Source organism: Euprymna scolopes, chromosome 17 (genome assembly GCF_053919585.1).
Source record: "Euprymna scolopes isolate OS-2025 chromosome 17, ASM5391958v1, whole genome shotgun sequence".
In the NCBI taxonomy this organism is placed as follows: Eukaryota; Metazoa; Mollusca; class Cephalopoda; order Sepiida; family Sepiolidae; genus Euprymna; species Euprymna scolopes.
In genome coordinates, this window is record NC_136498.1 from 45,870,373 (window position 1) to 45,942,461 (window position 72,089).

The 72,089-nt window shown below is 29.1% G+C and overlaps 1 pseudogene; it reads left to right on the forward strand.

Moving 5' to 3' along the window:
* Nucleotides 1-28,782: 28,782 nt before the first annotated feature.
* On the forward strand, nt 28,783-28,922 carry LOC145297211 (U2 spliceosomal RNA; annotated as a pseudogene).
* Nucleotides 28,923-72,089: the final 43,167 nt, after the last annotated feature.

The window sequence follows — 72,089 nt, forward strand, 5'->3', positions numbered from 1 at the left end:
GTAGTCCAAATGCTTTCTTGGTGTTGACAAAGTGTATCCGATATTGGGTAGATATAACATTCCATTGTAATTATCCCCCTGACCTGAGCAATAGAATTTGAGCATTGAAATATGCATGCGATGGACCTCGAAATCAATGATATTTTGGCTAGGATCACCTTGAAAGTATTACTTCAAGTAATATCTCTCAGGATTTTTCATCTGAATTCTATCAGTGTCTTATCTCGCTTATATATATATATATATATATATATATATATATATATATATATATATATATATATATATATATGTAAATATGTATATATATATATATGTATATATATATATATATATATATATATATATATATATATATATATATATATATATATATATATTTAGTAGCAGGGGAGGCGTCGGCGGGATTTGACCGATCGTAAAATACGCATAAATCTAATGTTTTCATTTGGTCCAGACTTCATATATATTATTATATAGTCGTGATTTCTAAAGTAAAAAAAAATATTTGAGTGCAGTCAGGTAAAATCGAAATCGAAGCTGTAGCATTAAAAGCTGGTGATGTTACCACTGTAAGAACATGACTCGCATATAAACTGATTCAAAATAAACTACGACAGCTGTACAAAATGTATAACGACTTATTGTAATTTGTCCCCTTTTTGACAGTCCATGAAAAATGCAATCATTCGAGGAGATTGGCACGATTCTGCGACTTTTAGTTTCGGGATAGATAGAAGTTGAAAATATGGTGATAGACATATAGCCGTTTATATATATATATATATATATATATATATATATATATATATATATATATATATATATGTCTGGGTGTGTGTGTGTGCGTGTTCGTATGTATGTGAGTGTGGGTATAAAATATTGATATAAGAAACATTAATCATTAATTTTAAATGTGCCTAATATAAGTTAGAGCTTTATAAATGTGCATTTTATAATTATCGTAAACAGACTCAATAGCATTAATGTAATTACCTTTCAGTGCTGATTGTAGCTGATCAGGGCTGAAATTGCAATTACATTAATTTTTCAAATATTGCCAGAATCAGATATGTCGTAGAGCCAAATTTTACAATTAGTGGCAGCAGCTATCGGGGTCATTACTAACTTTAAATAACAAATTGTAGAAGACTATCAACACCGGGAACTTTATTTCCTAGTTTAGACAGATGTATTACAATCCTCGCCCAATTACCATCCTGATATATTACACATTGAAACATTATAACTATTAATAATGTGTGCGGAAATGCATACACACAAACAACAGAGTGAACGCACAAATGAAAGCTGCAAACGTAGGCAGGATTATATATTTTTCAACATAGAATGAGTAACCACACGCTGACAACCACAATTATCTATGTATTAATAGGATAGCGTGTCTGTTATTTTCTGTGTAACGCTTATTTTCTCGTCGTTTAATTTTTATGTAATTCCATTTCTTGTAATAAATAATAAACCAAAGAATTCCTCATAAGGCTCAGTTTCGATTATAGCTGATGGCACTTAAGTTATCTACTTTTTTATGAATAATTTTACCAATAATTCCTCCTAAGTTTGGGCTTCGGTTACAATTATTGCTACTAGGACTCGAATAGTCTTTATTAAAAAGAAATTATTTAAAGTTCATCATAAGTCTTGGTTTCGGTTTCGATTGTAGTCGATGGCAACTTAGTAATTCATTTTTTTGTTCAAGATTACTTCACAAGTATTGGATTCGGTTTCGATTAGAGCTGAAGGAAATAAATTATATATATATATATATATATATATATATATATATATATTTATATATATATACATATAAAACAACTATATTTATATATACATATAAGTATATATATATACATATATATACATATATATATATATATACATATATATAAAGTGGAGACTAGGTTTCGATCCAAGCTGATGGACACAAGTCATATAAATATATTTTCATAATATTTAAAATTGATTGCACGTAAAATCTATATTTATACATAGGAAATCTGCAAGAATTAAAATATATTTAAGCGTATTTTAATACCTGGATACGCGGGGTTTCCCTGCTCGCTTGGATAAATACTGTTGCAGATTTAACAAAATAGCTTCAATGATATCAGAGTGTCTCCAATTACGCTGAATATTTACAGAATGCCAACATTAAAATATTTTATATGAATTAGTCCCCTGTGGAATACCCAAAGGTCCTGCTAATAAACCACTATCAAAGTTTCGAGATATATATATATATATATATATATATATATATATATATATAATTATTCGCAAGTATAACACTTAAAAAAATAAAGTAATTACTATGAAATATAATAACATCAAAATATATAACATGGCACCAAATAACACTTTCATGCACAACTACGTAGCTTGTAGGATTATTCCGACACAGATGTAAACATTATATGCATTATGATATTTACAAATATATACAATTTACAACAATATATATATATATATATATATATTATATTATATACATATATGCATATATATATATATGTGTGTGTGTGTGTGTATATATAAGGCATTTATTATTAAAATTGCAACCTTAAAATCAGAGGCATTGTATTGGGCAAAGGATTTTATAAATTTATTCTCTCTTTTTCTTGTTTATCATATACATTTTGTGCGATAATTATGTATGCTGAAAGGACCTCCAGCGTATTTAAAGGAAAACTAAGTTCCAAGAACACAAGGAAGTTTTTCAATAACATTAATACACTGATTCTTTAAACATTCCGACAAAGCTATATATATATATATATATATATATATATATATATATATATATATATAAAAGTATATATATATGAATATATATATAAATATATATATATAAAGAAAGAGATACATAATGAAGATGTGTATATATATATAAACGCACATATATGATTATATATATATATATACTTCATTTACTCACATAAAATTAATATACGACAATATAAATTTATGCGTAAACTTAAAGTATTTACTTCAAAAGTGCTCAATACGTAGGTAGAACTAGTTAGTAAGTTATAAGATATATATGGCGATAAAGCTACACTGAATATTCCGCGTTTGTCGACAGACAACCACAAAATCCCCGCATAAGCTTGAAGAGTCCTTGAGTGGATGAAACGCGGAATATTCAGTGTAGCTTTTTTTTACATGAGGGTCACCACCTATAAAGACCCGGAGGCCACTCAGGGATTAGAGTTATTGCGTGTACAGTAATCAGTGAGATAATATTCTAGTAATCATTAGTATTGGAGATTTGATAGAGTGTCTTACTTAAGGGGGCAGTTTGTCAAGAAGTCGTTTATGTTGGATTTGAAGACATCCATGTTGTAGTCAAATGTGAAACAGGCAAACGGAAGAGAGTTCCACAGCCGTGCACTTCTGAGAAAGAAGCTCTGCTCATGGAATCTACGTTTTGATTAAGGCACAGATAACGAGTGGGGAAAATTATTGACAGTAGTTTCAGCCAGACGGGTGTTTCTCGTGAAAGATTGGCTAGGGGGGCAGAGATTGGAGCTCAGACGAGAACTTGCCATGGAAATAACGATGAAACAAAGACAGGCTCGCAACGTCTCTTCTGTGGGAGAGAGGCTGCAGGGAAGAGAAAAGGTCATCCCCCGCTAAACCACGAAGTCTATTTTGTACATTGCCAAGGCAGGATACACACGCATATATATATATATATGTATATGTATATATATATATATGCGTGTATGTGTGCTTTCGTATCATAACGTAAATTACTCGTAAAACACAGTCCCCTAAAAATTTATGTTTTTAAATATTTTTAATTCGTTTGTTAATTTGTATGCTTTATGATTTTTCTTTTCTTTATTTATATTTATTTTTAAAACCATTTTATTTTTATTCACAAAGGAAATCCACATTTATTATTTACTAGTAGTTCAGGGCGGCTTTGCTCACTAACTATCTATTGTTCATAACTTTATGTGCATCGCATAATATGTATATATAAATTTATTCGATTGTCAAATTTTTAGAATAATTATAAAAACGTGAGCCATAGCGGAAATTCAATCGACAAAAATAAGATGGAAAACGGGGCGAGGAAAAGGAAAAAAAATTGGGGAAGTTACATGTAACAAATGTACAATTTAGTAAAATAAATAAGTCGATTAAAAACAAGATCGTTAAAATACACCCGAAGCGCTTTTCGTTCAGACTATCTTTTCAAGAGTATAAGTCTGAAAATTATTTTTTTTTTTTTAGAATTTTTTGTAGTAGAATGGAGTAAGAGCGGAGAGGAGTTAAAAAAAAAACTGTGACTACCCAAATAATTCTAATTGAAGCCGGAGGTTTCTCTGCTTTCACAAAGTAGGGGGCTTGGAAATGATGGCTAGTGCTTCGAGGACAGATAGGTGGAACTTTGTTTTGTACCGAGGACGTATATATTCGTGTTTGTTGTCGCATTGTTTGAGCGCGAAATTCAATTATTCAATTATTGTAAAGTCACACATTTAAAAACAAATTAAATTAAAACATGAAAATTTAAAAACCTAAAAATGGTGTGAAATATTTTTTTTTTTTGTATTTACTTTTATTTGGTTTCCGAATTTTCGCCAATTACCTGGCTTTATCAAGGAGATGTCAGTCCGATAGAGTTTTAGAAGAAGAAAAAAAAACTCTATCGGATTGACATAGCCAGATTATTGGCGAAAACGTAGAATTTTTTATAACACAAAAAAAGTTTTTTAAAAAAGTGGCTCTATCATTTCACAAAATTTTCCGTTTTTCAAATTTTCTTGTTTAAATTCAGTAAAAAATGTTTTCTAAAAAAAATGTGTGAATTTACATTGACATATATATATATAGGTGTATATATATATATATATATATATATATGTGTGTGTGTGTGTGTGTATGTATATATATATACATACATATACACAAAGGGAGATGAAACGATATATAATTTGTGTATAATATTTAAGTATAGTATGTGTATACTAGCAGAAATAACTTTCGTTGGCTGATTTATGAAAGTATAAACATATATATATATATATATATATATATATATATATAATATTCCTTAATTGGAATTCATTTTTTGAGATGAGCATTATATATTAATTTTTATTTTTATTTCGGACAATTAGTCTCATCTTTATTAGTTGTTTTTGGATATTTTTATTGGTTCACAACGTTTCGGCCAACTTCCTCTGGCCTTCCTCAGGTGGTAACCGCAACGGATAGGAACTTCGAATCTCCTGACTGCATTCTCAGCCATCACTGCCATCCGTAGTTGTTGTCGTCTCACCACATTTTGACCAATTAACCTCTGGCAAGCTTTGGGTGGGATCGAAACCGCTATCTTCAGACAATGTGGTGAGACGACAACAACTACGGATGGCAGTGATGGCTGAGAATGCAGTTAGGAGATTCGAAGTTCCTATCCGTCGCGGTTACCACCTGAGGAAGGCCAGAGGAAGTTGGCCGAAACGTTGTGAACCAATAAAAATATCCAAAAACAGCAACTAATAAAGATGAGACTAATAGTCCGAAATAAAAATAAAAATTAAAGGATAAACATTTATGAAAAAAGGGTATGTGTAAAGAGATAGCTGTAAACTTTGTATCAAAACCTAAGCAACCCCTTCAAATTAATGTGAGAGATAAGTAGTAGAGATTTTTATTTGCACAAATGTATACACACTAATTATAAATGACCCCAAAGTGCGCCAACCCAGTTAATGTAAGTCAGCGATGTATCCCGTAAACACATCTCCCTTTCTAATGGCAAGTTTGGTAGTTCTATATGAAACAGTGTGAGAAATATTGGGTTCCCATATATAAGTCACACCCCTTGGCCTCCCACTTCTCTTTTTAGGGTGAACGGTGTAACCCATCGAAACCTCCCATTTCCGTGGCGGTTAATACTGTCATACTTGTGACTTTACGATCAGGGAGCTCATCAGAGATGCCCATGGCAAAATATTTACTCTTCCAGCGAAACAGTGTGCAAATGAGACCACTGAATGTTTCAAAACTGCTATTGAAGCACATGTTCCCGCACGGAAATTCTATAGCAAACCCCACTCCCCCCAATGGTTTACTTCTGCTTGTGCAGCTGCCATTTGTCAAAGGCAGCATGCGTTCCGCAGATTCAACCGACATAAATCCAGCTCAAATAAACAGAAGTTTATAGAAGCTAGAAATAATTGTAAGAGAGTGATAGACACAGCTAAGACAGATTACTCTGAAACCACCAGAAAACGCATCGAAGCACAGAAATTAGGAAGACGGGATTTTTGGAAAATCTACAACAGCGTAGTAAATAATGGACAGTCAACTATTCTCCCACTATCAAACGATCATGAGGTTGCTTGCACGGCAACTGACAAGGCTAATCTGCTTGCCAGTCGGTTTGCCTCAAACTCCACACCGAACTCGGTACACCACTCACTCCTTGATTTTCCTCTGCGAACAGACGCCTCACTAGACGATTTGAAAATCACCCCTTCTTAGGTACATGCTATTATAAAAAAATCTAGACACCTCAAAAGCATGTGGACCAGATCTCATCCCGGCTGTGCTATTAAAAAAATGCTCTGCCGAGGTTGCTCCAGTTCTGTCCAAACTTTACAATAAATGCCTTAACGAATCTTGTTTTCCCGACTGCTGGAAAACCGCCTCTGTGGTACCAGTCTTCAAGAATTCTGGTGAAAGAACTGGCCCACTAAATTATCGCCCCATTAGCCTCCTCCCGCTTTTCGCCAAAATATTTGAGTCCTTAGTTAATCAAGCCTTAGTCCAGCACCTAACAGCTGCTAAACTCCTGACTGACAAACAATATGGATCCAGGCAAGCCCGTTCAACAGCAGATATCTTAACTGTAGTTTCTGAACGTATATACCGTTCATTGGATAAAATAGGGGAGGGTAGAGCGGTGGCCCTCGATATATCTAAGGCTTTCGACAGGGTATGGCACGATGGTCTTCTAAGGAAAATTAGATCATATGGAATCACTCGAAGAATTCATAATGTAATTAAATCCTTCTAAAGTAATAGAAAAATCAAAGTTGTCCTCGACGGTCGTATATCCAAACAATACGACATAAATGCGGAGTACCTCAGGGTTCTATCCTTGGACCTCTATTATTCCTGATATTCATAAACGACCTCCCTGATAAAATTGTTTCGGAGATGGGTATATTTGCCGATGACACCACTCTCTATAACAGATATGAGGGGAAAACAAATGAACACATATCCAAGGAAATGGCAGAAATGCTAGAGAATGACGTCCAATCCGTAGTGGAATGGGGACAAAAATGGTTGGTCACATTAAATGCTGCTAAGACTAAGCTTGTTTCCTTCAATAACTACAAGAAACCTTCTCTGCAACTAATAGCATTGGCCAAGAACACATTACCTGAAACTTCTTCTTTTAAACTCCTCGGCCTAACGTTTACAGGGAATATGAACTGGAATATATACATTGAGAGCATTGCCAAGGCTGCTGCAAGGAAGGTTGGCTCCATCTACCGTGCTAGAAAACTACTTACGCCTGACAGTATCCTATACCTCTATAAGGCAACCATTCGCCCATGTATGGAGTACTGTTGCCACATCTGGGCTCGTGCATCTGCTTCTTGTCTCTCGCTCCTGGACAGGGTTCAAAAGAGAGTCGCCAACCTGATAGGTCCTGAACTGTCATCTAGGCTTCAGCCTCTGTCCCATCGACGAGATGTTGCATCCCTCTGCCTGTTCTACAAATACTTCAATGGTGAATGCTCTGACGAACTGCAAACACTTGTACCTCCCCGACGTACCTACCCCCGACAAACCCGACAAGCTACTAAGTCTCATCCCTTTACAGTAGAGATCCCTAGGTGCAAGAAAGCCTTTTACTCCAATAGTTTCTTCCCCAGAACTGCGGGTCTTTGGAACTCCCTTCCAGGATTCTGCTTTCCCAACTGCAATGATATGCAGAAGTTCAAGTGTAATGTTAACAAACATCTTTCTACTCATCTCCCTTCATAATGACCCCGCTAATTAAGTCCCTGATAGTAGCCCCCTGCTTCAAAGTGGCACTGTGCCTTGTTTGGGGTGAAAATTGAATAATATATATATATATATATATATATATATATATATATATATATATATATATATATATGGATTAATTTGTGAATTTTTTTTTTGGCTATTTCTGTACTAAAAAGCATACGCATTTCATTTTCGAAGGAACGACTCCGACTAAAATGATTGTTTTTAAAGTAAATACTGAAAATCGATAATAATATTTCATTTAATTATGTAGATAGATGTAATATTATATGTAGGTGTGTGCGTAAAAGTATATAGATATAATTTACGTATATATGCATATATACAGATATATGTATGAAATTGAATACGTTCATGATAAACTAATATAGATATGATAGGTTCGCGTGTCTTATTTAAAAACAACTGACAAATATATCATGATGTGCGTGCCGAATATTCTATAGTTCATTAAATAACTTTCAGTATGTGTTTACCATATCAAATCCATTTTTCTAAATTACAATATTCATGAATTTTATAAAGGTCCTATTTCTGATGAACTTGCATACGGAGAACAAAAGATAAGCATTTAATTTCGTTGTCTTTATCACGTGTGTGTCAGCCGGGAGACTCAGTTGGAAAAACAAAATATGTTTTTAAATATACGCGACAGTTGTATACGATTTCGTTTGAATCTATTTTATTTTAATGTTTGATAATTTCTACTTATATTATAAAATCTTATCATATGTGTATTTATATACTAAGATGAAAAGATGTATTTTTGATTTCTAGTTCTCATCTGAAGTTGAAAACATAAGAATGAAACGGCCTATATTTTTTAATGTGCTACTATAGAATATATATAAATCATTCATTTTAATACTTTCTTTTGTCTCTCGCCATATTTTGTTAAAATATTTGCTTCAAAATACATCCCCTCATCCTATTCAAACATTGAATACATTATCGAGATCTGTTCGCACAGAAATATGTTTAGCATATATCACCTCTATCAACACAATAGCATGACATAAACTCATGATTAATCATAAGTTTGTCTTAAATATTTATTATCGTTTCTTATTAGAAATATGGTTTGTTTTCGTGGACATCTGTTTAAGATTATCATCTGCCAGCTTTTAGACTAGTTACTATAACAACGCTTGTGATACTACTCTGCAAACCTATCTAACCCAGGTTTATTTAGAATAAATGTATTTATCATACCTTGCAAAATTACTGTACGTTGTATGGCGAAATGATTTCTGGAGTAAGAAATATTCACTGTCAATGTTGCTTAAGCTATGAAACGAAGAAAGGCAAATAATTAAGAATGAGTAAAATTTCGAAATAAAATGTATGATATTTTGAGGCGAGGGATTATATCATACAGGCTATCCCGGATTAATACTGTATTAAGCATATAACTCGACATAGTGATGTTTAGTCCAAGGCATCTAACAGTATTCGTTTATTCGGAACGACAGTGTAAGGTGTCCGCATCAATTTTTACAATATAAAAGAAAGGGATATTTTTTGAATGATTTTATTTATGCCAAAAATTTCGTACAAAGTATTGGTATTGCGAACCTAGTAAACTGTTAGCATTAAAATATTTGTGGAATATCGCAACGGTTGGTGAGAAATTGTAACGTACGCATTTTAATGGCCCGTTGTGAGAAACGACTTCACTGCATCAAGCATATTAATTAAGAAATTATGCTATTTTTACTTGTTAACGTATTTTGGTTTTGACAACGTTTCTTTTAGACTTTAATTAAAATGGTAATACTGATACATCTCTTAAACAAGGCTGAATACTCTATTATTAGGTATGTTCCGGAAATTTTTGTAAGAAAATAAACAACTTGAAGTGGTTCGTAAATTAGAAGAGTGTAAAAGCAGACGATACTATTACAATTTTTTTTTTTTTAATGAAAAGAAACAAACAATTCCTGGAAAATTGTTTTTAGTAGTCTTGTACTGGAAAAAAACGAAACTGTTTCTATTATTCTTATTTATTCTTTACTAAGCAAATATGGCAGAATTGTGGATAATCAGAAAATTACAATTAATTTATTGATTGTAGACTATTATCCTCATCTTCCGTATGTGGTTTTCCACGACGCTTCGGCCAACTATTCCTCTGTCCTTCGTCAAATGGAAACCGCGAGGGGATAGGAACTGAATCTCCTTACTGCATTCTTAGCAATTACTGCCATCCATAGTTGTTGTCTTCTCACCAAGTTTTTGGCCAAGTAAACATCTGGCCGGCTTTGGGTAGGATTGAAACCGCTATCTTCAGACAATTCTCACCTTGAATCGTAGAGATTAAACGTCTCTATCGACTGCACCACAGGCCACATGGTGAGACGACAACACCTATGGATGGCAGTAATTACTGAGAATGCAGTTAGGATATTCGGAGTTCCTATCCCGTCGCGCTTACAACCTAACGAAGCCAGGGAATTAATTGGTCTAAACGTCGTGAAACAGCATCTAAGAAAGATGAGAATAACAGTCTGCAGAAAATAAATTGATAAATAATACCCATCTCAATAATGAATTCAAATTTAAAAATACATACAAAAAACTACATTTTAAAATAAATAACATTGAAAACATCACGTGGCATTTTCTTAGAAATTATAATTATTCATTTTTATCACAATTAATACTGAAATGTTATGTCGTGCCTTCTGTATATAACTGCTATAAATGTTTGTCCGTGTACATCGGGTTCTAACGTAGGAAGTGATTCAACTCTTGCATGTTAAGGCAGAACCGCCAACAGCTAGCACGCTTTTAAAGCAAGGAAGCAAATGGCATATGTCGAGCGTCACTTGTCTCAACTGTTTCGAGCAAAGCATACGTTTGCACCACCCTCATGAAAAAATGTCAAGAAAACGGGTTTTTTTATTGTCAATTATATCTAGTCAAATTGATGCCGATAACGGAAAGGGCAGTGTAGAAGATACTGTTTTTATCGAGCAGGACACGAGCTATCAGAATATTGTTCTCGAACAGTTGAGAAGATCTGCATCCATTACTGGTGTTGTTTGCTTTCCTGCACACTGAACAAGTCTTACCCCAGACGGGCCAATATGCATGGCTAGGAAGCCGGATAAATATAGCATGGACAATAATAATTACACACTTTACAGGTTGGTGATTTGAGTTTTCGAGAATTGTTACGGCGATGGCTGGATACTGGTCTAACAGTACAAATATCAGATGACTAGCTGAGCTGAGACTAATCTCTGAGCATTGCTTCAAAGACCTCTGAGTGTTTGACAACATCTTCGATGGCTGCTAACTGACTAGACTTAAAGAAAATATCTTTGAAGAGTTGCATTGTTGATTCCACATATTAACTGGCTCTTGATGTTGATCGTAGAAATTTCAAAATGGCAACTAGGACAAGCGAATTCGCAATCAACCGCAAGTGATCGCATACGAAGTAAAAAGTCGTTCAAAGGTTCATTTTCAGCTTGAATGACGTTGCCGAAACAGATGCGATGGACAGCAAGGTTAATGTGTACGTAACCAAGGATTAAATTGCCTGAAGGATTTCATCTGGCATGCTGAAAAATGCCGGATACGAACTAATGGCACTGTTCTGTACAGAATCCTGACAACAACATTTTACAATGTTCTAACCATGTGTTGGGGGTATGTTGGTAACGTTCTTGTACACTCCACATCAATGACGAACTTTCGGAACCGAGGATGGATCGTGTTCACCACGAAAGTAGGGAGTTTGATTGAGTCAGCCAAAGGTTTGAAATCTGTGGAGTTGGCACCTATGGACGGCTCTATCTTCGGAGAATATGTTTAGTCGGGAGCAAGGATAGCAAGTCTGTCGCCAAGATCATGATATCGAGACTGTTAAAATGGGAATCAGTTTGTGTTTGAACGGTTTTCTCAGTGATACGGGTGTTTACGAATGCTTGATCGTATTGGGTACAGTCAATGCCCGTGATATCAGCCTCATTAAAAAAAAACCCTCACCCAACATCCTTCCTGCACCGTAGCACCGTATCAAATGCAGGAACACAGGTTCGACCAAAGGTACTTAGATGGTTAAAACCCATGCAGCTGCTGAAATGAAAGAAACACTCATTAGCAACAATGAAGGAACTGAGGAGTATATACTCTATATCCAATCACACCTGCCTAACTAGCAAGCGTCCTCCAAACGGGAATGTTTACTCTCAAAATATCTTATGTGAGTTTTTATTTATATAAAGGTGTATGTTTGTAGGGTGTAACCCCTATACACCGACCTGCACCCAAAACGCAACCTTCTAGCACCATAAGCAACAGTAGTGCACACTTTTCAATGAAAATAACTTTTATATGTGCCATCGGCAAACCTTAACCTATCTGCACTTACTTGACGCAATTGAGATCAAATCAGTCCCGCGTAAACCGCGTTATTGACACACAACAATGCGACGGTCTGTTATCATTTATTTACTTGTTTTCAGAACAACAGCACCTTTTCTTGAAGAATGGCATGCCATTTGAAATATTGAACTATAAAAATATATTTATAACAATACACAGACTCACCTCCATTATGAAAATATAACTCAGGAAACTTATGTTGAATAACAAATTTGTAAGTGAAATAATTACTATTATTTAAACACCGAAAACAATATTGTCTGATTATTAATAATGTTAACTTATTGTTATTTCTTAAAAGTAGATAATTGGAAATAAGAAGATTAGTAAATAAATCTGGTGAGTACACAGAGTTTAAATCTCATAGCTATAGCCGTCGGGTATCGTTGAGTTCTCTCCCCTGTACGACATGAAACTTAAATCGGAGACAGACCTGGATAGATCTAGAGGTATCGAGTGGTTTATACGTACTTTCAATCACCAGACTTATATTTAACGTTGCAGTCTCGGATCGATGGCATCGTGCATTCTATACACCATCACCCGCTTCTATCCCCGCTCAGTGTTGTCTGTAAGCAGCGAAAAAGTGTGTGGGGGTTTGAAGAGAAAGAGAGAGAGAGAGAGAGAGAGAGAGAGAGAGGGGTTCGGTGAAGGTAATTTTCCAAGAGATGAGCGGACGCAGATGTTTGAAAAAAGGAAACATCTTATGTATGTGTTTTGCGTTGTATTTTTTCCTTGTTACTATTCTTTTTTACAATTTCCATTCAATAATGTTAATCTCGTTTAAAATAGGTTAAATTATTTCTTGGTAAATCTAGAGTTTAATGATCAGAAGCCAAGGTTGTTGTAAACTGATAGTTTTTTTCTAGTGAATTCTCAACAAAAGTATATGTGCTGCATTAAGCAATATGCATATATATATATATATATATATATATATATATATATATATTATATATAGAGAGAGAAAGCGAAAGGAAAGAGAGAAGGAGAGAAACATGTGAGCATCTATACATACATCACACGTTATAAATATCCATAGATCTATACCCTAGACTTGTATAAATATATGGAAAAATAAAAATAAGGAATGCCTGACAATAAATAAAAACATAACTAGTTTTGGATTTACCGTTTCTTTCAATATAGATGTACGTCTTCCTAGAATCACAGTACCCTTTTATATTTACATCTACTATAATAAATTCGTCTTCCCTTTTGTTTGCTTGTTCATCATTTGAGTAATATTAAGACAAGTTACACTTTCTCACAAATTAATGTATATATATATATATATATATATATATATATATATATATATATATATATATATATATATATATAATTTAAGTCAGCCAATGAATTTAAAAATTTATGATGTGAAATGTTTGAGTTTCGGATACAAGATTTTTTTTATTATTCTATGTAAGACAAAGATTATATTAGAAATATTTTTACTCCTTATCCTATAATATTTCGATGTCTACTATCTCTTCAGAGGATAAATCGCAGGTTTCCATATCAGCTGATTGTTTGATAATTTTATTCTGAAAAAGTATATATATATATATATATATATGTATATATATATATATATATATATATATATATATATATATATATATAGTTAGTTAGTTGTGAAAATATATATGCCAATTAAACTATTCCGAATATTCCGTGTGTTATTCTCGCGGAATATTCTGATAGCTTAATTGACATATATATTTTCACAACTTAATACGTAACGCTACATATGTATTGCGACCTGTCGAAGTAAATACTGAAAATCCACGCATAAAATCATATCTTCGTGTATTAATTTTTGGAATTAAATGAAGTTATCATATAAATATATATATATATATATATATATATATATATATATATATATATATAATGGAGGGGGTTGTAAAGAGATAGGTTTTTATACTAAAAATTTTACCATAAGCAAAAGATGATGAAAGTAAAGATACTTTTCGCGAAAATATATTTTTTTATATCAACTTCTTTTTTCCATTCGAAAAGAGAAAATGTTATATATATAATAATATAAATATACAAGAAATAAATGTTACTTTTATGGTAGAAAACTCATTGGTTTTTATATTTATGTAGCATGTAAAAAAAAAAACAATAATCCACGAACAGGTTTTAAAAAAAAATCAAAATGGCAGCGATTTTCAAATGGAGAGCCCCGTTGTCAATTTGAAGGAGACGAACCTTAGCATTCTGTGTTTACAATTTCAGAGAGTTCCGTCATCGTAAGGCATATTTATAGACATATTTTTATGTTTTCCGTTATTTTGTGCTTGAGGAATATCCGAGTATGGCATGTGTAGTTTATATAAAAATTAATTTATGTAGTTATCGTCTCAAATTTCGTTATAATTTCGGTTCGCTGAAATTATTTCAAGTAAAGAGCATTAAAAACTATTTCAAAACAAGCAAAAAACATGAACTGAACTTTTATTGACTATGGGAACATTTATTTCTTGTATATTTATTTTTTCGGGTAGTCGTTTGTTGGCTTTTTCTACTAAACACTCTTATTAAATAATATCGACGAAATATCGAAAAACAAAGAAACAAAAACAGTTTTAAAAAATAATGAAGGTTTACTTATTTTAGTAAAATAATCTGAAACAGCAAAATGGGATATTAAAAAAGTAAACCCGTAATTACTATAGTTTTTTTAAGCAAAGTATCGATATAAATATCAATAAGAAGAGAATGGCGCCTTTTTAAAGCAGAACAGCTTCGTTTCAGTTTTACAGTATTTAACGGTGTAGTATTGCGCCAGACTTATGCAAAATTTGTGTCGAGAATTGTCTAAGGTTCCGACTTTTTTTTTGGGGGGGGCTTTCACTTTAATAAGAGCGTGAATTTATGAGGTGAATTTATTCGACACGATATGATTCAACTAAAAAAAAAGAATCCAACGTGAATTAAGATTAAAGTTAAGGTGTTATTGTGGACCTTCTCCCCTTTACAAAAAAAACCTTGGTGAACTTTGAGACATATTTCCATTCTATGGAGGGCAGGCGCGTACGAACACCCAATACTTTTATTATACCATATTTCTTCAAACTGAAACATAATTATTAAAGTATACTTACGCAAATAGATATAAAATGTCTTTGTTAAAGTTTGATCCATATTTCCATGGAGTACAGGCGCGAACGCAGACCCCATAATTTTATTATTCCATCTCTATTTAAGTTGAAACATACTTAACAAAGTATTCTGATGTACGTCTATATAAAAAACCCTTGCAAACGTTTTTTTTTATTTTTTATTTTTTTTATTTCCATACTTTGAGGGCCAGGTACGAACGCAGACCCCACAATTTTAATAAACTACCGTTCTGCCAGATCAAACATACCCATTCCTGATCCTCGATACATCTATCATTATATTATATGTAATCAGTTTTTTAAAATAGTCAACCACATAGAAGCCTATTCGTGACCACACACACACACACACACACACACACACACACGTTCAGCTTTATATGATAGATATATATATATAATATTTATGGGGCGATTCGAATTTTTTTTTTTTTTTTGATTCTGCGAGAATTACGGAAACTGCTTTAAAATCCAGATGCCTATTCAAGTACTGATATCTATTCTATTAAAATGTCTTATCTTTCGGTGTAATATCTGCATATATTTTTTGCACTAGGGAGGAGGCGTAAAATGTAGATTTTGGAAATAATTTACTCTAATTTTTCAACAAAGACAAGATTTATTAGTCTTTTAGAAGAAATCGCTTTTGCATTTGGTGGTTCATTCATACTATTTGCAATTTCCATGAAAGTTTTAATAGAATCAAGGATTTGTATAAAAAATAAATAAACCGTTTAAGCACACAATTGCTAACAACCCCCCACGTGTCAAGAATGGGTTTCTACATTATACTGATACTATTGAGAAATCTTTCCCAACATTGTAATGGTTCTGTGTATACTATTATCTATATCCCATCTCAATAAATGTTTGTTTGTTTTTTCTCGCAATTATGCAGTAGTCTCTGGTGGGGCCTCTCAATGCCATACTAGTGGGTAACTGTTACGGCTTTACCTTATCATGTGCTACAAAAAAAATCCTGTCTTTCCTCTCTTACTTTCCCTCTCTGTTCTGCTTTAACCAAGTATGCTGACCTCTTCCACAAACCCCAAAATCATCAACATGAAATATCTCAAAAAAGAAAACACGAATAAACCTAGAACCCCATACTCCTACGCAGACCCCTACTGCCATATCTCCTTCTCCAACCTCAGGAGTCTACGTTCTAACCTGCCAGAGGTTGAAACCCAATTACAGGAGACGAAACCTGACATATTCTTTCTAAGCGAAACTGGAATAGGGCCGACCACCTCCCTAGATGAGTTCATAATTAAAGGATACTCTAACTTAACATCTAAATCTGACCCCCAAGATCTCCCACAGGCATGGAATATGTGCCTACATCAAAGATGACTTCCCATGTGGCAGGGATATCTCCAGAGAAGACCCTAATCTTCCTTGTATGTGCTTCCAGGTTGCACCACCGCATTTATATTTGCCCTCTATCGCCCCCACAACAGCGGAGTTACTGTCTTTAAGAGTATATCAGAAAAGATTAACCACATCCTGTCTGCTCATCCCTCGGCTAACATTCACATTTGCAGTGACTTCAATGTCTATAATGTGGAATGGCTGACCCACTCAAATAAGACTGATAATGAGGGGAGGTTCTGTCATGATTTTGCCATTGCTTATGACCTCACTTAGATTGCCTGCGATCCCACCCGTATGCCCGCTAGTACCGGTCAGTTCGCAAGCCTCCCAGACCTTTTTTCTATCCACTTCCCCTGAGCTATGCTCATGTTCCGTTCTATCTCCTCTGGGATCCTCCGACCACTGCGTCGTTTCAGATAAGATAAAAATGAAATATAATAAATCTACAGACGTACCTCCCCACCGTACTGTATATCGATACTCTATAGCGGACTGGGATACTTCCGTACATTCATATCTGATCTCCCTCTCCATTCCATGTTTAAAAAGGATGTGCCCTCTATAGTATCAGACCTAACCGAATGGTTACTCATAGGCATAGACCAATTCATACCATCAAAAAAATTCCAACAAAAACCTAACAGCCAGACATGGTTCTCCCCCGAATGTGCTGCTGCCATCGCACACAGAAATCACTTTTTCCATAGCGGCCAACGTAATAGATGCACTGAAACTAAAGCAACCACTGTAAAAGAGTAATAAAAAATGCAAGAGGGCTATATGCGCAATCCGTTAAGCCCAAAGTAGCTGAGGAGAGGCTTGGTTCCCACCAGTTCTGGCAAATAGCAAATAGGATCCTGAACAGAAACGTGCGTTCTATCCCAACCATTATCAATGGACCAGAGGTCATCTCGACAGCATCAGACAAGGCCAAACTTATTGCCAAAAACTTTGCGGCAAATTCTACCCTGTGTGACGAAGGCCATCAACTCCCCATATTCCCTCCTATAACAGACAACACGCAAGGCAACATACAAATATCTGTGCGTGAGGTCGTCAAGCTAATCAAGAACCAGTAAAGTAACTGGTCCCGACAGTATTCCAATTATAGTGTTAAAAGAATTACAACCAGAACTTGCCCCCATACTTTCCAAACTGTTTAAGCGTTGCCTTAAGGAGAAGTGCTTCCCAACACCCTGCAAAACCTCATCAGTATGCCGTGTTTAAGAATTCAGGTGATAAGTCATCCCCCTCTCAGTGCAGACCAATAAGTCTCCTGTGAATCCACAATAAACAGAGAAGTGGTCAACCACCTCAGCAGAAATAACCTTCTTAGCGACACGCAATATGGTTTCCGCTCTGCTAGGTCTACAACATATGTGCTAACGGTTATATCTCATAGGATTAGCGAATCTCTCGACAAATGCTTCATTTCTAGGGCAATTGCTCTCGACATATCAAAGGCCTTCGATAAGGTTTGGCATGAAGGCCTACTACACAAGATTTCCAGCTACGGTATAACTGGAAATGTTTTCTATATCATTAAGACATTTCTCTCGGATAGGCTCATAAGAGTAGTTGTTTATGGGCAGAAATCAGAGGCCCACAGTATTAATGCTGGAGTCCCTCAGGGGTCCATACTGGGCCCAACTCTCTTCCTGATCTACATCAATGATCTCCCAAAACACATACTAAAATCTTTCGTTGTCATCTATGCTGATGACACGACCATCTATTGCAACACATCAAAGGGCGTAAATGATGATATTCTCTCTGATTCTCTCTCCTCTGATCTTAAGTGCTTGGTACAGCGGGGGAAGAGGTGTCTGGTTACCTTTAATGCATCTAAAACCAAGCTCCTATCTCTACATCATAAATGCTCTGATCCCCATCTGGCATCAATTGAAATGGATGGCTCTCGTCTAAGGGAGGGCACAGGCTTTGATAAGCTCCTGGGTGTGACCTTTACACCTGATCTGAAATGGAACACATACATCAAGTCTGTGGCCAAGGTCGCTGTGAAAATGGTGGGATCCTTCTACCGCCACAGAAGATATCTCACTAATGATGCAATTCTCTATCTATATAAGAGCCAAGTACGTCCAAAGATGGAGTACTGCTGCCACATCTGGGCGGGGGCTGCTAAAAACAGCCTATACTGCCTTGACAGAGTACAAAATAGACTCCGTGGCTTGGTGGGGGATGCCCTTTTTTCTACCCTGCAACCTCTTTCCCACAGAAGAGACGTAGCGAGCCTGTCATTGTTCTATCGTTATTTCCATGGCAGGTGTTCGTCTGAGCTCCATTCTCTGGTCCCCTTTCGCCAATCTTTCTCAAAAAACACCCGGCTAGCTGAAACCACCGTCAATAATTTTCCCCACTCCCTATCTGTGCCTAAATCAAAATGTAGATACCATGAACAAAGCTTCTTTCTTAGAACAGCACGCCTATGGAACTCTGTTCCGCTTGCCTGTTTCCCTCCCGACTTCAACCTGGATGCCTTCAAGTCTAACACAAACAAATTCCTGATGAACCACCCTCCCTAAGTAATGAAACCTTACCAATTCTCCAATACTATTGCTACACTATCTCGTTTGATTACTGTAAATGCAATAACTCTTATCCCTGAGTGGCCATTGGGCCTTGATAAGTGGTGAACTCCATGTAAATATATATATATATATATATATATATATATATATATATATATATATATATATATTTGGCAGTTATTATATTGATGTGTGTTACTGAAAAATAAAACCGAAATAATGATGGTGATAATAATAATAATAATAATAATAATAATAATAATAATAATAATAATTTAGCAAGAAAGAAAAACCGTGTCAAATTGTAGACTTTGCTGCTACAGCTGACCAAAGGGTGAATATCAAAGAAAAAGAGAAATGGAACAAATACATATAGATAACCAGAGAGCTGAAAGGGATATGGAAGATGAAGAAAATCAAATAATACTTATAACAGTAGGAGCACTAGGAACCTCCCGAAAAACTTTGAAAAAAGAATGGGAGAAATTGGAATCAAAGGAATGACTGGAAAAATACAACGAACAACAGCAACATGAAAACAGCTGAAATATTAAGAGAACCCCTTGAATGTGGAAACTAACACACAGGAGCAACACGTGCGGTCCAGACAAACTGCTGCAAGGGAAAAAAATGAAACACTACATGGAACCAAGAACACTGAAACCGCATATCTATAAGTTCTCTAACTCAATCTTACCCCCATTGCCACATCACTACCCCCACCAAAAAATAATGAGACCAAACGGTTTTAGCTATATATAGATAATATTATAAGAAAGTTTTCGTAGGTTTATATTACTGTGATTTTTGAAATTTATCTCACAGATGTAGTATATATGTAGAATAGCACGCCAGTATGCTGAAATTACATATTTTATTGTTTAATTTAGTTAAACACATAGTACAGGAAATATTAAGATACTTATGTACAAATGATTTTCAGCATACCGTACGGCTCTATACTTTAACAAATTTATATGCATGATCGCTGATTGTTGTGTATATGAATTTAACGTTAAAATTTTTTGCTTTATTCTTTTTCTTGGGAATGGTAAATAAGGACTTTCCGTTTCCATAAACCGTATGCATCTACTCTCTTTTCAATGCCGTTTAGTCAAAATTACGAATTTTTCAGTTATTGATTTGTTTTTTCTGTCAGGGATTAATATCCATTCGGCACTTTCCCCGATTGAATTGCTCCCGTTCCTTATCTCTCGCTTCAACAGACATTGTTTTGTAAGAAGTGCGCGTGTTTTGCAATTGTATTAGTTTTACATATAAGAAGAGTTGAATATCTGATCAGTTCATTACTCGACCAGTTTGCACTCTCGAGGCTATATTTTTTTAAAAATGTTCTCTACTGCGCGAGAATAACTTAGCTACTGTTGTTATATCAAGGTAGGCGGTATGGCTGTACCTATGGCCGTGAGATGCGAATCAAAGCTAACCAGCCAATTACTTGTTTTGTGATCTTGGTTTAATCCCCAATTACAACAGGCAACGATGACATTATGATCACCGTAGATTAATCAGATACCTAACATGATGGGGTTTTGTCAAAATTACAATTTTAAACTGACAACCGTCTTTCTGACATTCCCGGTAGCTTGACCGAAGACAATGTGTGGGTATATATATATATATATATATATATATATATATATATATATATATATATATATATATATATATATATATATATATATATATATATATTACAATACTAATTTTTTATACCTACAGACACAAGTGTTTCATCCTTCAGTGCAGGGTGACACGATTACTACCGGTCGGTAGATTTGAACCCGACCATGAAGCCAACTGTGACTCCATTAGCAAGCAACGTACCTCACGTGCAATCTAAACCGCGAGAAATATGCGTTTAAATTTTAGCATTTAATTTTTAAATGTCGTAATATCCAGCCATAGTGATCTAATGGTTATAGCACAATGATCTGCCGACGACTATATGTTTAAACATTTAAAATCTCAACAGTTAGAAACTGATTTTCTTAAAAGGGCTGACATAATTATTACAATAATACTTTTAATACCTACGGACACTAGTTTCATTTCAGGGCTCATCTATCTATCTATCTATCTATCTATCTATATATATATATATATATATATATATATATATATATATATATATATGTATCTATATAATAGATTCTATGAAATAAACAATCGACAATAATATATTTAACTATAAAATATGAAAGTGTGGGAAAAATTGCCCACTTTTTTAGTTGTTTTCTGTCAGTTCATAGATCCAAAGGGCGATAATTTTACTTTACCTGCTAAGTTGTACGTCTGTCATGCTTTACTTGGTCGACAAAGTCACAATAAATATGTATCAGTTATTAAACAGCAAACATAGGCAACAGTACTAAGTAAGATTAGTTTTATAAAACATAACTGGTAGACAGTCTATTATTATAGTGGACTGATATATATAGCAAATATATGGAAACTGCCATGAATAATTTTATTTAGAAGTCGACGATATAATTAAATTGAAAAGTGTGGTCATACCTTCATATTCATATTAAATATGCATAAAATAATTTTTAGTAATAACATATAAATATAGTAATCAAAATATTATTTATTTAATGAAAACCATTGTTGAAATCGTTTGTTTATAAATACATAGCCGGGTCCTAAGGCAGAACCAAACTCTAAAGACTTAATGGGAAATTTAATGACTTTTATTAATTGAGTGTCTCAACGCTGTATTTCAATCTTGTTGATGCTAAAAGCAAGATATCACTAAGCCGGTTTTTAGTCAATTTTTTTCCACAGTGTTCCTGCTATAAGAATTTTTTACAAGGCTAGATACCAAGTGTATATATGTAAGGTCTACATATTGACTCCCTTATTTTTTAACGTGTCGTTTATTTAATGTATGACGTATTCCAATATGTTATCCTCTGGCGGATAAATGTTTATCTTGTTTATATGTGTGTATAATTGGTATTTGTGTGTCGACATACTAAAAAGTTTATAGGCAGAAGGATGGATCAGCATCTTTTTACATCTGTGTTATAGACTGTTCAACGTTGGTTGGTTGGTTGCTTTTGTTTTACGGCATATCAACCCTTTTCGGGTTATTTAATGCCGAATCCAGTTATTTTGAAGAACATTTTTTTAACAGAATATATTTTTTTCAAGTCGGTTTCTATTTAATCCATAGTCGGGACCCTAACAGGTATTACCACTCTGGGTCAGAGTGGGCCTTGGAGCAATGACAATTAAAGGGTGGCTCCACACTCCCCAAAGACTCCTGGCTGGGGCCTCACCATCGCATATAATTTAATATCATATCCAGGACACTCAACCTTTGGTACCATAAAGCAATATATATATATATATATATATATATATATATATATATATATATATATATATATATATATATATATACGACCAAACAGTTCATAAAACATGTTAAAACCCGTTGAAACGAGTTAAAAACATATTTAATCTGAAAAGGAAACACTAGATAATTGGATAGTCCTTAATCCGCGGAATTTCGAAGAAATACTTTCCTTCTCATCAGAGGGTAGGAATTAGAAAAATGTGGGATCGGATTTTGCATGCAAAAGTATTTGATGAAACAACAAGTAAGTCAAAGATCTTACTTGATAACAAAAAAGTGAAGCAGAGGGAATATAGGTAAGAAAAAGGTGATTACACGTTAATGGATAGTCTGGTGGAAGATAATATTGAATATTTTATTTTTTATATATATATGTATGTATGTATATATATATATATATATGTGTCTATATGTATGTATGTATGTAGGTATATATATATGTCTATATGTATGTATATATATATATATATATATATATATATATATATATATATATATATATATAGAGAGAGAGAGAGAGAGAGAGAGAGAGGGGGGAGAGAGAGAATGGCAAATAAAAAATTAAAAATAGAAGAGACAGAAGGAGAGCTAAAAATATAAAGAGCATATAATTTATTTATTTATACACCCCCGTATATATGCATGCGTGTGATGTGCGTACATGACATATTAAGATGAAATTATTTACAATTATTCAAACAAAAGAAAAGTATCGTTATATATTTTTTTTAAATCGGCGTCGAATTGATATCGGAATAAGTTTTTTAGGAAATCTATAGAATATATTGGATTCTAGCAAAAAAAAAATAAAAAAATTGGCAAAAATATTTTTAGTTCACCCTGAGGATTTGACGAATCTGATGCTTTTGGTGCCTGCGAAGGAAAAGTTCTAATTTCATATGAATGGAAAAACTCATGAAATCCGAGTGGATATAAAAGGGTACAGTTAAATCGTTTAATTCGCTCAATACGTTTTCCTCCTTTAAAATAAAGGCGACTAGATTCTTGCGTCTTCTATATAGATAGGTGTATAAAAGGTTATGGCAGAAAATCAGTCTCGATAACTAAATGTAACCAGTATATTTTTATGTGAAAGAGGCTGGTAAGTTATATGCATATGAAAGCAAACAAAATAATCGTTTCCATCAAGCTTTGAATCACGTGCATACTCCGGAGGTCTTAGCCACATGCTTAAGAATAATATTCCAACACGTTATCGCGGTGTTTAGTTATTACTTGAGTTGCCAGATCTATTTTTCTGATCAATAACATTCTACAGAAACTCGTAGCCTAACACGTTGTAGCAAACTACCTCGCAAAGGAGACTAAGACAAAGATTAACTCGACTCACTTTTTCACGTTGTAACAATGACATTTATTTTAGTGTACAACCGTGATCTTTCTCTCTAACCTCTGTTCACTTTTCGAACACCATCGTCGGTCTGCGCACACGTTCTTTTTATAGTTCTTTTTTTCCCTTGCTATGACGTCACTTAGCACACAGCTCGGCATTTGCATACAGCCGTCATCCGCTCTGTGTTACAAATGTATTTAGAACGAGCTCGGTAAAAGTTAGGTTATTAAAGAAGATGGCTCGACAGACATTGTTAAACATGTGAGTATAAAACATGCAGTAAGTGTCGATGGCGAAGGAGCTCCGCGGTATTGCGTTAAACACATAAGTAGTTGGCTAAAATTCCATGCTCATAGAAGTTCCGTTTAATTATAAACAGAGAAATAGAAGAAAAATAATGGCAGAGATTTTAGGAAAACTGGCTTAAGCTGTTAGTACTTTTCAGAGGGCAAATATAGATTAGAACTCACCCGAGACTCTTGTATTAAACTTACTGTATGCAAATATACTTTATGAAAGGAAAGAATAGATGCGCTTATATGTGAGAAAAGAGAAAGGATATTGTAAGTGAATGACCTCTCTATGTTTCGCAGTCTTTATTGTACTTTAAAGACAAGAAAATGGGCTCTAATCGCCATTACTTTAAACGCCGTTTTAATAATTGTTCGGCTATATCTGGTGGTAGTTCTATGTCTTTCCTTTATATAATCTTCCATACATAAGATTTTAATCTAATATTATCATAACTTATTTTCGTTTTTTTTTCTTTTTCAATAAATACTTGAAAAAATATGGAGTCTAAAAAAATTATGCGCTAAAATGTAGTTACCTTAGTTAAACATTATACTGCGGGACAACGGTAAACATTTTTACATTGATACTAATAATAGAAATATAGATATTCGACATGCAAGTGTTTTTAATGTGTTTAGTAAATTTTCTAGTATGTTCGTTTTCGTATATAGACATGAAAAAAATAAATGAAAGTAAGCATTTAAATCACGTTTTAGAAAAAAGAATTGTTGTTCACAGGGAATAGTTCTAAGCAACTAATATAGTGAATTCTGTTTAAACACTTAATTCTTATATATGTTCATAGTTATTCGTAAATGGAAAGCAAAAATTAAAAAAAAAGATGAAGCGCTAAGAACCAATGTATTTTATGTTTCAAAAAAAAAAAAATTCTTTGCAAGCGTCAAAAATCTACTTAAAATATGTACAGCTGTGCAGTGTAAGCCGGATATGAGAGACTTCTTCTCCTGTTCCTACAACTCTCTTATCTACGGGTTACACTTATATCAGAGGTTCTCATACCCGGTTTACATTATATCAGGGTTTTTTTTATATCCAGGATACACTGCACATAAACACAGGCTCAAATTTGGGACCAAAGACGGGCTCTCTTATATTTGTTTAACTTATATTCGAATCTCTTATATCCGGGTAAGACTATTTCTTCATTGCAACGCAACACAGTTACAGAACGCATACGCAGCAGAGATTTCGAATGGCAGAATAACATTTCGTTAATCAACGAAAAGATTGGATCGTTGTTTAAATTTATAATCTATTGGATTTCTTATAAGAAGGACAAAATTAAATAATTTAATTTATTCAACAATTTTTTTCTTCTATTTAATAATGACTGTCTTTCTTGTATCTGTAAATTTTTATTAATTGTAGAGTGTTCAAATTTTATTAAGGTCACACGGTTTTAATATGATGAATATATGCAGAAGGCGAAACGAATTTTAAACTCAGTAAGGGATTATCCTACTTACATTAAGGGGCAGTATAGCATAGACTATTTTGATTCTCTTATTTCTAAATTCAGACGGAGAAAATCTATTCCAGTTTATTATATAGATATTTAAGTATTATAAATCTCCGAAGTCAATTAAATTTTCATTGTAATTTTTGTATAATCTCAACAAAATAAACAATCCTGGGGGAATAAATAGTTAGGAAAATCTCATAGGAACATATTGCTAAGACTTCAAAAAAACGTCCTCCCCCCTTTTATACCTAAAATCACACAGAACTTTCCTGACAAAAGTTTTTGTTCTGAGAATGTCATACTTGTGTACGCATTTTATATACATGATAAAATTTTCATCAAATCGTGTTATACGAATTGTTTTAGAAATGGCCAATTAATATCAATCAATTATATATATTTGGTAGCAATTAAAAAATCCGAACGAGTTGCATTGTCCCTCCCCATAAAAATATCATACCTAGTATTTAAATTGTATTAAAATACTAGCACGGGTGTCCGGCGTTTCCCAGATGTTTGGAGGTGTGTGTTGAGCAAAAAAAAAATATGTGGTAGTAGGAAGACAGGCTCGAACCTGTACCGTGAGGGAGGAAGACACGGGAAAAAAACATGTCGTCTTTGCTGTTACGACCATCGTCAAACTGCAAGTGTCGTTTTACATTACGGCTAGACAATCGAAAAAAGAGGATGACCTTCGAAAATATCGGCGAAAAAAAAGCCACCCCTTCCTGTACCAAAAGTCCCCAGTTCAGAGTGAAGACATTAATGGTTTTAGCCAATTCTTCGGTATTTATCGTCTGAAGGATCGAGCTTAAAAACGATACTAATTTTGTGAAAATCCGTTGCCTCTATCGAAAGTTTTAGGCTGACATGCAAACATACATACATATATACATTTACATATTGGTACCTCAAATTTTCGACCCAAGCTGATTACAAAGCTCGCCCAGTCTTTGAATACACTTTATGTAAAATTTCAAATGCTTAGACTAGAAATTATCTGAGTAATTTGGTAGATACCGTGGAGGTCAATTTTTATTTTAAATTAACCCCTATTATGACCTTTTAAAGATTTATTGTTTTGGTTTCAAATCAAGTTATTAAGTAAAATGCATGTCCTAGGAACCTATATCAAAAATATCAAGTGTTTAGACCCAAAAATGGCGGAGGAGCTTGATAGAGTTTTCAAAGGTCAACTCCGTAACACTTTTATGATTAGCCTTTTTGGTTTAGATGAAAGGTGTGTTGTTAATAGATGCTGCTCTTAGCTTTTGAATCTTTTCTTGGCTTTTTTGGCAAAGATTTACTTTTTTAAATGTTTTAATTTTATATTGGAATTTTTTTTAATTGTAAGTTTTTCTTTAAACAAAATAAATTAAATATGAATATCAAAGTGTAGTATCTGTTCCGGCAGATACTGCAAGCAAAGACCTTATGTGGGGGCGACACCACAGATAAGACCTTGGTCAATGTAGGGGCAACTCTTCATACCAATTGTCACTATCCAGCTCCCCTACTCCCCGGGGAGCTGGTCCCCATTTCCCCTTCACTCCTCACTTTAAAAATCGGCCTTGAGCCTAATTTGCTCAGTGGGGGAGCAAAGGAATACGCTATTCTTTGCTTATTGGCCAAGATCAAAGTGTTGTATCTGCTCCGGCAGATACTGGAAGAAAAGACAATGTGTGGGGCAACCCCAAATATCATACCTTGATCAATGTAGGGGCAAGCCTTCATACCAATTGTAACTATCCAGCTCCCATTTCCCACCCGACGGGAGCTGGTCTCCTTTTCTCTCTCCACTCTCTCACATTACAAAACTGCCTTGTGCCTTATTTGCTCAGCGGGGAAGCAAATAAATACATACTCAAAGCAAAGACCATATGTGGGGGAAACCTCACATATAAGACCTTGGTCAATGTACGGGCAACCCTTCATACCAATTGTCACTAGCAACCTCCCTTACTCCCCGCGGAGCTGGCCCCCATTTCCCCTTCATTCCTCACATTAAAAATCGGCCTTGTGCATAATTTGCTCGGTGGGGGAGCAAATAAATACCAAACACATATAAGACCTTGGTCGATGTAGGGGCATCCTTCACCTAATTGTCACTATCCAGCTCGCCTACTCCAACCCCACATATAAGAGCTTGGACAATGTAAGGGCAACCTTCCATACAAATTGCCACTATCGAGCTCCCCTACTCTCAGGGAAGTTGGTCGCCATTTCCCATTCACTCCTCACATTAAAAATCGGCCTTGTGTCTGATTTGCTCGGTGGGGGAGCAAATAAATACTATTTTCTTGCCATTTTGGCCAAGATCAAAGTGTATTATCTGTTCCGGCAGATACTGCAAGTAACGACTATATATGGGGGAAACCACACATTTAAGACCTTGGTCAATTAAGGGCCAACCCTTGATAGCAATTATCACTATCCAGCGCTCCCCTACTCCCTTGGGAGTTGGTCCCCATTTCCCCTTCACTCCTCACGTTAAAAATCGGCCTTGTGGTTTATTTTGTCGGAGAGCAAATAAATATCATTTTCTTTGCTTTTTGGCTAAGATTAAAGTGTAGTATCTGTTCCGGCAGATACTGCAAGCAAAGACCATATGTTGAGACAACCCCATACAAATTTTCACTATCCAAGTCCCCTACCCCCCAGGGAGTTGGTCTCCATTTCCCTTACACTCCTCTTATTTAAAATCGGCCTTGTGCCTAATTTGCTCCGCGGTGGGCAAATAAATACTCATTTCTTGGCCTTTTTGGCTAAGATCAAAGGGTAGTATCTGTTCTTACAACATGGTTTACTTATTGTGATATAAATTGGGTGATCACTTTTGTGTATTAATTTAATAGAAAAATGATCACCCACTTTAAAACCAGTCAGTCTCAAAGCTATTCATGTCAGTATTCAGATCATTCAAGTTGTATTTGAAGGATTCCAGTTATTTTTAAGCATTCAAATCATTCTTAAGTTCATTCAATTAATCTTTACGGTCATTTAAGTCATTCTAAGTCAGTTACTTTTTATTATTTAAGTTATTTCAGCTAATTTTTCGGTCATATTAGTTTATCTTTAAGAATTTCATATCAATCCTACATTCACTTATTCATTCATTACACGAGATCACGGGACTAATGGCTATCGGCCTTGTTCTATCTGCACGGAATTATTTTTTCAAGCATAACACGTATTGAGATTACCAAATTATTTTATTTAGTGTATAGTCTGTTTAAACAAACAAAGTAGGGACACATAACTCCTAAAAGTTTCTTTTTTAAGTCGATGTCGGAATAACAATTCCACATAAATTAAATTAAATATGTTATCAATATTATTATTGTTCAAATATTTATTAAATCACAATTTTACATTGAACACTTAAAACAATTTTCTCGCAAGGACAATTAACTAAGATACAGCTACTTAATAAAATCAATTTTTCTGAATGTAATATGAAAATGAGATGGTCCCTTCATTGTATAGTTTGCAAGAATAATATTATATATAGACATAAATGAAAGATTAAAGTAAGGCAACTTTTGTATATATCAATCAAATTGTGAACAAACAAAAAACACACAGGAATACTAATTTATATATATTTGACCAAATATGTAACAATGATTTAAAAAGTTAAAAATAAATTACTCGTGCGCTACGAACGAAAACCGAAAAAGAAAACGTTTAGTTTACGATTTAATTTTTCTCTTTGACGTTAATGCCTGAGTTATAAATACATATTTGCTGCAAGGCTAAAAATTACAACATTATCCAATAGTTATTACGCTACGCAAACATAGTGGTAATGCCGTCGTTCGATTTTCACCTAACAAATTATTTTCTTTTAAATTTTCACACTTGTGCACTGATTATCCTCGGCAAAAATACATGTATAAAATTTCGCATGAATTCCAAATTCAATATATTAGGTTGCATGCGTATATACCAAACAGTTACAGAGGGGTTGAGTAGGCGAAATTTTTTGAAAAAATATATTTACGCATACATGAATATATATATATATATATATATATATATATATATATATATATATATATATATATATATATAAAGATATTTATGTTTACTATAAACTTTTTACGCAAATATTACGCAATTATGAATCATGTAGAATATTTGCAATCATATAATTACACGAAAGAGTTAACTAAAGATGATGATCTCATAGAAAAACAGAAAATTTCATAGAATATTATTTAAAATGAACGTTTAAAATAATATGCATATTAGCTAGATAGTTTTGCAGATGAATGCAATTCCACAACCCATATATAACAACATTGTATTCTCTGTTTTAATAAATATAAAAAGGGGTTTAATATATATATATATATATATATATATATATATATATATATATATATATATATATATATATATAAGTCTGTTTGAAGGCCCGTCAATGCAGAAATGATTCACTCGATGGGAATAAATAAATAATAATAAACTATTTAAAAAGTTCAATGATTTTTAATTAGTATTTATTTACTTTGAATGTAGATGGTATACTCCCTTAAATATTTCTGGGGTATCCCCATTTGCAAAATTTTCTTTTTTGTGGTATTTCATTTGATTAAAATCGTCCGTAAAATTTTTGGGGTTACAAACGCATATTTAATGTTTCCAAATATTACGTTAATGTATGAAGCAATTCTGTTATACTGTTATACTGTCCAAGGAAGAGAATAAATTTATTTGTTTCTGGATGTATAAGGAAACTGTTTGATATCTCTGCTCTATTGTTAATTTCTGGTTGAAATATTTCTATCAGAAACTATTCCTTTATTTTAAGTTTTCTTTGGTCTCTCTCTCAAAGGCGAGGAATATAGTAGACAAAGGTAACAGGCAAGAAATATAGTAGACAAAGTTAAAAGATGAGAAATATAGTAGACAAAGTTAAAAGATGAGAAATATAGTAGGCAAAGTTAAAAGATGAGAAATATAGTAGACAAAGTTAAAAGATGAGAAATATAGTAGACAAAGTTAAAAGATGAGAAATATAGTAGACAAAGTTAAAAGATAGGAAATATAGTAGGCAAAGTTAAAAGATGAGAAATATAGAAGACAAAGTTAAAAGATGAGAAATATAGTAGACAAAGTTAAAAGAGGAGAAATATAGTAGACAAAGTTAAAAGATGAGAAATATAGTAGACAAAGTTAAAAGATGAGAAATATAGTAGGCAAAGTTAAAAGATGAGAAATATAGTAGACAAAGTTAAAAGATGAGAAATATAGTAGACAAAGTTAAAAGATGAGAAATATAGTAGACAAAGTTAAAAGATGAGAAATATAGTAGACAAAGTTAAAAGATGAGAAATATAGTAGGCAAAGTTAAAAGATGAGAAATATAGAAGACAAAGTTAAAAGATGAGAAATATAGTAGACAAAGTTAAAAGATGAGAAATATAGTAGACAAAGTTAAAAGATGAGAAAAATAGAAGACAAAGTTAAAAGATGAGAAATATAGTAGGCAAAGTTAAATGATGAGAAATATAGTAGGCAAAGTAAAAAGGCAAGAAATATAGTAGACAAAAATAAAAGGCAAGAAATATAGTAGACAAAAATAAAAGGCAAGAAATATAGTGGCCAAATGTAACAGGCAAGAAATATAGTAGACAAAATTAAAAGATGAGAAATATAGTAGACAAAGTTAAAAGATGAGAAATATAGTAGACAAAGTTAAAAGATGAGAAATATAGAAGACAAAGTTAAAAGATGAGAAATATAGTAGGCAAAGTTAAAAGATGAGAAATATAGTAGACAAAGTTAAAAGATGAGAAATATAGTAGACAAAGTTAAAAGATGAGAAATATAGTAGGCAAAGTTAAAAGATGAGAAATATAGTAGACAAAGTTAAAAGATGAGAAATATAGTAGACAAAGTTAAAAGATGAGAAATATAGAAGACAAAGTTAAAAGATGAGAAATATAGTAGACAAAGTTAAAAGATGAGAAATATAGAAGACAAAGTTAAAAGATGAGAAATATAGTAGACAAAGTTAAAAGATGAGAAATATAGTAGGCAAAGTTAAATGATGAGAAATATAGTAGACAAAGTTAAAAGATGAGAAATATAGTAGGCAAAGTAAAAAGGCAAGAAATATAGTAGACAAAAATAAAAGGCAAGACATATAGTAGACAAAAATAAAAGGCAAGAAATATAGTAGACAAAGGTAACAGGCAAGAAATATAGTAGACAAAGTTAAAAGATGAGAAATATAGTAGACAAAGTTAAAAGATGAGAAATATAGTAGACAAAGTTAAAAGATGAGAAATATAGTAGGCAAAGTTAAAAGATGAGAAATATAGTAGACAAAGTTAAAAGATGAGAAATATAGTAGACAAAGTTAAAAGATGAGAAATATAGTAGACAAAGTTAAAAGATGAGAAATATAGTAGACAAAGTTAAAAGATGAGAAATATAGAAGACAAAGTTAAAAGATGAGAAATATAGTAGGCAAAGTTAAAAGATGAAAAATATAGTAGACAAAGTTAAAAGATGAGAAATATAGTAGACAAAGTTAAAAGATGAGAAATATAGTAGGCAAAGTTAAAAGATGAGAAATATAGTAGACAAAGTTAAAAGATGAGAAATATAGTAGGCAAAGTTAAAAGATGAGAAATATGGAAGACAAAGTTAAAAGATGAGAAATATAGTAGACAAAGTTAAAAGATGAGAAATATAGAAGACAAAGTTAAAAGATGAGAAATATAGTAGACAAAGTTAAAAGATGAGAAATATAGTAGACAAAGTTAAAAGATGAGAAATATAGTAGACAAAGTTAAAAGATGAGAAATATAGTAGGCAAAGTTAAAAGATGAGAAATATAGTAGACAAAGTTAAAAGATGAGAAATATAGTAGACAAAGTTAAAAGATGAGAAATATAGAAGACAAAGTTAAAAGATGAGAAATATAGTAGACAAAGTTAAAAGATGAGAAATATAGTAGACAAAGTTAAAAGATGAGAAATATAGTAGACAAAGTTAAAAGATGAGAAATATAGAAGACAAAGTTAAAAGATGAGAAATATAGTAGACAAAGTTAAAAGATGAGAAATATAGTAGTCAAAGTTAAAAGATGAGAAATATAGTAGGCAAAGTTAAATGATGAGAAATATAGTAGACAAAGTTAAAAGATGAGAAATATAGTAGGCAAAGTAAAAAGGCAAGAAATATAGTAGACAAAAATAAAAGGCAAGAAATATAGTAGACAAAAATAAAAGGCAAGAAATATAGTAGACAAAGGTAACAGGCAAGAAATATAGTAGACAAAGTTAAAAGATGAGAAATATAGTAGACAAAGTTAAAAGATGAGAAATATAGTAGACAAAGTTAAAAGATGAGAAATATAGAAGACAAAGTTAAAAGATGAGAAATATAGTAGGCAAAGTTAAAAGATGAGAAATATAGTAGACAAAGTTAAAAGATGAGAAATATAGAAGACAAAGTTAAAAGATGAGAAATATAGAAGACAAAGTTAAAAGATGAGAAATATAGTAGACAAAGTTAAAAGATGAGAAATATAGAAGACAAAGTTAAAAGATGAGAAATATAGTAGACAAAGTTAAAAGATGAGAAATATAGAAGACAAAGTTAAAAGATGAGAAATATAGTAGACAAAGTTAAAAGATGAGAAATATAGAAGAAAAATTAAAAGATCAGAAATATAGTAGACAAAGGTAAAAGATGAGAAATATAGTAGACAAAGTTAAAAGATGAGAAATATAGAAGACAAAGTTAAAAGATGAGAAATATAGAAGACAAAGTTAAAAAATGAGAAATATAGTAGGCAAAGTTAAATGATGAGAAATATAGTAGGCAAAGTAAAAAGGCAAGAAATATAGTAGACAAAAATAAAAGGCAAGAAATATAGTAGACAAAAATAAAAGGCAAGAAATATAGTAGACAAAGGTAACAGGCAGGAAATATAGTAGACAAAGTTAAAAGATGAGAAATATAGTAGACAAAGTTAAAAGATGAGAAATATAGTAGACAAAGTTAAAAGATGAGAAATATAGAAGACAAAGTTAAAAGATGAGAAATATAGTAGGCAAAGTTAAAAGATGAGAAATATAGTAGACAAAGTTAAAAGATGAGAAATATAGTAGACAAAGTTAAAAGATGAGAAATATAGTAGACAAAGTTAAAAGATGAGAAATATAGTAGACAAAGTTAAAAGATGAGAAATATAGTAGGCAAAGTTAAAAGATGAGAAATATAGTAGACAAAGTTAAAAGATGAGAAATATAGTAGGCAAAGTTAAAAGATGAGAAATATAGTAGACAAAGTTAAAAGATGAGAAATATAGTAGACAAAGTTAAAAGATGAGAAATATAGAAGACAAAGTTAAAAGATGAGAAATATAGTAGACAAAGTTAAAAGATGAGAAATATAGTAGACAAAGTTAAAAGATGAGAAATATAGTAGACAAAGTTAAAAGATGAGAAATATAGTAGGCAAAGTTAAAAGATGAGAAATATAGTAGACAAAGTTAAAAGATGAGAAATATAGTAGACAAAGTTAAAAGATGAGAAATATAGAAGACAAAGTTAAAAGATGAGAAATATAGTAGACAAAGTTAAAAGATGAGAAATATAGTAGACAAAGTTAAAAGATGAGAAATATAGTAGACAAAGTTAAAAGATGAGAAATATAGAAGACAAAGTTAAAAGATGAGAAATATAGTAGACAAAGTTAAAAGATGAGAAATATAGTAGTCAAAGTTAAAAGATGAGAAATATAGTAGGCAAAGTTAAATGATGAGAAATATAGTAGACAAAGTTAAAAGATGAGAAATATAGTAGGCAAAGTAAAAAGGCAAGAAATATAGTAGACAAAAATAAAAGGCAAGAAATATAGTAGACAAAAATAAAAGGCAAGAAATATAGTAGACAAAGGTAACAGGCAAGAAATATAGTAGACAAAGTTAAAAGATGAGAAATATAGTAGACAAAGTTAAAAGATGAGAAATATAGTAGACAAAGTTAAAAGATGAGAAATATAGAAGACAAAGTTAAAAGATGAGAAATATAGTAGGCAAAGTTAAAAGATGAGAAATATAGTAGACAAAGTTAAAAGATGAGAAATATAGAAGACAAAGTTAAAAGATGAGAAATATAGAAGACAAAGTTAAAAGATGAGAAATATAGTAGACAAAGTTAAAAGATGAGAAATATAGAAGACAAAGTTAAAAGATGAGAAATATAGTAGACAAAGTTAAAAGATGAGAAATATAGAAGACAAAGTTAAAAGATGAGAAATATAGTAGACAAAGTTAAAAGATGAGAAATATAGAAGAAAAATTAAAAGATCAGAAATATAGTAGACAAAGGTAAAAGATGAGAAATATAGTAGACAAAGTTAAAAGATGAGAAATATAGAAGACAAAGTTAAAAGATGAGAAATATAGAAGACAAAGTTAAAAAATGAGAAATATAGTAGGCAAAGTTAAATGATGAGAAATATAGTAGGCAAAGTAAAAAGGCAAGAAATATAGTAGACAAAAATAAAAGGCAAGAAATATAGTAGACAAAAATAAAAGGCAAGAAATATAGTAGACAAAGGTAACAGGCAGGAAATATAGTAGACAAAGTTAAAAGATGAGAAATATAGTAGACAAAGTTAAAAGATGAGAAATATAGTAGACAAAGTTAAAAGATGAGAAATATAGAAGACAAAGTTAAAAGATGAGAAATATAGTAGGCAAAGTTAAAAGATGAGAAATATAGTAGACAAAGTTAAAAGATGAGAAATATAGTAGACAAAGTTAAAAGATGAGAAATATAGTAGACAAAGTTAAAAGATGAGAAATATAGTAGACAAAGTTAAAAGATGAGAAATATAGTAGGCAAAGTTAAAAGATGAGAAATATAGTAGACAAAGTTAAAAGATGAGAAATATAGTAGGCAAAGTTAAAAGATGAGAAATATAGTAGACAAAGTTAAAAGATGAGAAATATAGTAGACAAAGTTAAAAGATGAGAAATATAGAAGACAAAGTTAAAAGATGAGAAATATAGTAGACAAAGTTAAAAGATGAGAAATATAGTAGACAAAGTTAAAAGATGAGAAATATAGTAGACAAAGTAAAAAGATGAGAAATATAGAAGACAAAGTTAAAAGATGAGAAATATAGTAGGCAAAGTTAAATGATGAGAAATATAGTAGGCAAAGTTAAAAGATGAGAAAAATAGTAGACAAAAATAAAAGGCAAGAAATATAGTAGACAAAAATAAAAGGCAAGAAATATAGTAGACAAAGGTAACAGGCAAGAAATATAGTAGACCAAGTTAAAAGATGAAAAATATAGTAGACAAAGTTAAAAGATGAGAAATATAGTAGACAAAGTTAAAAGATGAGAAATATAGTAGGCAAAGTTAAAAGATGAGAAATATAGCAGACAAAGTTAAAAGATGAGAAATATAGTAGACAAAGTTAAAAGATGAGAAATATAGAAGACAAAGTTAAAAGATGAGAAATATAGTAGACAAAGTTAAAAGATGAGAAATATAGAAGACAAAATTAAAAGATGAGAAATATAGTAGACAATGGTAAAAGATGAGAATTATAGTAGACAAAGTTAAAAGATGAGAAATATAGAAGACAAAGTTAAAAGATGAGAAATATAGAAGACAAAGTAAAAAGATGAGAAATATAGTAGGCAAAGTTAAATGATGAGAAATATAGTAGGCAAAGTAAAAAGGCAAGAAATATAGTAGACAAAAATAAAAGGCAAGAAATATAGTAGACAAAAATAAAAGGCAAGAAATATAGTAGACAAAAATAAAAGGCAAGAAATATAGTAGACAAAGGTAACAGGCAAGAAATATAGTAGGCAAAGTTAAAAGATGAGAAATATAGTAGACAAAGTTAAAAGATGAGAAATATAGTAGACAAAGTTAAAAGATGAGAAATATAGTAGACAAAGTTAAAAGATGAGAAATATAGTAGGCAAAGTTAAAAGATGAGAAATATAGTAGACAAAGTTAAAAGATGAGAAATATAGTAGACAATGTTAAAAGATGAGAAATATAGAAGACAAAGTTAAAAGATGAGAAATATAGTAGACAAAGTTAAAAGATGAGAAATATAGAAGACAAAGTTAAAAGATGAGAAATATAGTAGACAAAGTTAAAAGATGAGAAATATTGTAGGCAAAGTTAAATGATGAGAAATATAGTAGACAAAGTTAAAAGATGAGAAATATAGTAGGCAAAGTAAAAAGGCAAGAAATATAGTAGACAAAAATAAAAGGCAAGACATATAGTAGACAAAAATAAAAGGCAAGAAATATAGTAGACAAAGGTAACAGGCCAGAAATATAGTAGACAAAGTTAAAAGATGAGAAATATAGTAGACAAAGTTAAAAGATGAGAAATATAGTAGACAAAGTTAAAAGATGAGAAATATAGTAGGCAAAGTTAAAAGATGAGAAATATAGTAGACAAAGTTAAAAGATGAGAAATATAGTAGACAAAGTTAAAAGATGAGAAATATAGACGACAAAGTTAAAAGATGAGAAATATAGTAGACAAAGTTAAAAGATGAGAAATATAGAAGACAAAGTTAAAAGATGAGAAATATAGAAGACAAAGTTAAAAGATGAGAAATATAGTAGACAAAGTTAAAAGTTGAGAAATATAGAAGACAAAGTTAAAAGATGAGAAATATAGTAGGCAAAGTTAAAAGATGACAAATATAGTAGACAAAGTTAAAAGATGAGAAATATAGAAGACAAAGTTAAAAGATGAGAATATAGTAGGCAAAGTTAAAAGATGAGAAATATAGTAGACAAAGTTAAAAGATGAGAAATATAGTAGGCAAAGTTAAAAGATGAGAAATATAGAAGACAAAGTTAAAAGATGAGAAATATAGTAGACAAAGTTAAAAGATGAGAAATATAGAAGACAAAGTTAAAAGATGAGAAATATAGTAGACAAAGTTAAAAGATGAGAAATATAGTAGACAAAGTTAAAAGATGAGAAATATAGTAGACAAAGTTAAAAGATGAGAAATATAGTAGGCAAAGTTAAAAGATGAGAAATATAGTAGACAAAGTTAAAAGATGAGAAATATAGTAGACAAAGTTAAAAGATGAGAAATATAGTAGACAAAGTAAAAAGATGAGAAATATAGTAGACAAAGTTAAAAGATGATAAATATAGAAGACAAAGTTAAAAGATGAGAAATATAGTAGACAAAGTTAAAAGATGAGAAATATAGTAGTCAAAGTTAAAAGATGAGAAATATAGTAGGCAAAGTTAAATGATGAGAAATATAGTAGACAATGTTAAAAGATGAGAAATATAGTAGGCAAAGTAAAAAGGCAAGAAATATAGTAGACAAAAATAAAAGGCAAGAAATATAGTAGACAAAAATAAAAGGCAAGAAATATAGTAGACAAAGGAAACAGGCAAGAAATATAGTAGACAAAGTTAAAAGATGAGAAATATAGTAGACAAAGTTAAAAGATGAGAAATATAGTAGACAAAGTTAAAAGATGAGAAATATAGAAGACAAAGTTAAAAGATGAGAAATATAGTAGGCAAAGTTAAAAGATGAGAAATATAGTAGACAAAGTTAAAAGATGAGAAATATAGAAGACACAGTTAAAAGATGAGAAATATAGAAGACAAAGTTAAAAGATGAGAAATATAGTAGCCAAAGTTAAAAGATGAGAAATATAGAAGACAAAGTTAAAAGATGAGAAATATAGTAGACAAAGTTAAAAGATGAGAAATATAGAAGACAAAGTTAAAAGATGAGAAATATAGTAGACAAAGTAAAAAGATGAGAAATATAGAAGACAAAATTAAAAGATGAGAAATATAGTAGACAAAGTTAAAAGATGAGAAATATAGTAGACAAAGTTAAAAGATGAGAAATATAGAAGACAAAGTTAAAAGATGAGAAATATAGAAGTCAAAGTAAAAAGATGAGAAATATAGTAGGCAAAGTTAAATGATGAGAAATATAGTAGGCAAAGTAAAAAGGCAAGAAATATAGTAGACAAAAATAAAAGGCAAGAAATATAGTAGACAAAAATAAAAGGCAAGAAATATAGTAGACAAAGGTAACAGGCAAGAAATATAGTAGACAAAGTTAAAAGATGAGAAATATAGTAGACAAAGTATAAAGATGAGAAATATAGTAGACAAAGTTAAAAGATGAGAAATATAGAAGACAAAGTCAAAAGATGAGAAATATAGTAGGCAAAGTTAAAAGATGAGATATATAGTAGACAAAGTTAAAAGATGAGAAATATAGTAGACAAAGTTAAAAGATGAGAAATATAGAAGACAAAGTTAAAAGATGAGAAATATAGTAGACAAAGTTAAAAGATGAGAAATATAGTAGACAAAGTTAAAAGATGAGAAATATAGTAGACAAAGTTAAAAGATGAGAAATATAGAAGACAAAGTTAAAAGATGAGAAATATAGTAAACAAAGTTAAATGATGAGAAATATAGTAGGCAAAGTTAAAAGATGAGAAATATAGTAGACAAAAATAAAAGGCAAGAAATATAGTAGACAAAAATAAAAGGCAAGAAATATAGTAGACAAAGGTAACAGGCAAGAAATATAGTAGACCAAGTTAAAAGATAAAAAATATAGTAGACAAAGTTAAAAGATGAGAAATATAGTAGACAAAGTTAAAAGATGAGAAATATAGTAGGCAAAGTTAAAAGATGAGAAATATAGCAGACAAAGTTAAAAGATGAGAAATATAGTAGACAAAGTTAAAAGATGAGAAATATAGAAGACAAAGTTAAAAGATGAGAAATATAGTAGACAAAGTTAAAAGATGAGAAATATAGAAGACAAAATTAAAAGATGAGAAATATAGTAGACAAAGGTAAAAGATGAGAAATATAGTAGACAAAGTTAAAAGATGAGAAATATAGAAGACAAAGTAAAAAGATGAGAAATATAGAAGACAAAGTAAAAAGATGAGAAATATAGTAGGCAAAGTTAAATGATGAGAAATATAGTAGGCAAAGTAAAAAGGCAAGAAATATAGTAGACAAAAATAAAAGGCAAGAAATATAGTAGACAAAAATAAAAGGCAAGAAATATAGTAGACAAAAATAAAAGGCAAGAAATATAGTAGACAAAGGTAACAGGCAAGAAATATAGTAGGCAAAGTTAAAAGATGAGAAATATAGTAGACAAAGTTAAAAGATGAGAAATATAGTAGACAAAGTTAAAAGATGAGAAATATAGAAGACAAAGTTAAAAGATGAGAAATATAGTAGGCAAAGTTAAAAGATGAGAAATATAGTAGACAAAGTTAAAAGATGAGAAATATAGTAGACAAAGTTAAAAGATGAGAAATATAGAAGACAAAGTTAAAAGATGAGAAATATAGTAGACAAAGTCAAAAGATGAGAAATATAGTAGACAAAGTTAAAAGATGAGAAATATAGTAGACAAAGTTAAAAGATGAGAAATATAATAGACAAAGTTAAAAGATGAGAAATATAGTAGGCAAAGTTAACTGATGAGAAATATAGTAGGCAAAGTAAAAAGGCAAGAAATATAGTAGACAAAAATAAAAGGCAAGAAATATAGTAGACAAAAATAAAAGGCAAGAAATATAGTAGACAAAGGTAACAGGCAAGAAATATAGTAGACAAAGTTAAAAGTTGAGAAATATAGAAGACAAAGTTAAAAGATGAGAAATATAGTAGGCAAAGTTAAAAGATGACAAATATAGTAGACAAAGTTAAAAGATGAGAAATATAGAAGACAAAGTTAAAAGATGAGAATATAGTAGGCAAAGTTAAAAGATGAGAAATATAGTAGACAAAGTTAAAAGATGAGAAATATAGTAGGCAAAGTTAAAAGATGAGAAATATAGAAGACAAAGTTAAAAGATGAGAAATATAGTAGACAAAGTTAAAAGATGAGAAATATAGAAGACAAAGTTAAAAGATGAGAAATATAGTAGACAAAGTTAAAAGATGAGAAATATAGTAGACAAAGTTAAAAGATGAGAAATATAGTAGACAAAGTTAAAAGATGAGAAATATAGTAGGCAAAGTTAAAAGATGAGAAATATAGTAGACAAAGTTAAAAGATGAGAAATATAGTAGACAAAGTTAAAAGATGAGAAATATAGTAGACAAAGTAAAAAGATGAGAAATATAGTAGACAAAGTTAAAAGATGATAAATATAGAAGACAAAGTTAAAAGATGAGAAATATAGTAGACAAAGTTAAAAGATGAGAAATATAGTAGTCAAAGTTAAAAGATGAGAAATATAGTAGGCAAAGTTAAATGATGAGAAATATAGTAGACAAAGTTAAAAGATGAGAAATATAGTAGGCAAAGTAAAAAGGCAAGAAATATAGTAGACAAAAATAAAAGGCAAGAAATATAGTAGACAAAAATAAAAGGCAAGAAATATAGTAGACAAAGGTAACAGGCAAGAAATATAGTAGACAAAGTTAAAAGATGAGAAATATAGTAGACAAAGTTAAAAGATGAGAAATATAGTAGACAAAGTTAAAAGATGAGAAATATAGAAGACAAAGTTAAAAGATGAGAAATATAGTAGGCAAAGTTAAAAGATGAGAAATATAGTAGACAAAGTTAAAAGATGAGAAATATAGAAGACACAGTTAAAAGATGAGAAATATAGAAGACAAAGTTAAAAGATGAGAAATATAGTAGCCAAAGTTAAAAGATGAGAAATATAGAAGACAAAGTTAAAAGATGAGAAATATAGTAGACAAAGTTAAAAGATGAGAAATATAGAAGACAAAGTTAAAAGATGAGAAATATAGTAGACAAAGTAAAAAGATGAGAAATATAGAAGACAAAATTAAAAGATGAGAAATATAGTAGACAAAGTTAAAAGATGAGAAATATAGTAGACAAAGTTAAAAGATGAGAAATATAGAAGACAAAGTTAAAAGATGAGAAATATAGAAGACAAAGTAAAAAGATGAGAAATATAGTAGGCAAAGTTAAAAGATGAGAAATATAGTAGGCAAAGTAAAAAGGCAAGAAATATAGTAGACAAAAATAAAAGGCAAGAAATATAGTAGACAAAAATAAAAGGCAAGAAATATAGTAGACAAAGGTAACAGGCAAGAAATATAGTAGACAAAGTTAAAAGATGAGAAATATAGTAGACAAAGTTAAAAGATGAGAAATATAGTAGACAAAGTTAAAAGATGAGAAATATAGAAGACAAAGTCAAAAGATGAGAAATATAGTAGGCAAAGTTAAAAGATGAGAAATATAGTAGACAAAGTTAAAAGATGAGAAATATAGTAGACAAAGTTAAAAGATGAGAAATATAGAAGACAAAGTTAAAAGATGAGAAATATAGTAGACAAAGTTAAAAGATGAGAAATATAGTAGACAAAGTTAAAAGATGAGAAATATAGTAGACAAAGTTAAAAGATGAGAAATATAGAAGACAAAGTTAAAAGATGAGAAATATAGAAGACAAAGTTAAAAGATGAGAAATATAGTAGACAAAGTTAAAAGATGAGAAATATAGTAGACAAAAATAAAAGGCAAGAAATATAGTAGACAAAACAAAAAGGCAAGAAATATAGTAGACAAAGGTAACAGGCAAGAAATATAGTAGACCAAGTTAAAAGATGAAAAATATAGTAGACAAAGTTAAAAGATGAGAAATATAGTAGACAAAGTTAAAAGATGAGAAATATAGTAGGCAAAGTTAAAAGATGAGAAATATAGCAGACAAAGTTAAAAGATGAGAAATATAGTAGACAAAGTTAAAAGATGAGAAATATAGAAGACAAAGTTAAAAGATGAGAAATATAGTAGACAAAGTTAAAAGATGAGAAATATAGAAGACAAAATTAAAAGATGAGAAATATAGTAGACAAAGGTAAAAGATGAGAAATATAGTAGACAAAGTTAAAAGATGAGAAATATAGAAGACAAAGTTAAAAGATGAGAAATATAGAAGACAAAGTAAAAAGATGAGAAATATAGTAGGCAAAGTTAAATGATGAGAAATATAGTAGGCAAAGTAAAAAGGCAAGAAATATAGTAGACAAAAAAAAAGGCAAGAAATATAGTAGACAAAAATAAAAGGCAAGAAATATAGTAGACAAAAATAAAAGGCAAGAAATATAGTAGACAAAGGTAACAGGCAAGAAATATAGTAGGCAAAGTTAAAAGATGAGAAATATAGTAGACAAAGTTAAAAGATGAGAAATATATTAGACAAAGTTAAAAGATGAGAAATATAGAAGACAAAGTTAAAAGATGAGAAATATAGTAGGCAAAGTTAAAAGATGAGAAATATAGTAGACAAAGTTAAAAGATGAGAAATATAGTAGACAACGTTAAAAGATGAGAAATATAGAAGACAAAGTTAAAAGATGAGAAATATAGTAGACAAAGTTAAAAGATGAGAAATATAGTAGACAAAGTTAAAAGATGAGAAATATAGTAGACAAAGTTAAAAGATGAGAAATATAATAGACAAAGTTAAAAGATGAGAAATATAGTAGGCAAAGTTAAATGATGAGAAATATAGTAGGCAAAGTAAAAAGGCAAGAAATATAGTAGACAAAAATAAAAGGCAAGAAATATAGTAGACAAAAATAAAAGGCAAGAAATATAGTAGACAAAGGTAACAGGCAAGAAATATAGTAGACAAAGTTAAAAGATGAGAAATATAGTAGACAAAGTTAAAAGATGAGAAATATAGTAGGCAAAGTTAAAAGATGAGAAATATAGAAGACAAAGTTAAAAGATGAGAAATATAGAAGACAAAGTTAAAAGATGAGAAATATAGTAGGCAAAGTTAAAAGATGAGAAATATAGAAGACAAAGTTAAAAGATGAGAAATATAGTAGACAAAATTAAAAGATGAGAAATATAGTAGACAAAGTTAAAAGATGAGAAATATAGTAGACAAAGTTAAAAGATGAGAAATATAGTAGGCAAAGTTAAAAGATGAGAAATATAGAAGACAAAGTTAAAAGATGAGAAATATAGAAGACAAAGTTAAAAGATGAGAAATATAGTAGGCAAAGTTAAAAGATGAGAAATATAGAAGACAAAGTTAAAAGATGAGAAATATAGTAGACAAAGTTAAAAGATGAGAAATATAGTAGGCAAAGTTAAAAGATGAGAAATATAGTAGGCAAAGTTAAAAGATGAGAAATATAGAAGACAAAGTTAAAAGATGAGAAATATAGTAGACAAAGTTAAAAGATGAGAAATATAGTAGACAAAGTTAAAAGATGAGAAATATAGAAGACAATGTTAAAAGATGAGAAATATAGTAGGCAAAGTTAAATGATGAGAAATATAGTAGGCAAAGTAAAAAGGCAAGAAATATAGTAGACAAAAATAAAAGGCAAGAAATATAGTAGACAAAAATAAATAGCAAGAAATATAGTAGACGAAGGTAACAGGCAAGAAATATAGTAGACCAAGTTAAAAGATGAGAAATATAGTAGACAAAGTTAAAAGATGAGAAATATAGTAGACAAAGTTAAAAGATGAGAAATATAGAAGACAAAGTTAAAAGATGAGAAATATAGTAGGCAAAGTTAAAAGATGAGAAATATAGTAGGCAAAGTTAAAAGATGAGAAATATAGTAGACAAAGTTAAAAGATGAGTAATATAGTAGAATAAGTTAAAAGATGAGAAATATAGTAGGCAAAGTTAAAAGATGAGAAATATAGTAGACAAAGTTAAAAGATGAGAAATATAGTAGGCAAAGTTAAAAGATGAGAAATATAGTAGGCAAAGTTAAAAGATGAGAAATATAGTAGACAAAGTTAAAAGATGAGAAATATAGTAGGCAAAGTTAAAAGATGAGAAATATAGTAGACAAAGTTAAAAGATGAGAAATATAGTAGGCAAAGTTAAATGATGAGAAATATAGTAGGCAAAGTTAAATGATGAGAAATATAGTAGACAAAGTTAAAAGATGATAAATATAGTAGACAAAGTTAAAAGATGAGAAATATAGTAGACAAAGTTAAAAGATGAGAAATATAATAGACAAAGTTAAAAGATGAGAAATATAGTAGGCAAAGTTAAATGATGAGAAATATAGTAGGCAAAGTAAAAAGGCAAGAAATATAGTAGACAAAAATAAAAGGCAAGAAATATAGTAGACAAAAATAAAAGGCAAGAAATATAGTAGACAAAGGTAACAGGCAAGAAATATAGTAGACAAAGTTAAAAGATGAGAAATATAGTAGACAAAGTTAAAAGATGAGAAATATAGTAGGCAAAGTTAAAAGATGAGAAATATAGAAGACAAAGTTAAAAGATGAGAAATATAGTAGACAAAGTTAAAAGATGAGAAATATAGTAGGCAAAGTTAAAAGATGAGAAATATAGAAGACAAAGTTAAAAGATGAGAAATATAGTAGACAAAGTTAAAAGATGAGAAATATAGTAGACAAAGTTAAAAGATGAGAAATATAGTAGACAAAGTTAAAAGATGAGAAATATAGTAGGCAAAGTTAAAAGATGAGAAATATAGAAGACAAAGTTAAAAGATGAGAAATATAGAAGACAAAGTTAAAAGATGAGAAATATAGTAGGCAAAGTTAAAAGATGAGAAATATAGAAGACAAAGTTAAAAGATGAGAAATATAGTAGACAAAGTTAAAAGATGAGAAATATAGTAGGCAAAGTTAAAAGATGAGAAATATAGTAGGCAAAGTTAAAATATGAGAAATATAGAAGACAAAGTTAAAAGATGAGAAATATAGTAGACAAAGTTAAAAGATGAGAAATATAGTAGACAAAGTTAAAAGATGAGAAATATAGAAGACAATGTTAAAAGATGAGAAATATAGTAGGCAAAGTTAAATGATGAGAAATATAGTAGGCAAAGTAAAAAGGCAAGAAATATAGTAGACAAAAATAAAAGGCAAGAAATATAGTAGACAAAAATAAAAGGCAAGAAATATAGTAGACAAAGGTAACAGGCAAGAAATATAGTAGACCAAGTTAAAAGATGAGAAATATAGTAGACAAAGTTAAAAGATGAGAAATATAGTAGACACAGTTAAAAGATGAGAAATATAGTAGACAAAGTTAAAAGATGAGAAATATAGTAGGCAAAGTTAAATGATGAGAAATATAGTAGACAAAGTTAAAAGATGAGAAATATAGTAGGCAAAGTTAAAAGATGAGAAATATAGTAGACAAAGTTAAAAGATGAGAAACATAGTAGACAAAGTTAAAAGATGAGAAATATAGAAGACAAAGTTAAAAGATGAGAAATATAGTAGGCAAAGTTAAAAGATGAGAAATATAGTAGACAAAGTTAAAGGATGAGAAATATAGAAGACAACGTTAAAAGATGAGAAATATAGTAGGCAAAGTTAAAAGATGAGAAATATAGTAGAAAAAGTTAAAAGATGAGAAATATAGAAGACAAAGTTAAAAGATGAGAAATATAGTAGGCAAAGTTAAAAGATGAGAAATATAGAAGACAACGTTAAAAGATGAGAAATATAGTAGGCAAATGTAAAAGATGAGAAATATAGTAGACAAAGTTAAAATATGAGAAATATAGTAGGCAAAGTTAAAAGATGAGAAATATAGTAGACAAAGTTAAAAGATGAGAAATATAGTAGACAAAGTTAAAAGATGAGAAATATAGTAGGCAAAGTTAAAAGATGAGAAATATAGAAGACAAAGTTAAAAGATGAGAAATATAGTAGGCAAAGTTAAATGATGAGAAATATAGTAGACAAAGTTAAAAGATGAGAAATATAGTAGGCAAAGTTAAAAGATGAGAAATATAGTAGACAAAGTTAAAAGATGAGAAATATAGTAGACAAAGTTAAAAGATGAGAAATATAGTAGGCAAAGTTAAAAGATTAGAAATATAGTAGACAAAGTTAAAAGATGAGAAATATAGTAGACAAAGTTAAAAGATGAGAAATATAGTAGACAAAGTTAAAAGATGAGAAATATAGTAGACAAAGTTAAAAGATGAGAAATATAGTAGACAAAGTTAAAAGATGAGAAATATAGTAGACAAAGTTAAAAGATGAGAAATATAGTAGACAAAGTTAAAAGATGAGAAATATAGAAGACAAAGTTAAAAGATGAGTAATATAGTAGGCAAAGTAAAAAGATGAGAAATATAGAAGACAAAGTTAAAAGATGAGAAATATAGTAGGCAAAGTTAAAAGATGAGAAATATAGTAGACAAAGTTAAAAGATGAGAAATATAGTAGGCAAAGTTAAAAGATGAGAAATATAGTAGACAAAGTTAAAAGATGAGAAATATAGTAGACAAAGTTAAAAGATGAGAAATATAGTAGACAAAGTTAAAAGATGAGAAATATAGTAGGAAAAGTTAAAAGATGAGAAATATAGTAGACAAAGTTAAAAGATGAGAAATATAGTAGACAAAGTTAAAAGATGAGAAATATAGTAGACAAAGTTAAAAGATGAGAAATATAGTAGACAAAGTTAAAAGATGAGAAATATAGTAGACAAAGTTAAAAGATGAGAAATATAGTAGACAAAGTTAAAAGATGAGCAATATAGTAGACAAAGTTAAAAGATGAGAAATATAGAAGACAAAGTTAAAAGATGAGAAATATAGAAGACAAAGTTAAAAGATGAGAAATATAGTAGGCAAAGTTAAAAGATGAGAAATATAGTAGACAACGTTAAAAGATGAGAAATATAGTAGACAAAGTTAAAAGATGAGAAATATAGTAGGCAAAGTTAAATGAGCAGAAATATAGTAGAAAAAGTTAAAAGATGAGAAATATAGTAGGCAAAGTTAAAAGATGAGAAATATAGTAGACAAAGTTAAAAGATGAGAAATATAGTAGACAAAGTTAAAAGATGAGAAATATAGAAGACAAAGTTAAAAGATGAGAAATATAGTAGGCAAAGTTAAAAGATGAGAAATATAGTAGACAAAGTTAAAAGATGAGAAATATAGAAGACAACGTTAAAAGATGAGAAATATAGTAGGCAAAGTTAAAAGATGAGAAATATAGTAGACAACGTTAAAAGATGAGAAATATAGTAGACAAAGTTAAAAGATGACAAATATAGAAGACAAAGTTAAAAGATGACAAATATAGTAGACAAAGTTAAAAGATGAGAAATATAGAAGACAACGTTAAAAGATGAGAAATATAGTAGACAAAGTTAAAAGATGAGAAATATAGTAGACAAAGTTAAAAGATGAGAAATATAGAAGACAAAGTTAAAAGATGAGAAATATAGTAGGCAAAGTTAAAAGATTAGAAATATAGAAGACAAAGTTAAAAGATGAGAAATATAGTAGGCAAAGTTAAAAGATGAGAAATATAGTAGACAAAGTTAAAAGATGAGAACTATAGTAGGCAAAGTTAAAAGATGAGAAATAAAGTAGACAAAGTTAAAAGATGAGAAATATAGTAGACAAAGTTAAAAGATGAGAAATATAGTAGGTGAAGTTAAAAGATGAGAAATATAGAAGACAAAGTTAAAAGATGAGAAATATAGTAGGCAAAGTTAAATGATGAGAAATATAGTAGACAAAGTTAAAAGATGAGAAATATAGTAGGCAAAGTTAAAAGATGAGAAATATAGTAGACAAAGTTAAAAGATGAGAAATATAGTAGGCAAAGTTAAAAGATGAGAAATATAGAAGACGAAGTTAAAAGATGAGAAATATAGTAGGCAAAGTTAAAAGATGAGAAATATAGTAGACAAAGTTAAAAGATGAGAAATATAGTAGACAACGTTAAAAGATGAGAAATATAGTAGACAAAGTTAATAGATGAGAAATATAGTAGGCAAAGTTAAATGATGAGAAATATAGTAGACAAAGTTAAAAGATGAGAAATATAGTAGACAAAGTTAAAAGATGAGAAATATAGAAGACAACGTTAAAAGATGAGAAATATAGTAGGCAAAGTTAAAAGATGAGAAATATAGAAGACAAAGTTAAATGATGAGAAATATAGTAGACAAAGTTAAAAGATGAGAAATATAGTAGGCAAAGTTAAAAGATGAGAAATATAGTAGACAAAGTTAAAAGATGAGAAATATAGTAGACAAAGTTAAAAGATGAGAAATATAGTAGACAAAGTTAAAAGATGAGAAATATAGTAGACAAAGTTAAAAGATGAGAAATATAGTAGACAAAGTTAAAAGATGAGAAATATAGAAGACAAAGTTAAAAGATTAGACATATAGAAGACAAAGTTAAAAGATGAGAAATATAGTAGGCGAAGTTAAAAGATGAGAAATATAGTAGACAAAGTTAAAAGATGAGAAATATAGTAGACAACGTTAAAAGATGAGAAATATAGTAGACAAAGTTAAAAGATGAGAAATATAGTAGGCAAAGTTAAATGATGAGAAATATAGTAGACAAAGTTAAAAGATGAGAAATATAGTAGGCAAAGTTAAAAGATGAGAAATATAGTAGACAAAGTTAAAAGATTAGAAATATAGTAGACAAAGTTAAAAGATGAGAAATATAGAAGACAAAGTTAAAAGATGAGAAATATAGTAGGCAAAGTTAAAAGATGAGAAATATAGTAGACAAAGTTAAAGATGAGAAATATAGAAGACAACGTTAAAAGATGAGAAATATAGTAGGCAAAGTTAAAAGATGAGAAATATAGTAGACAAAGTTAAAAGATGACAAATATAGTAGACAAAGTTAAAAGATGAGAAATATAGAAGACAAAGTTAAAAGATGAGAAATATAGTAGGCAAAGTTAAAAGATGAGAAATATAGTAGGCAAAGTTAAAAGATGAGAAATATAGTAGACAAAGTTAAAAGATGAGTAATATAGTAGAATAAGTTAAAAGATGAGAAATATAGTAGGCAAAGTTAAAAGATGAGAAATATAGTAGACAAAGTTAAAAGATGAGAAATATAGTAGGCAAAGTTAAAAGATGAGAAATATAGTAGGCAAAGTTAAAAGATGAGAAATATAGTAGACAAAGTTAAAAGATGAGAAATATAGTAGGCAAAGTTAAAAGATGAGAAATATAGTAGACAAAGTTAAAAGATGAGAAATATAGTAGGCAAAGTTAAATGATGAGAAATATAGTAGGCAAAGTTAAATGATGAGAAATATAGTAGACAAAGTTAAAAGATGATAAATATAGTAGACAAAGTTAAAAGATGAGAAATATAGTAGACAAAGTTAAAAGATGAGAAATATAATAGACAAAGTTAAAAGATGAGAAATATAGTAGGCAAAGTTAAATGATGAGAAATATAGTAGGCAAAGTAAAAAGGCAAGAAATATAGTAGACAAAAATAAAAGGCAAGAAATATAGTAGACAAAAATAAAAGGCAAGAAATATAGTAGACAAAGGTAACAGGCAAGAAATATAGTAGACAAAGTTAAAAGATGAGAAATATAGTAGACAAAGTTAAAAGATGAGAAATATAGTAGGCAAAGTTAAAAGATGAGAAATATAGAAGACAAAGTTAAAAGATGAGAAATATAGAAGACAAAGTTAAAAGATGAGAAATATAGTAGGCAAAGTTAAAAGATGAGAAATATAGAAGACAAAGTTAAAAGATGAGAAATATAGTAGACAAAGTTAAAAGATGAGAAATATAGTAGACAAAGTTAAAAGATGAGAAATATAGTAGACAAAGTTAAAAGATGAGAAATATAGTAGGCAAAGTTAAAAGATGAGAAATATAGAAGACAAAGTTAAAAGATGAGAAATATAGAAGACAAAGTTAAAAGATGAGAAATATAGTAGGCAAAGTTAAAAGATGAGAAATATAGAAGACAAAGTTAAAAGATGAGAAATATAGTAGACAAAGTTAAAAGATGAGAAATATAGTAGGCAAAGTTAAAAGATGAGAAATATAGTAGGCAAAGTTAAAATATGAGAAATATAGAAGACAAAGTTAAAAGATGAGAAATATAGTAGACAAAGTTAAAAGATGAGAAATATAGTAGACAAAGTTAAAAGATGAGAAATATAGAAGACAATGTTAAAAGATGAGAAATATAGTAGGCAAAGTTAAATGATGAGAAATATAGTAGGCAAAGTAAAAAGGCAAGAAATATAGTAGACAAAAATAAAAGGCAAGAAATATAGTAGACAAAAATAAAAGGCAAGAAATATAGTAGACAAAGGTAACAGGCAAGAAATATAGTAGACCAAGTTAAAAGATGAGAAATATAGTAGACAAAGTTAAAAGATGAGAAATATAGTAGACACAGTTAAAAGATGAAAAATATAGTAGACAAAGTTAAAAGATGAGAAATATAGTAGGCAAAGTTAAATGATGAGAAATATAGTAGACAAAGTTAAAAGATGAGAAATATAGTAGGCAAAGTTAAAAGATGAGAAATATAGTAGACAAAGTTAAAAGATGAGAAACATAGTAGACAAAGTTAAAAGATGAGAAATATAGAAGACAAAGTTAAAAGATGAGAAATATAGTAGGCAAAGTTAAAAGATGAGAAATATAGTAGACAAAGTTAAAGGATGAGAAATATAGAAGACAACGTTAAAAGATGAGAAATATAGTAGGCAAAGTTAAAAGATGAGAAATATAGTAGAAAAAGTTAAAAGATGAGAAATATAGAAGACAAAGTTAAAAGATGAGAAATATAGTAGGCAAAGTTAAAAGATGAGAAATATAGAAGACAAAGTTAAAAGATAAGAAATATAGTAGGCAAATGTAAAAGATGAGAAATATAGTAGACAAAGTTAAAATATGAGAAATATAGTAGGCAAAGTTAAAAGATGAGAAATATAGTAGACAAAGTTAAAAGATGAGAAATATAGTAGACAAAGTTAAAAGATGAGAAATATAGTAGGCAAAGTTAAAAGATGAGAAATATAGAAGACAAAGTTAAAAGATGAGAAATATAGTAGGCAAAGTTAAATGATGAGAAATATAGTAGACAAAGTTAAAAGATGAGAAATATAGTAGGCAAAGTTAAAAGATGAGAAATATAGTAGACAAAGTTAAAAGATGAGAAATATAGTAGACAAAGTTAAAAGATGAGAAATATAGTAGGCAAAGTTAAAAGATTAGAAATATAGTAGACAAAGTTAAAAGATGAGAAATATAGTAGACAAAGTTAAAAGATGAGAAATATAGTAGACAAAGTTAAAAGATGAGAAATATAGTAGACAAAGTTAAAAGATGAGAAATATAGTAGACAAAGTTAAAAGATGAGAAATATAGTAGACAAAGTTAAAAGATGAGAAATATAGTAGACAAAGTTAAAAGATGAGAAATATAGAAGACAAAGTTAAAAGATGAGTAATATAGTAGGCAAAGTAAAAAGATGAGAAATATAGAAGACAAAGTTAAAAGATGAGAAATATAGTAGGCAAAGTTAAAAGATGAGAAATATAGTAGACAAAGTTAAAAGATGAGAAATATAGTAGGCAAAGTTAAAAGATGAGAAATATAGTAGACAAAGTTAAAAGATGAGAAATATAGTAGACAAAGTTAAAAGATGAGAAATATAGTAGACAAAGTTAAAAGATGAGAAATATAGTAGACAAAGTTAAAAGATGAGAAATATAGTAGACAAAGTTAAAAGATGAGAAATATAGTAGACAAAGTTAAAAGATGAGAAATATAGTAGACAAAGTTAAAAGATGAGAAATATAGTAGACAAAGTTAAAAGATGAGAAATATAGTAGACAAAGTTAAAAGATGAGAAATATAGTAGACAAAGTTAAAAGATGAGCAATATAGTAGACAAAGTTAAAAGATGAGAAATATAGAAGACAAAGTTAAAAGATGAGAAATATAGAAGACAAAGTTAAAAGATGAGAAATATAGTAGGCAAAGTTAAAAGATGAGAAATATAGTAGACAACGTTAAAAGATGAGAAATATAGTAGACAAAGTTAAAAGATGAGAAATATAGTAGGCAAAGTTAAATGAGCAGAAATATAGTAGAAAAAGTTAAAAGATGAGAAATATAGTAGGCAAAGTTAAAAGATGAGAAATATAGTAGAAAAAGTTAAAAGATGAGAAATATAGTAGACAAAGTTAAAAGATGAGAAATATAGAAGACAAAGTTAAAAGATGAGAAATATAGTAGGCAAAGTTAAAAGATGAGAAATATAGTAGACAAAGTTAAAAGATGAGAAATATAGAAGACAACGTTAAAAGATGAGAAATATAGTAGGCAAAGTTAAAAGATGAGAAATATAGTAGACAAAGTTAAAAGATGACAAATATAGTAGACAAAGTTTAAAGATGACAAATATAGAAGACAAAGTTAAAAGATGACAAATATAGTAGACAAAGTTAAAAGATGAGAAATATAGAAGACAACGTTAAAAGATGAGAAATATAGTAGGCAAAGTTAAAAGATGAGAAATATAGTAGACAAAGTTAAAAGATGAGAAATATAGAAGACAAAGTTAAAAGATGAGAAATATAGTAGGCAAAGTTAAAAGATTAGAAATATAGAAGACAAAGTTAAAAGATGAGAAATATAGTAGGCAAAGTTAAAAGATGAGAAATATAGTAGACAAAGTTAAAAGATGAGAACTATAGTAGGCAAAGTTAAAAGATGAGAAATAAAGTAGACAAAGTTAAAAGATGAGAAATATAGTAGACAAAGTTAAAAGATGAGAAATATAGTAGGTGAAGTTAAAAGATGAGAAATATAGAAGACAAAGTTAAAAGATGAGAAATATAGTAGGCAAAGTTAAATGATGAGAAATATAGTAGACAAAGTTAAAAGATGAGAAATATAGTAGGCAAAGTTAAAAGATGAGAAATATAGTAGACAAAGTTAAAAGATGAGAAATATAGTAGACAAAGTTAAAAGATGAGAAATATAGTAGGCAAAGTTAAAAGATGAGAAATATAGTAGACAAAGTTAAAAGATGAGAAATATAGTAGACAAAGTTAAAAGATGAGAAATATAGTAGACAAAGTTAAAAGATGAGAAATATAGTAGGCAAAGTTAAAAGATGAGAAATATAGAAGACGAAGTTAAAAGATGAGAAATATAGTAGGCAAAGTTAAAAGATGAGAAATATAGTAGACAAAGTTAAAAGATGAGAAATATAGTAGACAACGTTAAAAGATGAGAAATATAGTAGACAAAGTTAATAGATGAGAAATATAGTAGGCAAAGTTAAATGATGAGAAATATAGTAGACAAAGTTAAAAGATGAGAAATATAGTAGACAAAGTTAAAAGATGAGAAATATAGAAGACAACGTTAAAAGATGAGAAATATAGTAGGCAAAGTTAAAAGATGAGAAATATAGAAGACAAAGTTAAATGATGAGAAATATAGTAGACAAAGTTAAAAGATGAGAAATATAGTAGGCAAAGTTAAAAGATGAGAAATATAGTAGACAAAGTTAAAAGATGAGAAATATAGTAGACAAAGTTAAAAGATGAGAAATATAGTAGACAAAGTTAAAAGATGAGAAATATAGTAGACAAAGTTAAAAGATGAGAAATATAGAAGACAAAGTTAAAAGATTAGACATATAGAAGACAAAGTTAAAAGATGAGAAATATAGTAGGCGAAGTTAAAAGATGAGAAATATAGTAGACAAAGTTAAAAGATGAGAAATATAGTAGACAACGTTAAAAGATGAGAAATATAGTAGACAAAGTTAAAAGATGAGAAATATAGTAGGCAAAGTTAAATGATGAGAAATATAGTAGACAAAGTTAAAAGATGAGAAATATAGTAGGCAAAGTTAAAAGATGAGAAATATAGTAGACAAAGTTAAAAGATTAGAAATATAGTAGACAAAGTTAAAAGATGAGAAATATAGAAGACAAAGTTAAAAGATGAGAAATATAGTAGGCAAAGTTAAAAGATGAGAAATATAGTAGACAAAGTTAAAAGATGAGAAATATAGAAGACAACGTTAAAAGATGAGAAATATAGTAGGCAAAGTTAAAAGATGAGAAATATAGTAGACAAAGTTAAAAGATGACAAATATAGTAGACAAAGTTAAAAGATGAGAAATATAGAAGACAAAGTTAAAAGATGAGAAATATAGTAGACAAAGTTAAAAGATGAGAAATATAGAAGACAACGTTAAAAGATGAGAAATATAGTAGGCAAAGTTAAAAGATGAGAAATATAGTAGACAAAGTTAAAAGATGAGAAATATAGAAGACAAAGTTAAAAGATGAGAAATATAGTAGGCAAAGTTAAAAGATTAGAAATATAGAAGACAAAGTTAAAAGATGAGAAATATAGTAGGCAAAGTTAAAAGATGAGAAATATAGTAGACAAAGTTAAAAGATGAGAACTATAGTAGGCAAAGTTAAAAGATGAGAAATATAGTAGACAATGTTAAAAGATGAGAAATATAGTAGACAAAGTTAAAAGATGAGAAATATGGTAGGCGAAGTTAAAAGATGAGAAATATAGTAGACAAAGTTAAAAGATGAGAAATATAGTAGGCAAAGTTAAATGATGAGAAATATAGTAGACAAAGTTAAAAGATGAGAAACATAGTAGGCAAAGTTAAAAGATGAGAAATATAGTAGACAAAGTTAAAAGATGAGAAATATAGTAGACAAAGTTAAAAGATGAGAAATATAGTAGGCAAAGTTAAAAGATGAGAAATATAGTAGACAAAGTTAAAAGATGAGAAATATAGTAGACAAAATTAAAAGATGAGAAATATAGTAGACAAAGTTAAAAGATGAGAAATATAGTAGGCAAAGTTAAAAGATGAGAAATATAGAAGACAAAGTTAAAAGATGAGAAATATAGTAGGCAAAGTTAAAAGATGAGAAATATAGTAGACAAAGTTAAAAGATGAGAAATATAGTAGACAACGTTAAAAGATGAGAAATATAGTAGACAAAGTTAAAAGATGAGAAAAATAGTAGGCAAATTTAAATGATGAGAAATATAGTAGACAAAGTTAAAAGATGAGAAATATAGTAGACAAAGTTAAAAGATGAGAAATATAGAAGACAACGTTAAAAGATGAGAAATATAGTAGGCAAAGTTAAAAGATGAGAAATATAGAAGACAAAGTTAAATGATGAGAAATATAGTAGACAAAGTTAAAAGATGAGAAATATAGTAGGCAAAGTTAAAAGATGAGAAATATAGTAGACAAAGTTAAAGGATGAGAAATATAGAAGACAACGTTAAAAGATGAGAAATATAGTAGGCAAAGTTAAAAGATGAGAAATATAGTAGACAAAGTTAAAAGATGAGAAATATAGAAGACAAAGTTAAAAGATGAGAAATATAGTAGGCAAAGTTAAAAGATGAGAAATATAGAAGACAAAGTTAAAAGATGAGAAATATAGTAGGCAAAGGTAAAAGATGAGAAATATAGTAGACAAAGTTAAAATATGAGAAATATAGTAGGCAAAGTTAAAAGATGAGAAATATAGTAGACAAAGTTAAAAGATGAGAAATATAGTAGACAAAGTTAAAAGATGAGAAATATAGTAGGCAAAGTTAAAAGATGAGAAATATAGAAGACAAAGTTAAAAGATGAGAAATATAGTAGGCAAAGTTAAATGATGAGAAATATAGTAGACAAAGTTAAAAGATGAGAAATATAGTAGGCAAAGTTAAAAGATGAGAAATATAGTAGACAAAGTTAAGAGATGAGAAATATAGTAGACAAAGTTAAAAGATGAGAAATATAGTAGGCAAAGTTAAAAGATTAGAAATATAGTAGACAAAGTTAAAAGATGAGAAATATAGTAGACAAAGTTAAAAGATGAGAAATATAGTAGACAAAGTTAAAAGATGAGAAATATAGTAGACAAAGTTAAAAGATGAGAAATATAGTAGACAAAGTTAAAAGATGAGAAATATAGTAGACAAAGTTAAAAGATGAGAAATATAGTAGACAAAGTTAAAAGATGAGAAATATAGAAGACAAAGTTAAAAGATGAGTAATATAGTAGGCAAAGTAAAAAGATGAGAAATATAGAAGACAAAGTTAAAAGATGAGAAATATAGTAGGCAAAGTTAAAAGATGAGAAATATAGTAGACAAAGTTAAAAGATGAGAAATATAGTAGGCAAAGTTAAAAGATGAGAAATATAGTAGACAAAGTTAAAAGATGAGAAATATAGTAGACAAAGTTAAAAGATGAGAAATATAGTAGACAAAGTTAAAAGATGAGAAATATAGTAGGAAAAGTTAAAAGATGAGAAATATAGTAGACAAAGTTAAAAGATGAGAAATATAGTAGACAAAGTTAAAAGATGAGAAATATAGTAGACAAAGTTAAAAGATGAGAAATATAGTAGACAAAGTTAAAAGATGAGAAATATAGTAGACAAAGTTAAAAGATGAGAAATATAGTAGACAAAGTTAAAAGATGAGCAATATAGTAGACAAAGTTAAAAGATGAGAAATATAGAAGACAAAGTTAAAAGATGAGAAATATAGAAGACAAAGTTAAAAGATGAGAAATATAGTAGGCAAAGTTAAAAGATGAGAAATATAGTAGACAACGTTAAAAGATGAGAAATATAGTAGACAAAGTTAAAAGATGAGAAATATAGTAGGCAAAGTTAAGTGAGCAGAAATATAGTAGACAAAGTTAAAAGATGAGAAATATAGTAGGCAAAGTTAAAAGATGAGAAATATAGTAGACAAAGTTAAAAGATGAGAAATATAGTAGACAAAGTTAAAAGATGAGAAATATAGAAGACAAAGTTAAAAGATGAGAAATATAGTAGGCAAAGTTAAAAGATGAGAAATATAGTAGACAAAGTTAAAAGATGAGAAATATAGAAGACAACGTTAAAAGATGAGAAATATAGTAGGCAAAGTTAAAAGATGAGAAATATAGTAGACAAAGTTAAAAGATGACAAATATAGTAGACAAAGTTAAAAGATGACAAATATAGAAGACAAAGTTAAAAGATGACAAATATAGTAGACAAAGTTAAAAGATGAGAAATATAGAAGACAACGTTAAAAGATGAGAAATATAGTAGGCAAAGTTAAAAGATGAGAAATATAGTAGACAAAGTTAAAAGATGAGAAATATAGAAGACAAAGTTAAAAGATGAGAAATATAGTAGGCAAAGTTAAAAGATTAGAAATATAGAAGACAAAGTTAAAAGATGAGAAATATAGTAGGCAAAGTTAAAAGATGAGAAATATAGTAGACAAAGTTAAAAGATGAGAACTATAGTAGGCAAAGTTAAAAGATGAGAAATAAAGTAGACAAAGTTAAAAGATGAGAAATATAGTAGACAAAGTTAAAAGATGAGAAATATAGTAGGTGAAGTTAAAAGATGAGAAATATAGAAGACAAAGTTAAAAGATGAGAAATATAGTAGGCAAAGTTAAATGATGAGAAATATAGTAGACAAAGTTAAAAGATGAGAAATATAGTAGGCAAAGTTAAAAGATGAGAAATATAGTAGACAAAGTTAAAAGATGAGAAATATAGTAGACAAAGTTAAAAGATGAGAAATATAGTAGGCAAAGTTAAAAGATGAGAAATATAGTAGACAAAGTTAAAAGATGAGAAATATAGTAGACAAAGTTAAAAGATGAGAAATATAGTAGACAAAGTTAAAAGATGAGAAATATAGTAGGCAAAGTTAAAAGATGAGAAATATAGAAGACGAAGTTAAAAGATGAGAAATATAGTAGGCAAAGTTAAAAGATGAGAAATATAGTAGACAAAGTTAAAAGATGAGAAATATAGTAGACAACGTTAAAAGATGAGAAATATAGTAGACAAAGTTAAAAGATGAGAAATATAGTAGGCAAAGTTAAATGATGAGAAATATAGTAGACAAAGTTAAAAGATGAGAAATATAGTAGACAAAGTTAAAAGATGAGAAATATAGAAGACAACGTTAAAAGATGAGAAATATAGTAGGCAAAGTTAAAAGATGAGAAATATAGAAGACAAAGTTAAATGATGAGAAATATAGTAGACAAAGTTAAAAGATGAGAAATATAGTAGACAACGTTAAAAGATGAGAAATATAGTAGACAAAGTTAAAAGATGAGAAATATAGTAGGCAAAGTTAAATGATGAGAAATATAGTAGACAAAGTTAAAAGATGAGAAATATAGTAGGCAAAGTTAAAAGATGAGAAATATAGTAGACAAAGTTAAAAGATTAGAAATATAGTAGACAAAGTTAAAAGATGAGAAATATAGAAGACAAAGTTAAAAGATGAGAAATATAGTAGGCAAAGTTAAAAGATGAGAAATATAGTAGACAAAGTTAAAAGATGAGAAATATAGAAGACAACGTTAAAAGATGAGAAATATAGTAGGCAAAGTTAAAAGATGAGAAATATAGTAGACAAAGTTAAAAGATGACAAATATAGTAGACAAAGTTAAAAGATGAGAAATATAGAAGACAAAGTTAAAAGATGAGAAATATAGTAGACAAAGTTAAAAGATGAGAAATATAGAAGACAACGTTAAAAGATGAGAAATATAGTAGGCAAAGTTAAAAGATGAGAAATATAGTAGACAAAGTTAAAAGATGAGAAATATAGAAGACAAAGTTAAAAGATGAGAAATATAGTAGGCAAAGTTAAAAGATTAGAAATATAGAAGACAAAGTTAAAAGATGAGAAATATAGTAGGCAAATTTAAAAGATGAGAAATATAGTAGACAAAGTTAAAAGATGAGAACTATAGTAGGCAAAGTTAAAAGATGAGAAATATAGTAGACAAAGTTAAAAGATGAGAAATATAGTAGACAAAGTTAAAAGATGAGAAATATAGTAGGCGAAGTTAAAAGATGAGAAATATAGTAGACAAAGTTAAAAGATGAGAAATATAGTAGGCAAAGTTAAATGATGAGAAATATAGTAGACAAAGTTAAAAGATGAGAAATATAGTAGGCAAAGTTAAAAGATGAGAAATATAGTAGACAAAGTTAAAAGATGAGAAATATAGTAGACAAAGTTAAAAGATGAGAAATATAGTAGGCAAAGTTAAAAGATGAGAAATATAGTAGACAAAGTTAAAAGATGAGAAATATAGTAGACAAAATTAAAAGATGAGAAATATAGTAGACAAAGTTAAAAGATGAGAAATATAGTAGGCAAAGTTAAAAGATGAGAAATATAGAAGACAAAGTTAAAAGATGAGAAATATAGTAGGCAAAGTTAAAAGATGAGAAATATAGTAGACAAAGTTAAAAGATGAGAAATATAGTAGACAACGTTAAAAGATGAGAAATATAGTAGACAAAGTTAAAAGATGAGAAAAATAGTAGGCAAATTTAAATGATGAGAAATATAGTAGACAAAGTTAAAAGATGAGAAATATAGTAGACAAAGTTAAAAGATGAGAAATATAGAAGACAACGTTAAAAGATGAGAAATATAGTAGGCAAAGTTAAAAGATGAGAAATATAGAAGACAAAGTTAAATGATGAGAAATATAGTAGACAAAGTTAAAAGATGAGAAATATAGTAGGCAAAGTTAAAAGATGAGAAATATAGTAGACAAAGTTAAAGGATGAGAAATATAGAAGACAACGTTAAAAGATGAGAAATATAGTAGGCAAAGTTAAAAGATGAGAAATATAGTAGACAAAGTTAAAAGATGAGAAATATAGAAGACAAAGTTAAAAGATGAGAAATATAGTAGGCAAAGTTAAAAGATGAGAAATATAGAAGACAAAGTTAAAAGATGAGAAATATAGTAGGCAAAGGTAAAAGATGAGAAATATAGTAGACAAAGTTAAAATATGAGAAATATAGTAGGCAAAGTTAAAAGATGAGAAATATAGTAGACAAAGTTAAAAGATGAGAAATATAGTAGACAAAGTTAAAAGATGAGAAATATAGTAGGCAAAGTTAAAAGATGAGAAATATAGAAGACAAAGTTAAAAGATGAGTAATATAGTAGGCAAAGTTAAATGATGAGAAATATAGTAGACAAAGTTAAAAGATGAGAAATATAGTAGGCAAAGTTAAAAGATGAGAAATATAGTAGACAAAGTTAAGAGATGAGAAATATAGTAGACAAAGTTAAAAGATGAGAAATATAGTAGGCAAAGTTAAAAGATTAGAAATATAGTAGACAAAGTTAAAAGATGAGAAATATAGTAGACAAAGTTAAAAGATGAGAAATATAGTAGACAAAGTTAAAAGATGAGAAATATAGTAGACAAAGTTAAAAGATGAGAAATATAGTAGACAAAGTTAAAAGATGAGAAATATAGTAGACAAAGTTAAAAGATGAGAAATATAGTAGACAAAGTTAAAAGATGAGAAATATAGAAGACAAAGTTAAAAGATGAGTAATATAGTAGGCAAAGTAAAAAGATGAGAAATATAGAAGACAAAGTTAAAAGATGAGAAATATAGTAGGCAAAGTTAAAAGATGAGAAATATAGTAGACAAAGTTAAAAGATGAGAAATATAGTAGGCAAAGTTAAAAGATGAGAAATATAGTAGACAAAGTTAAAAGATGAGAAATATAGTAGACAAAGTTAAAAGATGAGAAATATAGTAGACAAAGTTAAAAGATGAGAAATATAGTAGGAAAAGTTAAAAGATGAGAAATATAGTAGACAAAGTTAAAAGATGAGAAATATAGTAGACAAAGTTAAAAGATGAGAAATATAGTAGACAAAGTTAAAAGATGAGAAATATAGTAGACAAAGTTAAAAGATGAGAAATATAGTAGACAAAGTTAAAAGATGAGAAATATAGTAGACAAAGTTAAAAGATGAGCAATATAGTAGACAAAGTTAAAAGATGAGAAATATAGAAGACAAAGTTAAAAGATGAGAAATATAGAAGACAAAGTTAAAAGATGAGAAATATAGTAGGCAAAGTTAAAAGATGAGAAATATAGTAGACAACGTTAAAAGATGAGAAATATAGTAGACAAAGTTAAAAGATGAGAAATATAGTAGGCAAAGTTAAATGAGCAGAAATATAGTAGGCAAAGTTAAAAGATGAGAAATATAGTAGGCAAAGTTAAAAGATGAGAAATATAGTAGACAAAGTTAAAAGATGAGAAATATAGTAGACAAAGTTAAAAGATGAGAAATATAGAAGACAAAGTTAAAAGATGAGAAATATAGTAGGCAAAGTTAAAAGATGAGAAATATAGTAGACAAAGTTAAAAGATGAGAAATATAGTAGACAAAGTTAAAAGATGAGAAATATAGTAGGCAAAGTTAAAAGATGAGAAATATAGTAGACAAAGTTAAAAGATGACAAATATAGTAGACAAAGTTAAAAGATGACAAATATAGAAGACAAAGTTAAAAGATGACAAATATAGTAGACAAAGTTAAAAGATGAGAAATATAGAAGACAACGTTAAAAGATGAGAAATATAGTAGGCAAAGTTAAAAGATGAGAAATATAGTAGACAAAGTTAAAAGATGAGAAATATAGAAGACAAAGTTAAAAGATGAGAAATATAGTAGGCAAAGTTAAAAGATTAGAAATATAGAAGACAAAGTTAAAAGATGAGAAATATAGTAGGCAAAGTTAAAAGATGAGAAATATAGTAGACAAAGTTAAAAGATGAGAACTATAGTAGGCAAAGTTAAAAGATGAGAAATAAAGTAGACAAAGTTAAAAGATGAGAAATATAGTAGACAAAGTTAAAAGATGAGAAATATAGTAGGTGAAGTTAAAAGATGAGAAATATAGAAGACAAAGTTAAAAGATGAGAAATATAGTAGGCAAAGTTAAATGATGAGAAATATAGTAGACAAAGTTAAAAGATGAGAAATATAGTAGGCAAAGTTAAAAGATGAGAAATATAGTAGACAAAGTTAAAAGATGAGAAATATAGTAGACAAAGTTAAAAGATGAGAAATATAGTAGGCAAAGTTAAAAGATGAGAAATATAGTAGACAAAGTTAAAAGATGAGAAATATAGTAGACAAAGTTAAAAGATGAGAAATATAGTAGACAAAGTTAAAAGATGAGAAATATAGTAGGCAAAGTTAAAAGATGAGAAATATAGAAGACGAAGTTAAAAGATGAGAAATATAGTAGGCAAAGTTAAAAGATGAGAAATATAGTAGACAAAGTTAAAAGATGAGAAATATAGTAGACAACGTTAAAAGATGAGAAATATAGTAGACAAAGTTAAAAGATGAGAAATATAGTAGGCAAAGTTAAATGATGAGAAATATAGTAGACAAAGTTAAAAGATGAGAAATATAGTAGACAAAGTTAAAAGATGAGAAATATAGAAGACAACGTTAAAAGATGAGAAATATAGTAGGCAAAGTTAAAAGATGAGAAATATAGAAGACAAAGTTAAATGATGAGAAATATAGTAGACAAAGTTAAAAGATGAGAAATATAGTAGGCAAAGTTAAAAGATGAGAAATATAGTAGACAAAGTTAAAAGATGAGAAATATAGTAGACAAAGTTAAAAGATGAGAAATATAGTAGACAAAGTTAAAAGATGAGAAATATAGTAGACAAAGTTAAAAGATGAGAAATATAGTAGACAAAGTTAAAAGATGAGAAATATAAAAGACAAAGTTAAAAGATGAGACATATAGAAGACAAAGTTAAAAGATGAGAAATATAGTAGGCGAAGTTAAAAGATGAGAAATATAGTAGACAAAGTTAAAAGATGAGAAATATAGTAGACAACGTTAAAAGATGAGAAATATAGTAGACAAAGTTAAAAGATGAGAAATATAGTAGGCAAAGTTAAATGATGAGAAATATAGTAGACAAAGTTAAAAGATGAGAAATATAGTAGGCAAAGTTAAAAGATGAGAAATATAGTAGACAAAGTTAAAAGATGAGAAATATAGTAGACAAAGTTAAAAGATGAGAAATATAGAAGACAAAGTTAAAAGATGAGAAATATAGTAGGCAAAGTTAAAAGATGAGAAATATAGTAGACAAAGTTAAAAGATGAGAAATATAGAAGACAACGTTAAAAGATGAGAAATATAGTAGGCAAAGTTAAAAGATGAGAAATATAGTAGACAAAGTTAAAAGATGACAAATATAGTAGACAAAGTTAAAAGATGAGAAATATAGAAGACAAAGTTAAAAGATGAGAAATATAGTAGACAAAGTTAAAAGATGAGAAATATAGAAGACAACGTTAAAAGATGAGAAATATAGTAGGCAAAGTTAAAAGATGAGAAATATAGTAGACAAAGTTAAAAGATGAGAAATATAGAAGACAAAGTTAAAAGATGAGAAATATAGTAGGCAAAGTTAAAAGATTAGAAATATAGAAGACAAAGTTAAAAGATGAGAAATATAGTAGGCAAAGTTAAAAGATGAGAAATATAGTAGACAAAGTTAAAAGATGAGAACTATAGTAGGCAAAGTTAAAAGATGAGAAATATAGTAGACAAAGTTAAAAGATGAGAAATATAGTAGACAAAGTTAAAAGATGAGAAATATAGTAGGCGAAGTTAAAAGATGAGAAATATAGTAGACAAAGTTAAAAGATGAGAAATATAGTAGGCAAAGTTAAATGATGAGAAATATAGTAGACAAAGTTAAAAGATGAGAAATATAGTAGGCAAAGTTAAAAGATGAGAAATATAGTAGACAAAGTTAAAAGATGAGAAATATAGTAGACAAAGTTAAAAGATGAGAAATATAGTAGGCAAAGTTAAAAGATGAGAAATATAGTAGACAAAGTTAAAAGATGAGAAATATAGTAGACAAAGTTAAAAGATGAGAAATATAGTAGACAAAGTTAAAAGATGAGAAATATAGTAGGCAAAGTTAAAAGATGAGAAATATAGAAGACAAAGTTAAAAGATGAGAAATATAGTAGGCAAAGTTAAATGATGAGAAATATAGTAGACAAAGTTAAAAGATGAGAAATATAGTAGACAACGTTAAAAGATGAGAAATATAGTAGACAAAGTTAAAAGATGAGAAAAATAGTAGGCAAAGTTAAATGATGAGAAATATAGTAGACAAAGTTAAAAGATGAGAAATATAGTAGACAAAGTTAAAAGATGAGAAATATAGAAGACAACGTTAAAAGATGAGAAATATAGTAGGCAAAGTTAAAAGATGAGAAATATAGAAGACAAAGTTAAATGATGAGAAATATAGTAGACAAAGTTAAAAGATGAGAAATATAGTAGGAATAGTTAAAAGATGAGAAATATAGTAGACAAAGTTAAAAGATGAGAAATATAGAAGACAAAGTTAAAAGATGAGAAATATAGTAGACAAAGTTAAAAGATGAGAAATATAGAAGACAACGTTAAAAGATGAGAAATATAGTAGGCAAAGTTAAAAGATGAGAAATATAGTAGACAAAGTTAAAAGATGAGAAATATAGTAGACAAAGTTAAAAGATGAGAAATATAGTAGGCAAAGTTAAATGATGAGAAATATAGTAGACAAAGTTAAAAGATGAGAAATATAGTAGGCAAAGTTAAAAGATGAGAAATATAGTAGGCAAAGTTAAAAGATGAGAAATATAGTAGGCAAAGTTAAAATATGAGAAATATAGTAGGCAAAGTTAAAAGATGAGAAATATAGTAGGCAAAGTTAAAAGATGAGAAATATAGTAGACAAAGTTAAAAGATGAGAAATATAGTAGGCAAAGTTAAATGATGAGAAATATAGTAGGCAAAGTTAAATGATGAGAAATATAGTAGACAAAGTTAAAAGATGAGAAATATAGAAGACAAAGTTAAAAGATGAGAAATATAGTAGACAAAGTTAAAAGATGAGAAATATAGTAGACAAAGTTAAAAGATGAGAAATATAGTAGGCAAAGTTAAAAGATGAGAAATATAGTAGACAAAGTTAAAAGATGAGAAATATAGTAGACAATGTTAAAAGATGAGAAATATAGTAGGCAAAGTTAAATGATGAGAAATATAGTAGACAAAGTTAAAAGATGAGAAATATAGTAGACAAAGTTAAAAGATGAGAAATATAGTAGACAAAGTTAAAAGATGAGAAATATAGTAGACAAAGTTAAAAGATGAGAAATATAGAAGACAAAGTTAAAAGATGAGAAATATAGTAGACAAAGTTAAAAGATGAGAAATATAGTAGACAAAGTTAAAAGATGAGAAATATAGTAGACAAAGTTAAAAGATGAGAAATATAGTAGGCAAAGTTAAATGATGAGAAATATAGTAGACAAAGTTAAAAGATGAGAAATATAGTAGGCAAAGTTAAAAGATGAGAAATATAGTAGACAAAGTTAAAAGATGAGAAATATAGTAGGAAAAGTTAAATGATGAGAAATATAGTAGGCAAAGTTAAATGATGAGAAATATAGTAGACAAAGTTAAAAGATGAGAAATATAGTAGGCAAAGTTAAAAGATTAGAAATATAGTAGACAAAGTTAAAAGATGAGAAATATAGTAGACAAAGTTAAAAGATGAGAAATATAGTAGGCAAAGTTAAATGATGAGAAATATAGTAGACAAAGTTAAAAGATGAGAAATATAGTAGGCAAAGTTAAAAGATGAGAAATATAGTAGACAAAGTTAAAAGATGAGAAATATAGTAGACAAAGTTAAAAGATGAGAAATATAGAAGACAAAGTTAAAAGATGAGAAATATAGTAGGCAAAGTTAAAAGATGAGAAATATAGTAGACAAAGTTAAAGGATGAGAAATATAGAAGACAACGTTAAAAGATGAGAAATATAGTAGGCAAAGTTAAAAGATGAGAAATATAGTAGACAAAGTTAAAAGATGAGAAATATAGAAGACAAAGTTAAAAGATGAGAAATATAGTAGGCAAAGTTAAAAGATGAGAAATATAGAAGACAAAGTTAAAAGATGAGAAATATAGTAGGCAAAGGTAAAAGATGAGAAATATAGTAGACAAAGTTAAAATATGAGAAATATAGTAGGCAAAGTTAAAAGATGAGAAATATAGTAGACAAAGTTAAAAGATGAGAAATATAGTAGACAAAGTTAAAAGATGAGAAATATAGTAGGCAAAGTTAAAAGATGAGAAATATAGAAGACAAAGTTAAAAGATGAGAAATATAGTAGGCAAAGTTAAATGATGAGAAATATAGTAGACAAAGTTAAAAGATGAGAAATATAGTAGGCAAAGTTAAAAGATGAGAAATATAGTAGACAAAGTTAAAAGATGAGAAATATAGTAGACAAAGTTAAAAGATGAGAAATATAGTAGGCAAAGTTAAAAGATTAGAAATATAGTAGACAAAGTTAAAAGATGAGAAATATAGTAGACAAAGTTAAAAGATGAGAAATATAGTAGACAAAGTTAAAAGATGAGAAATATAGTAGACAAAGTTAAAAGATGAGAAATATAGTAGACAAAGTTAAAAGATGAGAAATATAGTAGACAAAGTTAAAAGATGAGAAATATAGTGGACAAAGTTAAAAGATGAGAAATATAGAAGACAAAGTTAAAAGATGAGTAATATAGTAGGCAAAGTAAAAAGATGAGAAATATAGAAGACAAAGTTAAAAGATGAGAAATATAGTAGGCAAAGTTAAAAGATGAGAAATATAGTAGACAAAGTTAAAAGATGAGAAATATAGTAGGCAAAGTTAAAAGATGAGAAATATAGTAGACAAAGTTAAAAGATGAGAAATATAGTAGACAAAGTTAAAAGATGAGAAATATAGTAGACAAAGTTAAAAGATGAGAAATATAGTAGGAAAAGTTAAAAGAGGAGAAATATAGTAGACAAAGTTAAAAGATGAGAAATATAGTAGACAAAGTTAAAAGATGAGAAATATAGTAGACAAAGTTAAAAGATGAGAAATATAGTAGACAAAGTTAAAAGATGAGAAATATAGTAGACAAAGTTAAAAGATGAGAAATATAGTAGACAAAGTTAAAAGATGAGCAATATAGTAGACAAAGTTAAAAGATGAGAAATATAGTAGACAAAGTTAAAAGATGAGAAATATAGAAGACAAAGTTAAAAGATGAGAAATATAGTAGGCAAAGTTAAAAGATGAGAAATATAGTAGACAAAGTTAAAAGATGAGAAATATAGTAGACAACGTTAAAAGATGAGAAATATAGTCACAAAGTTAAAAGATGAGAAATATAGTAGGCAAAGTTAAATGATGAGAAATATAGTAGACAAAGTTAAAAGATGAGAAATATAGTAGGCAAAGTTAAAAGATGAGAAATATAGTAGACAAAGTTAAAAGATGAGAAATATAGTAGACAAAGTTAAAAGATGAGAAATATAGAAGACAAAGTTAAAAGATGAGAAATATAGTAGGCAAAATTAAAAGATGAGAAATATAGTAGACAAAGTTAAAAGATGAGAAATATAGAAGACAACGTTAAAAGATGAGAAATATAGTAGGCAAAGTTAAAAGATGAGAAATATAGTAGACAAAGTTAAAAGATGACAAATATAGTAGACAAAGTTAAAAGATGAGAAATATAGAAGACAAAGTTAAAAGATGAGAAATATAGTAGACAAAGTTAAAAGATGAGAAATATAGAAGACAACGTTAAAAGATGAGAAATATAGTAAGCAAAGTTAAAAGATGAGAAATATAGTAGACAAAGTTAAAAGATGAGAAATATAGAAGACAAAGTTAAAAGATGAGAAATATAGTAGGCAAAGTTAAAAGATTAGAAATATAGAAGACAAAGTTAAAAGATGAGAAATATAGTAGGCAAAGTTAAAAGATGAGAAATATAGTAGACAAAGTTAAAAGATGAGAACTATAGTAGGCAAAGTTAAAAGATGAGAAATATAGTAGACAAAGTTAAAAGATGAGAAATATAGTAGACAAAGTTAAAAGATGAGAAATATAGTAGGCGAAGTTAAAAGATGAGAAATATAGAAGACAATGTTAAAAGATGAGAAATATAGTAGGCAAAGTAAAATCATGAGAAATATAGTAGACAAAGTTAAAAGATGAGAAATATAGTAGGCAAAGTTAAAAGATGAGAAATATAGTAGACAAAGTTAAAAGATGAGAAATATAGTAGACAAAGTTAAAAGATGAGAAATATAGTAGGCAAAGTTAAAAGATGAGAAATATAGTAGACAAAGTTAAAAGATGAGAAATATAGTAGACAAAGTTAAAAGATGAGAAATATAGTAGACAAAGTTAAAAGATGAGAAATATAGTAGGCAAAGTTAAAAGATGAGAAATATAGAAGACAAAGTTAAAAGATGAGAAATATAGTAGGCAAAGTTAAAAGATGAGAAATATAGTAGACAAAGTTAAAAGATGAGAAATATAGTAGACAACGTTAAAAGATGAGAAATATAGTAGACAAAGTTAAAAGATGAGAAATATAGTAGGCAAAGTTAAATGATGAGAAATATAGTAGACAAAGTTAAAAGATGAGAAATATAGTAGACAAAGTTAAAAGATGAGAAATATAGAAGACAACGTTAAATGATGAGAAATATAGTAGGCAAAGTTAAAAGATGAGAAATATAGAAGACAAAGTTAAATGATGAGAAATATAGTAGACAAAGTTAAAAGATGAGAAATATAGTAGGCAAAGTTAAAAGATGAGAAATATAGTAGACAAAGTTAAAAGATGAGAAATATAGTAGACAAAGTTAAAAGATGAGAAATATAGTAGACAAAGTTAAAAGATGAGAAATATAGAAGACAACGTTAAAAGATGAGAAATATAGTAGGTAAAGTTAAAAGATGAGAAATATAGTAGACAAAGTTAAAAGATGACAAATATAGTAGACAAAGTTAAAAGATGAGAAATATAGAAGACAAAGTTAAAAGATGAGAAATATAGTAGACAAAGTTAAAAGATGAGAAATATAGAAGACAACGTTAAAAGATGAGAAATATAGTAAGCAAAGTTAAAAGATGAGAAATATAGTAGACAAAGTTAAAAGATGAGAAATATAGAAGACAAAGTTAAAAGATGAGAAATATAGTAGGCAAAGTTAAAAGATTAGAAATATAGAAGACAAAGTTAAAAGATGAGAAATATAGTAGGCAAAGTTAAAAGATGAGAAATATAGTAGACAAAGTTAAAAGATGAGAACTATAGTAGGCAAAGTTAAAAGATGAGAAATATAGTAGACAAAGTTAAAAGATGAGAAATATAGTAGACAAAGTTAAAAGATGAGAAATATAGTAGACAAAGTTAAAAGATGAGAAATATAGAAGACAAAGTTAAAAGATGAGAAATATAGTAGGCAAAGTTAAAAGATGAGAAATATAGAAGACAAAGTTAAAAGATGAGAAATATAGTAGACAAAGTTAAAAGATGAGAAATATAGAAGACAAAGTTAAATGATGAGAAATATAGTAGACAAAGTTAAAAGATGAGAAATATAGTAGGCAAAGTTAAAAGATGAGAAATATAGTAGACAAAGTTAAAAGATGAGAAATATAGTAGACAAAGTTAAAAGATGAGAAATATAGTAGACAAAGTTAAAAGATGAGAAATATAGTAGGCGAAGTTAAAAGATGAGAAATATAGAAGACAAAGTTAAAAGATGAGAAATATAGTAGGCAAAGTTAAAAGATGAGAAATATAGTAGGCAAAGTTAAAAGATGAGAAATATAGTAGACAAAGTTAAAAGATGAGAAATATAGTAGACAACGTTAAAAGATGAGAAATATAGTAGACACAGTTAAAAGATGAGAAATATAGTAGGCAAAGTTAAATGATGAGAAATATAGTAGACAAAGTTAAAAGATGAGAAATATAGTAGACAAAGTTAAAAGATGAGAAATATAGAAGACAACGTTAAATGATGAGAAATATAGTAGGCAAAGTTAAAAGATGAGAAATATAGAAGACAAAGTTAAATGATGAGAAATATAGTAGACAAAGTTAAAAGATGAGAAATATAGTAGGCAAAGTTAAAAGATGAGAAATATAGTAGACAAAGTTAAAAGATGAGAAATATAGTAGACAAAGTTAAAAGATGAGAAATATAGTAGACAAAGTTAAAAGATGAGAAATATAGTAGACAAAGTTAAAAGATGAGAAATATAGTAGACAAAGTTAAAAGATGAGAAATATAGTAGGCAAAGTTAAATGATGAGAAATATAGTAGACAAAGTTAAAAGATGAGAAATATAGTAGGCGAAGTTAAAAGATGAGAAATATAGTAGACAAAGTTAAAAGATTAGAAATATAGTAGACAAAGTTAAAAGATGAGAAATATAGAAGACAAAGTTAAAAGATGAGAAATATAGTAGGCAAAGTTAAAAGATGAGAAATATAGTAGACAAAGTTAAAAGATGAGAAATATAGAAGACAACGTTAAAAGATGAGAAATATAGTAGGCAAAGTTAAAAGATGAGAAATATAGTAGACAAAGTTAAAAGATGACAAATATAGTAGACAAAGTTAAAAGATGAGAAATATAGAAGACAAAGTTAAAAGATGAGAAATATAGTAGACAAAGTTAAAAGATGAGAAATATAGAAGACAACGTTAAAAGATGAGAAATATAGTAGGCAAAGTTAAAAGATGAGAAATATAGTAGGCAAAGTTAAAAGATGAGAAATATAGAAGACAAAGTTAAAAGATGAGAAATATAGTAGGCAAAGTTAAAAGATTAGAAATATAGTAGACAAAGTTAAAAGATGAGAAATATAGTAGGCAAAGTTAAAAGATTAGAAATATAGTAGACTAAGTTAAAAGATGAGAACTATAGTAGGCAAAGTTAAAAGATGAGAAATATAGTAGACAAAGTTAAAAGATGAGAAATATAGTAGACAAAGTTAAAAGATGAGAAATATAGTAGGCGAAGTTAAAAGATGAGAAATATAGTAGACAAAGTTAAAAGATGAGAAATATAGTAGGCAAAGTTAAAAGATGAGAAATATAGTAGACAAAGTTAAAAGATGAGAAATATAGTAGGCAAAGTTAAAAGATGAGAAATATAGTAGACAAAGTTAAAAGATGAGAAATATAGTAGACAAAGTTAAAAGATGAGAAATATAGTAGGCAAAGTTAAAAGATGAGAAATATAGTAGACAAAGTTAAAAGATGAGAAATATAGTAGACAAAGTTAAAAGATGAGAAATATAGTAGACAAAGTTAAAAGATGAGAAATATAGTAGGCAAAGTTAAAAGATGAGAAATATAGAAGACAAAGTTAAAAGATGAGAAATATAGTAGGCAAAGTTAAAAGATGAGAAATATAGTAGACAAAGTTAAAAGATGAGAAAT